Source organism: Pleurodeles waltl, chromosome 6 (assembly GCF_031143425.1).
Source record: "Pleurodeles waltl isolate 20211129_DDA chromosome 6, aPleWal1.hap1.20221129, whole genome shotgun sequence".
Lineage (NCBI taxonomy): Eukaryota > Metazoa > Chordata > Amphibia > Caudata > Salamandridae > Pleurodeles > Pleurodeles waltl.
Genome location: NC_090445.1, coordinates 1,510,533,698 through 1,510,605,786, shown reverse-complemented (window position 1 = coordinate 1,510,605,786; position 72,089 = coordinate 1,510,533,698).

Genomic DNA, 72,089 nt, shown 5'->3' with positions numbered 1-72,089 from the left:
CTCAGGGGAGTTGGGAAAGCCCTGGGATGGAAACCGTAGGAGCCATAGAAAGGAGAGACCTTTGAGGCACTGTGTAGGGAATTGTTATAGGAGAATTCTGCAAGCGGTAAGTAGGGAGCCCAATTAGTTTGTGTAGCATTGCAGAAGCTACGTAAGTACTGTTCGAGACCCTGATTGAGTCGTTCCGTTTGTCCATTGGTTTGAGGGTGGAACCCAGATGATAAGGCCACCTTGATCCCCAAGGTCTTACAGAATTGATTCCAGAATCGGGAGATATATTGAGGACCCCTGTCCGATATAATGACTTGGGGTAACCCATGTAGCCTGAAGATTTCTTGAGTAAAGATCTGCCCTAATTCTTTTGCTGTTGGTAACTTTCTTAAGGCCGTGAAATGGGCCATCTTGGTGAAGGAGTCCACAGTTACCATTATGACGTGGTTTCCCATTGAGGAAGGTAATGCGCACATAAAATCGGTGGATATGGTATGCCACGGGCCTGGGGGAACAGGTAATGGGCGAAGTAATCCCACAGGTCTGGTTCGGGGTGTCTTGGCTTGAGCACATGTAGGACAGGATAACACATATGCCTCAGTGTCCGCCTTGAGAGTAGGCCACCAGAAGGAGCGAAGCAAAAGATCTTGAGTGGCTTTCATTCCTCGATGACCTGCGATAGGGGAATCATGGCACATACGTAAGGCTTCGGTTTGCACTGTTTTAGTGGGTAAAAACGGGGCCTTATCATGATAATAATAGTCATGATCTGTGTGCAGCTGCGGACGTAACTTATTTAGTTCTGTTTCGTGTAGATGGGCATATTCGGACTTGACTTGATTTAAAAAAGTCTGTGCTACCCCTATGATCTTATTGTTGTCAAATACGTTTTGAACAGTGGAATCACCGCACTCAGGATAACGTCGGGACAAGGCATCCGCCAGGATGTTCTGAGAACCCGGGATGTAGGTGATATAGAAGTCATATTGGCTGAAGAAGAAGGCCCATCGAGCCTGCCGGCTATTTTGACACTGAAAGTTTCTTAAGCACTGTAGATTTCTGTGATCGGTCCGGGCTTCAAAGGGTTCCTTTGATCCCATCAAAAAGTGTCTCCATTCTGTGCACGCGACTTTCAAGGCGAGTAATTCGCGTTCTAGCACGGAATAGTTTCGCTCAGAATCAGATAGAATGTGTGATAGATAAAATACAGGGTGTTCTAGATCATCATCGTCTTGTTTTTGCAACAAGGCAGCCCCAATGGCTCTTTCTGAGGCGTCTGTGACAACAATGAATTGTTTGCTGGTGTCTGGGTGTCGGAGAATAGGGGCTTGAATAAAGGCTTTCTTTAATTCCTGAAAGGCTGACTCTGCGCCTGGTGTCCAACAAAAACCTTTCTTTAGATGTTCTTTTTTAAGGGTTTGAGTAATGTAGCTGGTTCTCTGGACAAAGTCTGCTATGAACTGTCGGTAGAAGTTGGCTAGTCCCAGAAAACATTGAGTCTCCTTGATGGAAGAAGGAGATGGCCAATTCAATATAGCCTGTACCTTGTCTGAGTCCATGGCAACTCCGGTTTGGTTTATGCAGTATCCCAAGTATTTTACTTCTAACTGATCAAACTCGCATTTTTCAGGTTTGCAGAACAAATGATGTTGTCGGAGTCTCTCTAAGACTTGGCGAACGTGCTTGGAATGTTCTTCTGGATGAACCGAATAGATTAGGATATCGTCAAGATACACCACCACTGTTTGTTGCAAAAGATCAGAAAAGATAGAATCCATGAATCTTTGAAAGATGGACGGGGCATTAGTGAGTCCGAATGGCATTACTCTATATTCGTAGTGACCAAAAGGGGTTCTAAAGGCGGTCTTCCACTCATCACCTTCTCTTATTCTTAGTAGATGATAGGCTCCTCGGAGATCCAGCTTGGTGAATCTCTTGGCTCCTCTGACTGCTTCTAAGATGTCCTTTATGAGGGGTAACGGATACCGGTCTTTAATAGTGATCCTGTTTAATCCCCTGAAATTGATACAAGGACGCAAATCTTTGGTTTTCTTTGGTACAAAGAAAAGAGGAGCCCCGGCGGGTGAAGAGGAGGGAGTAATCAACCCACTTTGTAGGTTCTCATCTAGGTACTCCTTCAAAACCTGTTTCTCTGGTTCTGTGAGAGAGTACATCCGCCCAAAAGGAACCACCGTGTCTGGTTCTAAAGGGATGGCACAGTCGTATTCTCTGTGGGGTGGCAGTTCAGGCTTTTCTGGCTTCTGGAACACATCAGCATAATCCTGGTAATGTCTGGGAACTCCCTGTAGGACATTAATGGATCCTCCCACCTGAGAAGGTGCTGTTGAGAGACTTTTTGGGGACCAATAATCCCCGGCGGAATAGCAGTGGTGTTGACAAAACTGGGAGGACAACGAAATGGTTTTTGTTTCCCAGTTGATGTAAGGATTGTGCCGTGTAAGCCATGGAATTCCCAGGATCATGACATGGTGTGGTGATGAAATTAAGTCAAACGAAAGATTTTCTTGGTGTTTTCCAAACTGTAAACAGAAGGTAGGGGTGGTATATTGTACAGGTCCAGAGGCCAGGAGTGACCCATCTACGGTATGTACCTGTTCTGGTACTTCTTTGGGTATTTGTGTTATCTGTCGTTCTTTGGCCCAGGTTTCATCTAAATAGAGGACACTGGCTCCGCAGTCTAATAAGGCCAAGGTTCTTTCTTCCCGACCATCAGTTAAATGGAGGATAACTGGTAAGAGAAAAAGAGCAGTTCCTTCCTCCCTGGAAGAGCAAATAGAAGGTATATCACGATATCCCGTCCTCACCCTTCTTACTGAGGACGGGAGTTGGCGTTTCCCAAGGGCTTGGTTGGACGAATGGGGCAAGCGTGAATTAGGTGACCAGCTGCACCACAATATAGACAAAGCCCCTTCCTTCGTCTATGTTCCCTTTCACTGGCGGATAAAGGTCCTCGAGCCGTGTCAATCTGCATGGGCTCTTCCTCGGTATTCCCTTTGGGTTCAGGACGGACTTCCTTTGTACGATGAGAGAAGGAGCGAGATGGTACTGAGTGAGATGGCAAACGACTCTTCTTTTTCTCCATTCTTCGTTCATTCAACCGATATTCTATCGTCAGTGCCTGGTCCATTAATCCTTTGAGGTTTTCTATTCTAGCAGAGTGCACTAGTTCATCTTTAATGTCCTCTCTGAGACCTATACGGAAGAGTGTCACCAAGGTACGTTCCACCCAGGTTGTTTCTGCTGCTAATTGTCTGAAACGGGTGATGTATTGTAATACATCTTGACTCCCTTGTTGGACTTCGCAAAGAGCCTCTTCTGCTGACGCCTCGAGTCCAGGGCGTTCAAACATCTGTTTAAAAGTAGTGATAAAGGTGGAATAATTAGATAGACATGGATCGTTTCTGGTTACTAGAGTTGTGGCCCAAGCCAAGGCTGGCCCTGATAAGGCACTAATCAAATACCCCACCTTGGTCTTATCTTGTGCAAATTGCGAGGGGCGAAAGGCAAAATACACCGTCAAGGCATCCAGGAATTCTTTTAATTTGGTAGGATTCCCGGAAAAACGAGGTGCAGTGGCAGCTACTGCAGGGACATCTGTGGTCCTGGAGGCAAAGGCTTGTCGATAAACAGTATTTTCAGTACGTAACTGCTGGAGTTCTTGCGCCTGTTGTTGTATCGTCACCAGCAGGTCCTGGTTAGTAGGTTCCGTGCTTGCCACTGGATTATCCATAGTACCAGGCTGCAACTGGAGTTTTGGGCGTTGCAATCTGTCACGGTTTTCAATGGTCTTACCGTCGAAGCTGAGAGGCGTAGGGGAACGGCCCTTGTTCCGGCGGGTTCTGCTCTGGCCGAGGTAGGGGCGACCCCTTCCGGTAGCCACGGTGCTGTTTGGTATGAGCGAACCACTACAGTCCGTGCCCTCCAGAAGGAGTCCCAGAGGAAAAACCCCAGTAGGGTAAAAAACCTCCACAGGAACTCCCTGAAACGAAAGGAGGACACCAGGGCGTTAGAACCGAAGATCAGGAAGACTGGAAAACAAGGCAGGTCAAGAACACACAGGATTCGCAGGAGGAAATCAATCAGAGCGTGACTACCACCAAGGAGTGTTGCAACGCAATGGACAAGCAGTTGAGATCCCCTTATATACCCCTAAACAGGAAGTAGGAAACAGGAAGTAGAAATACCACCATCTTGGATTGGGGAAAAGAAAACAATAGTGAATCAGGTATGTGAGTCTAACAATGCATGCTGGGCAGAGAGGAAGTGGTCAGCATGCTGGGAAGAAAGAAGGCAAGTATAAAGTACACCAAGTGCAAGGGTTCGGTTTTGTTCTAAGGATATCGGTAAGTGGTGGGCAGGTAATGTACATGCAAGCAAATAAACGTTAAGCGCATAATGCGCTGTATGCGGCCATGCCCGAAACCCCCTCGGGGTCTCAGGCCCTGCCGCGTCTGCCTTTATGGCAGAACTTGAAATAAGGGAAGCGGCGAGGGCCGCGACCCTTAGACTGGCTCCTAGGAGCCTCCATGGCTCTTGCTCGAGCCGCGGCATCCCCCGCTCAGGTCGCGGTAAACGCCGCGGCCGACACTCGGTGCTCTCCGCGACCCGGGCGCCGGCCGCGGCGAAACTAACGTGCCGCACCGCGGCAACCTGAGCCCGCGGCCGCGGCGAGCGCCGCGGCATAACAGTCACAGGCACTAGGCCCACCCACACAAGTGAGGTATCATTTTAACCGGGAGACTGAAGGGAACTGGGTGGGTGGAAATTTGTGCCAGTGCAGTGATCCCACACAGAAATGTGGGAAAAATGTGTTTTGTTTAGCTAAATTTAAGGTTTGCTGAATATTCTGGGTAAGAAAACACTGGAGGATCCACACAAGTCACACCTCCCTGGACTCCCTCGGGTGTCTAGTTTTCAGAAATGTTTGGGTTTGGTAAGTTTCCTTATGTGGCTGCTGAGCCCAGGACCAAAAACGCAGGTGCCCCCCGAAAAAAACAAGTTGTTTTGTTTTTGATGTGTCCACATAGTGTTTTGGGGCATTTCCTTTTGTGGGCACTAGGCCTACCCACACAAGTGAGGTACCATTTTTATTGGAAGACTTGGGGGAATGCTGGGTGGAAGGAAATTTGTGGCTCTTCTCAGATTCCAGAACTTTCTGTCACCGATATGTGTGGAAAAAGTGTTTTTTTTGCCACATTTTGAGGGTTGCAAAGGATTTTGGGTAACAGAACTTGGTGAGAGCCCCACAAGTCACCCCATCTTGGATTGCCCAAGGTGTCTAGTTTTCAAAAATACACAGGTTTGGTAGGTTTCCCTAGGTGCCGGCTGAGCTAGAGACCAAAATCCACAGCTAGTCACTTTGCAAAAAACAGGTCAGTTTTCTTCAGGAAAATGTGATGTATCCACGTTGTTGTTTGGGGCATTTTCTGTCACGGGCACTAGGCCTACCCCCACAAGTGAGGTACCATTTTTATCGGGAGTCTTGGGGGAACCCTGGGTGGAAAGAAATTTGTGGCCCCTCACAGATTCCAGAACTTTCTATCACCAAAATATGTGGAATAAGTGTTTTTTTGACAGTTTTTGAGGTTTGCAAAGGATTCTGGGTAACAGAACCAGGTGAGACCCCAACAAGTCACCCCATCCTGGATTCCCCTAGGTGTCTAGTTTTCATAAATGCTTAGGTTTGGTAGGTTTTCCTTGGTGCCAGCAGAGCTAGAGGCCAAAATCCACAGCTAGGCACTTTCCAAAAAACACGTCAGATTTCAATGTAAAAATGTGTCCATGTTGTGTTTCCTACCACGGGCATTAGACCTACTCACACAAGTGAGGTACCATTTTTATCGGGAGACTTGGGGGAACACAGAATAGCAGGACAAGATTGCCCCTTGTCTTTCTCTACATTTTTTCCTTCCAAATGTAAGACAGTGTGTAAAAAAGAAGTCTATTTGAGAAATGCCCTGTAATTCACATGCTAGTATGGGCACCCCGTAATTCAGAGATGTGCAAATAACCACTGCTTCTCAACACCTTATCTTGTGCCCAGGAAAGGTTTCCTTGATACCTATTTTTCACTCTTTATATTTCACCAGCAAATTGCTGTATACCCGTATACAATGAAAACCCATTGCAGGGTGCAGCTCCTTTATTGGCTCTGGGTACCTAGAGATCTTCATGAACCTAGAAGCCCTATATATCCCCTCAACCAGAAGAGTCCAGCACACGTAACAGTATATTACTTTTGGAAATCTGACATCGTAGGAAAAAGTTACATAGTAGAACTTGGAGAAAAATTGCTTTTTATCACCTCAATTTCGATATTGTTTTATTTCAGCCAATATTATCTGTAGGAAAACCTTGTAGGATCTACACAAATGACCCCTTGCTGAATTCAAAATGTTGTCTATTTTTCAGAAATATTTAGCTTTCGGGATCCAGCTTTGGTTTCACACCCGTTTCTGTCACTAACTGGAAGGAGGCTGAAAGCACAAAAAAATAGTAAAAATGGGGTATGTCCCAAAAAAATGCCATAAATGTGTTGAAAAATGTGGTTTTCTGATTCTGATTCAAGACTGCCAGTCCCTGAAAGATGGGAAGATGGTGATTTTAGCACCACAACCCCTTTGTTGATGCCATTTTCAGTGAAAAAACCACAAGCTGCCTTCTACAGCTCTTTTTTCCCATTTCTTTTTTTTTTAAACAACATTTTCGTTGTATTTTGGCTAATTTCTTGGTCTCCTCCAGGGGAATCCACAAACTCTGGGTACTTCTAGAATCTCTAGGATGTTGGAAAAAAAGGACTCAAATTTGGCGTGGGTAGCTTATGTGGACAAAAAGTCCACATAAATGAGGGCCGAAGCCTGAACTGCCCCAAATAGCCAAAAAACGCCTGGCACCAGAGGTGGGAAAAGGCCTGGCAGCGAAGGGGTTAATCAGTCATCAATATATGAATGCATATGAATGCATTAATTTTTATGAAGTTCAAATCAATCAAAGCCATATAAGTAAAAGGACAAACTAACAGAGTTGCCTCAAAGGTAAAGTTAAGTAAAATAATTTCTCCCATAAAGAAAGTATTCTATCCTGCTATAAACTGCATCAGAAAAATTGACATAATCTCTCTGTTAAGTCTGGAAAAGGGCTGTTCTCTCATCTACATTACCCTAGCTTGAATCACACAACTCTAACATTTGCTAGACCTATGCATGGTTCCCATAAAACAACCCAATCAGGTTAGAGTAAAAAGATACAAACTTGAGTTCATTAGATTTTCAGGATGCTCCACAATACAGCTTCTCGCAGTGTCCTTCAAACTTACATTTATCTGTAACAAATGAGACACACTGAACAAGCCTGAACCCTGCAGGTATACTGTTGGAACCAATTACAAACATTCTATGACTATCTTGGTAAAAAGAAAAAATTCCACATGAGAAAGATGGCAAGGAAATATCACGTTTGTTAATTTTGAACTTCAGCTTAGCCTAGACATAAAAGTTCACATGTCAAGAAGCAAGGTGGCTGCCCACTGTTAGCCATTTTAGACACAGCCCCACATTTACTATGGCCAATCTAAATGTAAAAAGCATTTAATAGCATTTGTGTAATTACATGTTAATATAATGTGAAAACATTTAATATGAAAAAATACTATCAGGAACCAGGCTTCCTATTAGATCCCCAAGAACAAGCAAGCTACTAACAACTCTGTTTTCAATTTGGGAGCCCCACCGAGCATGTTGGAAACAGGGTTTATGCATCCCTACTCAGTGTTACAACACCCTAGTTTTATTGAGAGGTTCATTGAGGTAAGGGTATTCGTGACCTGTTTTTAACTTTCGTCTACCTGCTTCCTTGTTAATCACATGATATGCTGTGGGACAAACATCTGGGTGAGGATGTATCCTTTATGTCAATTTTATCCTAGGAGTAGTGGGAGTGTAAGTATTTTCTGAATATGAAATAGGCCCATTTTGTACTGTGACCAGTACATTATAAACTAGCAGTAACAAATCCAATAGGTTTGCCTTCTGTATATTTCATTTACCAGGAGACGCATGGGATTGTGGGGCATATGCCTACATGCAGACACAGCAATATACCTATATTCACACGTAGGCACATAAACATACATATAGATACCTGTGCATGCATACACCTCTGTGGAGAGGAAGACTCCAGGTGTAGGGCGCAAATTAAAGAAACTTGGAAGGTGAGCCAAGACCATGTGTGAAAAAGGCAGAGGGCTAAGAACACTACAACAAAATTAAATAAAGCGAGGACAATGCACAAGTGATATGGTCTCAGTGGCCCACTTGAATGACCTTTCAGGCTGCTGCTTTTTTAAGGTTCTAGAGAGGCTGCCGAAAATGTAAGAGGCCAGGGTGAATACGCCTCGTGTATTCCCTGTGATTGGTAGTTAAGTCTAGAAATGATTACATTTTATAGAAGAAAGTAATTATTGGAAGATCATATATTTTTAAAAAACAGCCTTTATGACACAACTAACACTTGGGCAAAGTGTGGGACCATACTCATTGTACACTACTAGGTTTCTTGAATTGTTGCTGATGATAAGAACAGCATCCTGAGACTGATGGGGGGTGATAGATCAGCTGGCCAACTTGACAGGAGATTACCAGTGACAAAGTGCACTCAGCAGGGGCAATTGTTCTGGACGATGTTCTGAGATTGAATCTGAAGAGTAAGGAGAATGGAACAGACACGGTTCCAAGTAGTGAAGCTTGTACACCTGGGCTTCTGATCGCAACAGTTTTCTTTGCAGCATTCTTTGCTGTGATACACGCACAGTAGAAAAGATTCAAAGTTACATATCAACAAGTACTAACCTGTGCTTAGTTATTTACTCTCTCTCCTCACCTCCCAATATCTGGTATTTGAATCGTACCTTATATCTGTGCCTCATTCATTTAACATCTCTCTGATATCTTTTCTCTGAATCTGCCTTAAGTTAGTGTTGTACGGTAACCTTACAACTCTTACAGCTGTTTTCTTCCCAGTTGCTCCACCAAAATAAATTGACAGCTTTTAGATATTCTCACTGACCACTGTTAAGTGACTGTTGGACCCTGTGTGGAGGCCACTGGGCAAGCAGGGGCTACTGAACCTCAACCGTGGGGGATTAGTTAATTTGCCTTTGATGTCCTGGGGTCCATCCTTCTTTGGCTGTGCAAACTGGGCCAAGTATAACTCCTTCAGCACTTGGCTGTCATTGGCAGTGATGGAGAGAAGCCCCAGCCTTCTCAGAGAGGAAGTAAGAGTGTCTGCAAGTTCAAGACAGCACTCAACTGTATAATCATTCATTTCCATCCTTGTGCTTGACTTTCAAGAGAAAAAAGTCATTTAAAAAAACACTGGCGCTTAATATGACAAAGATATCCACACATTGCAAGTTAAAGTCCTCACACTTATAAAAGGCTTAGCACCGCCTCCCACTACTGGCTCCAGTTCTCCACACCTCCCTTATTGTGTAGGTGGTTTCAGCCCAGATCAGGTACTTAGCGTGATATGGTCTTGTTTAGGTAAGTACTACATTACCATGATGTTTTTCTGCTGCCAAAAATGGGTGAATGCCTAATGAGTGTTCAACTATTTTTGTGGCTTTTGAGAGAATAACAAGGGTTGTGGGTGTGCCATGTTGGCACTGCAAGAGTAGAAGTTTCTGCATCCATGCTGCTGCACTTTCTAGGCAGGGGACTGCGTGCTCAGTCTTCAGTATTCACATTATCACAGAGGAAGTGGAACAATTGAGCAGATTACTCTCAGTGCCGAAGGGTGGCAGGCAAATGTATGCAAGGAAGGAGCAGCAGTGAATAGAGCATTGGGATTTTCCATGTAGTATAATGTACCTAGGCTGCACATTTTGCAGGAATGTAACATTTGCCATAAAAATGGGTGCTGAAGCTGTGTGGTCATTTGGACATTAACCACATAACTGGAGAAGTCTTGTACGTTTCGCAGATGTTTCTGGAGGACCTTAATGTAATATCAATGTGGTTCCAAAGAAACAAATAATTGTCTGGAGCAAGTATTCACTGGGATAGCAGAAGTGTCTGGTCTGGAAAGCATGAGGACGGCAGGCGATGTACACAAGAATAGTAATCTGAGCAGGGTCGGACGGGGAGCCCAGAGCAGCACTGGCAAATGTTGTCAGACCAGCCCCCATAGGGTGCATAGTGAGTGGGCCTGACCACTACAATGAGGCTTGCTGGTGTTCTCCCCCCTAAGAAAACTTGGGAAAAAATTGAAAAAACGATGCAATCTACAACACATTTTTCATTATATATTCAACTGTATTAGTTTTGAAAGCATAGTAAATGTGATGACCTTACAGTGTACAAGGATACAGCAATCTTTATTGGAGCTCTTCAATGGCTCTGTTCCTATTACCCTCCCATCAGTGCCTCTCATCTCTCCATACGCCCCTCTCAAGTGTATTTCATTTGTTTTACAGTGTCGGGTTTTGAAGCACTATAACTCACACATACATACAGAGACAATGAATCATGCATGTGTAAAACAGCATTTAGAAAAAGTTACATAAGAAAAGGGGACAACAAGTTATAGGATTCACATGTCATCCATACTGGTATGCATGTTTTAATAGTGATTGATCTGGGGAAGCATAAACTCAGGATTCAGAATGTAACCCAGTTGTTAGGGTTGACTTTACTAATAACAATTTATTTCTACCCAAATAAACCCTTTTTAGCAAAACTAGGATAGTCAAAGACAGGGAAAACATAGCTTTGTAGCCTGTACCATACAGTTTGCATGCAACTCTTTGACAGCAGTTTACAGCTCACTGTGCTAGATTATGATTGAAACTTCTGTACTGCACAGTAACAAAAGGATCTCTGTGACAGAAGCAGTATCCCACTGAGCTATACACATGAAATAATGTTCTGTAATCTGCCTAGTACATGTTCTTTGCAGCAGGCATATTAAACCTCTGGGGTACCTTAGGTGTGTCAAAACTGTCACTAGACAAAACTCCATCTCTCTCCAGCAGGTACATTACTCACCAGAGTTATCTTGGCACTTTTATTGATGCCTAAGAACTGTTGGATACACAAGGAAATCTGCAGCGCTTTTAAAACTGCTGCACTGCTACAAAACAGGCCCCCATTAACAAAATCGCCCCCCATCCTTCCAGCCTCCAAGGGAAACGACTGATGCCCGCTATGGCCAGTCCGACCTTGACTCTGAGGTGTGAACGGCAGTAGACCCAGTTCAATTGATTCTGGTCCCAAAAGCTGTAGTATTGGGACAGTGGCAACGAGTTTTAACAAAATAATGAATTTTGTTCTTGAAAATGGCTGTGTTAATAGTGAACTGGCAGCTGATGACATCAGAGTACTATGGGTTGCTGTGTTCATGTTGCGAAGCTCAAGAGGTGCATATAATTAGAAGCACAACATTTAGTAACCATTTGTTGACAGTCGTTATGGCTCAATGCTCTAGTTCTAAATTTAGAGGAGCTACAAGGCTTGAGTTCCTCATGAACTATTCAAGCTGTGAGCTGGAGCGTGATTCAGCTAGTGAATGGTAGCTTGTGGAATCTACACTAAGGCAAAGGGGGACAGTTGCAATGGATTCACTCAAAACATTAAGGGTGGGGATGAAAAAGAATGGCTTGACAATTTCGGAAAAGTTTTGGCCAGTGCTTAATTTGTGCTCGTTGTTTCCGGTGCGGAGCACCAACACTTATTTTTGAGGGCCGGCACTTATTTTTCTGCCTCAAGCATTTACTGTGGGCAAAATAGACATATGGGAAAGACGGGGAACGAGAAAAGCGTCAGAAAGGAGAAAAGTAGAAAGCTGCAAGAGTGAGCTCAAGGGGCAGGGAATGGCATTAAATGGATTGAAGAGGCCCGAGATGGCTTCAGGACTACGCTGCCTCGGTATTCCGTGCTTGCACATTTAATTGCAGCTGCCCCGTGTTTAAGAGGAGGGATTTGAGCATTGGCACGTTTTTATTAACACATTAAGCTCGGGTTCAGAGACATGTTTCATAAATGGGTCACTTGTGGATAAGGTAGTACTTGGACCAAGTGCAAGTATGTGTAACAAACCAACAACACAAAAGTGCAGTGAGGAATTAAAACATGTCAACAACCAATTTAGTAAAAATATTAAATACAATAAGCAAAAACGAATCCTAAATGAAGCAGTGTGGTTAAGGAGTTCAAGGGCCCAAGCTAAAAAACACTATCCAACATTCAGTGGACAAAATGTACTTCGTTAAAAAATTAATAGAACAACAACATCTATTTACAATGGCACCAACAAGAATTAATGTTAAAATGTGTTGCATCGAGGATAGAAGTGAACCTAAAACGTCAAAATATCCCATGTGATAGGTAGAAATGTAACATGAAAATCAATACCAGCCAATAAAAATCAAACTTTTTCCAAAAGAAAATGTCATAAAAGCGATGTTATCTTAAAATGCACAGGCGACCAAACTATTGTCAAAGTAAACACAATCACCAATGAAAATAAATGCTAACATATCACCTTAAAATTTTATGCAAAACACAATTAAAATTATGAAAATGAAGGAGTCACAATATTTAAAAATATGCCTTTGAAAAATATTGATAAAAATATTGCATTCAAATTAAAAGCAAAAAACTGAAAATTATGATACATTTAAAATAGGACCTGCTTTACAATGTTTGAAACATAAGCACGCCTTTTCCTGAAATTCTGATGCACTCGACGTCATTTATTATGATTCAGGAAGGCAGTTGGTAGCAAGAGTGCCTAAGGCCGCAATGCAAGAAAGGGAAATGGGCCGGCCACCCTGTGGGTTACTAAAGAAAAGGCATATCCTGGGTCACAGGAGCCCCTCACACCCTCGGTCCCCGAGAACACTACATTTGCAGCCCTTATAATAGCAAAGCATGTAAGCAGGTCCTGGGTGGCGCACTTTCTGGAACACTTGTAGCAATGTGTACCATTTATAGCACACTTGGCACTGACATTCCGCACTACCCAATAGGCTTTTCAGATGCCTTTAGAAGACACATTGAGATAATCCACTAAAGAAGGGGGAGAAGGAAGAGTGAATGCTAAAGAATAAGCGTAAGAAGACATTTAGGAAAAAAGAACACAAGAACTAAATGAAGAAAAGAAAAATATTATTTAGGGTGGGATCGGGTCTCAGAATATCCTTTTCAAAAATACTGCCTTAAAAAATATAGCCATGATATCGACTACCGTAATCTTGTGAAGGTAAATATAAACATAGGAATAAGTAGAGATTTACTCTGCTTAATTCTACGTGCACATACATTGGCATTATACATATATTGTAAGATGTATATATGTGTTGTTAAGCTGGCACACTAGGCACACTGTTGATATCTTCTGTGTTCTGACGACCAGGAGTTAGAATCTAGCACGACCACCTGACCCTCTCATTCTTCCGAGGTCATTAAATGTAACGCGTTTAAATAGGGTAACTGGGCCTCTTGTTCTTACAGATGGAAAACTGCATATTACAAGTTGTGTGGGTGATTGCCAAGTGCTGATTAATCTGATTACAACATAAGAAGCTCCAGGTGCCAGCATTCAATACCTATTTTTTGTGGCGTTAAAAAGGTGAAAACATGCAAATATGTTATAACTCTACATTAAATCAAACGATTCCTTTGGTTGAAGTGATAAAGAGTAAACGAGTGATATTGAGTGAATGTAGCTGGCTCATGATATGGAACTCTGAGGTGAGGGTCTGACCTCAGGTTCTTGCAGTTCCTCTAACCTACTACACACACAGCAGAGCATAGACAAAACAGCTGCAAAGTGGTGCTGAGGAGTTGGCACAACCTCCACATGCAAATGAAAAATTACAGAACCTAATTGTTGAAAGAAATGTGCTGTTGATGATCAAAGTAGTTCAAGTCCACGGAAAACATTTTAAGGAACAGGAAAAGTATTTTATTAAATTATTGGACTGTTGATTAGCAGAATGGAAGTCAACAGGGGCAAGATTGGGGGTTTCAAGTAACAAATAATTGCGCCTAAGGGGTTTATTAAAACCAAGAGACCAGAAGGTACAGGGCTGTCCAGGCTTCACAATGGTGAACAGCATTTAAGATAGTTTAGGGAGTCAAGCAATTGTTTATTTGATGTGTGTATAACCTGCAGCCATCTGTTTGAATCCCAGTATGGAAGACTCGCGCATCCTTTTGAAGATGGAAAATTGAGTAGTGCTTGATTATGTCTACCATTTCTCCACCATTTATCTCATGTGGAACATTCTGAGGTCCAAGACTAGGGGCCTGATTTAAGATTTTGGCGGAGGGGGTTGCGCCGTCACAAACGGGATGGATATCCCGTCCGCTGTATTACGACCCCATCATAGCCTATGGAGATCGTAATACGGCGGAAGCGATATCCGTCACATTAGTGATGGAGTAACCTGTCTGCCAAACTCCAAATCAGGCCTTAATTCTCCACCGACTATTACAAGGGCGGAGCAGTACTCTTGGTGGCATGCTGATCCACCTAGTTATGACTGCCTGGTACTCTTGCAACCGGTTTTCATGGATATGTGCACACTCGGCCTGATTTTACCACCGGGAAAATCAAGACAGTAAAATCACTTGAGGCTTGAGCTCATAGGGCAGCATGACACCTACCCCTGGCACCCGCTTCTCTCCTACCTCACTAGAGAACACACAATGTTCTGCTCTGCCTGTCTTAGCCTCCACTGCCGTCTGATGCCCTTTCCACCTACCAACCTACACCTGCTGTCCACCACCAGACAGCACATACGGATTTGGACTTAATTGTTCAAGTCTACATGTTATTCCCCATTCCGGTAACAAAAACTCTGAATAGCTTGATTTATGTGCAGAATAACGGTGGAAATTTTATTTCCAGCCACACAGTATCTTTGCACATAAATCCAACTAGTACATAATTTGGGGCTTACTTCCCCTGCCACAGCTGATCATGCTATCACCTTGCCCCTTGGTCCTCCACTGTTTTATTTTTGCCTATCTTTGGGCATTATGGATCTTTTCCCCCTCCTTTGCTTTATAGTCCTAGGTCAATATTTACTAGCACTTTGCGTTGGCGTTGCTTCACTTTTCTGGTGCAGACCTGATGCAAATTCTATTTTGACATTTAACAAGCCATGCAAAGTTGATTTAGTAAATACAAACCTGCGCAGCGCATAGTGCTGTTGTGCGTTAGTTTGTCCTTGGTAGGTGTTACATGGGTAGAGGATGGGAGTTCCTGTGCTCCTCCCACATTATTGGCGCAAACCCAGATTACAGACTTGTGAACCTGGGTTTCCATCAAAATGGTGCTCCAATGTGACAGTGGTGTAACAAGGAGAAATATCTTTTTCTTTCTTTGTTACTTCCTCTTTACAAGTGTTGCTGTATTCTGCAGCACACAAAGAAAGAGGAATATGCCTCCAAGGATTGTTTTTGTGCAGGTGGCATCGCATCCTGCACAAAAACAATCCTTCCTGTAATATCGGCACACTTGCACCATGGCGCAAGTGTACCTGTAGAAAGCTGGCCTGGTGTGTGGTGAGCACCTATGGTGTTATCACCTTATACCAGGTTCAGGTATCCCCTTATTAGAGAGGTGTAGTCAGCGTCTAGGAAGCCAGGCTCTCTAGAGGTAGCTGTGGATGAGCAGCCAAGATTTATCTAGGAGAAATGCAATGCTTATGCAATACCACTGTAGTCACACATCACTTACACACATGGAAGAACCACACAGTGTTACAAAAATAAAGGTTCTTTATTTTAGTGACACAAATACTAAAATATTATATAGGCAATACACCAACTGGAGGTAAGTAAAACACGCTAGTATATGTACAGTAGCAGTCAGGAATTAGCATACAATACAAAAGAAAACAGGTAAAGCAAGAGACAATACTGAAGGCCTGGGGGGACCAAACCATATACCAAGAAAGTGAAATGCGAAAGACGGGCCCCCACCCAAGGAAGCGGAATCGGTAGAGTGGAGCTGGAAGAACCAGGAAACCCACAAGGTGAGTACCAGACTGCCTCCCAGCGACCAGGAGAAAAGAGGTAAGTATCTGGTTTTCCCCAAACCATCAGAGAAGGATATTGCAAGACCCAGACAAGACTGCAAGAAACTAAATGTGGATCCTGGAAGAGGAAGACCTGGAAAAGAAGGGGACCAAGGCCAGTTCATGTTGGAGTGTCCGGTGGTGGCAGCAGCTACTACCCACCCATCTGTGGATGCAGGACTACTTCAATGGTGGACAAAGACCAGTCTGTAGTGCGGCACTGGAGCAGCTGAAGAGTTCCTGGAGTGATGCAGTCGACGTCCCATGCCGAAAGAATTGCAGTCGGTCAGTGGTGTGGAAATACCAACAACAAGCCTTGGCAAAGACAAATATTGTGGATGAAGAATAGTGGAGCTGGCGGGGAACAGCAAGGTCCAGGGGGAACTCACCCCATGGAGGGGAGTCCCGGGTGACCCTCAGCAGTGAGGAGAGTAACAGGAAGAAGAGGCAGCTCCCACAGATGACCCACAGGCAGCAAGCACAGGAGTCGAGATGAGGCCCCACACAGCACCCCTAGAAAAGAGTCCCACATCGCCGGAGAAGCACGCTGAGGGCTGTGCGTCACAAGGAAGTGTACTGGAGGCTGGGCTACAGGGAGCCTGAAGATCCCTTCGAAGAGATGCCAACAAGCCTTGGCAGCCGGAAGAGACGCTGTGCATGGGGGTACTGTCCTGGGTGGAGAGGCACGGACTTACTGTCTCCAAAGTTGGACCACCACCCGTCATGCAAAATTCACGCAGCTCTGGAGGAGAGATCCACGCAGCCAGTCATCGTTGCAATTGGTGCCTGCAGATGCAGGGGAGTGACTCCTTCACTCCAAGGAAGATTCCTTCTTGCTTCTTGGTGTAGACTGAAGACTTGCCACCCTCAGAGGATGCACAGTCAAGGAAATGTTGCAGTTGCTGGAAGGAGCGGGAGAAACAATGTTGGAGAGCAGATCCGTAGTTGCAGCTGCAGATTGTAGGTTCCTGTGAAGTCCAGTTGTGGTTCCAGTGGCCAGAAGTTGAAGTAAATGTTGCAGAGGAGTCCCTAAAGAGCCCTGGAAGGAGATTTGATCACCTAGGAAGGTGACCACCTATCAGGAGGGGGCTGTGACGTCACCTGCCTGACCTGGCCACTCAGATGCTCCCAGAGGTCTCTCCCCACCTTGGATTCAAGATGGCAGAACCAAGTGGCCACCGGAAGGAGCTCTGGGCACCACCCTTGGAGTGGTGATGGACAGGGGAGTGATTACTCCCCATTCCATTGTCTAGTTTCACACCAGAATAGGGACTGGAGGTCCCTGAACTGGTGCAGGCTGGTTTATGCAAGGAGGGCACCAAACCTGGCTTTCACAGTACACCAGTGGCATGGGGAGGCTACACCTCCCAAGCAATGTAACACCTATTTCCAAAGGGAGAGGGTGTTACCTCCCTCTCCCAAAGGAAATCATTTGTTCTGCCTTCCTGGGCTTGAGCTTGTGAAGCAGCAGGAGGGCCGAAACCCTTCTGAGGGGTGGCAACAGCGTGGGCTGCCCGGAAAACCCCAGAAAGCCAGTAGGAGCAATGCTGTGGGTCCTCTAAGGAGCCTCCAGAGTACATGGACTCATACAACCAATACTGGCAACAGTATTGGAGTATGATTCCGACATGTTTGATACCAAACATGCCCAGGTTCGGAGTTACCATTATTTAGCCGGACATAGGTAGTGACCTATATCCAGTACACAAGTAAAATGGCTTCCTCGCACTCACGAAGTCCAGGAAAATGGAGCTGGAGTTCATGGGGCACCTCTTCCCATGCAGGGGTGCCCTCACACACAGGTACCTGCCCCCATCTCCCTGGGCTAGGAAGGCCTACCATAGGGGTGACTTACAGTGATCTGGTGCAGTGACCTGAAGTGAAAGGGTGCATGCACCTTTTCACGCAGGCTGCAATTGCAGGCCTGCAGACACATTTTACATGGGCTCCGATGGGTGGCATAATACATGCTGCAGTCCATGGCAAACCCCTGGTGCCCCATTGCCCTGGGTACTTGGGTTCCATATACTAGGGACTTATATGGGGGCACCAGAATGCCCAATGCGGGGAGTGTGAAGTCCCAGCAACCAAATTTAGAGGGAGAGAGCACAGTTACTGGGGTCCTGGTTAGCAGGATCTCAGTGAACACAGGCAAAATATACTAACATCAGGCAAAAAGTGGGGGTAACCACGCCAAAAAGAGGGTACTTTCCTACAGTACCTGCATTAGCATTATGTAGTCATAAGTGCACCTGAACATAGAGGAATTCAGGTAACTATGGCACTGTTCAGCTTTGTCCCATCACCGCAACATACCGCAGTAACTTGCCTTGCTACACTGCATTGTGTAAACTATTATTAAATATGCCCCTCAGTCAGTTAGTATAGATTAGATTTTAGAGTAACTGGGAGTTAGTTAGACTTCATACTTCAAGCACTTTAATAAAGTAATGAAGTATGGAGGTGCATACAGTTTTTTTTATGAACATTACCAACATTTGGGTGTGTTTATAAACTGTTCAAAAATGTGATGAATTTATATATTCTCATAGATGGGTGTTGTTAAAAACTGAATAAACTATGTTAAACTGAATGGAGTTAGCATATTTCTTTGTTTCTGTCCACTAGCCTTTCTGAGTCTCTATTTGAGCCATTTGGTTATAAATTCATCACACCATTCCCCTCTTCGTCAATGTACTTTCTTGTCTAAGTTCAATCTCTTGCGTCATTCTGCCATGTACCCAAATACTTCAGAACTGCATTGGTAATCTATCTACTCAAAAAACTAAGGCCTTTATTTATACTCGGTTTGCGCTGAATTAGCATCATTTTTCTTGATGCTAATTCAGCGCAAACCTAGCTCCATATTTATACTTTAGCGCTAGACACGTCTAGCGCCAAAGTTATGGAGTTAACGTCATTTTGTGGACGTGAAAACCTACCCTGCATCAATGAGATGCAAGGTAGGCGTTCCCTTCCAGAAAAGGATGATATGGCCTTTGCGCCATATTTATCCCCCGTGCTAAAATCCAGCACGGGGATGGGGGCCTTAAATAATGGCACTAAGCTTGCTTTGCACTATTATTTAACGGCTGGGTATGGGCAGGCGTAAGGGGACCTGTAGGCATATTTCCATGGTCAGAGACCATGGAAAGTGCCCACAGGTGCTCTTCCCTGTCCCCAGGGACACCCCACCCACTCCCACGACACCAAAGGGACACCACAGGATGGCGGACCCATCCCAGGTAAGTCCCGGTAAGTATTTTTTTTTCCCTGCTCAGAGGCCCTGACTTGGGGACCCCTGCACAGCGCTGGCCCCCATGGCCATGCGTAGGGGACATCTTTACTAAGACAGGATCCATGTCCATGGGGGTTGTGTGCCAGAAAATGGCATTACACTGCTTAGAGGCATTTTTCTGCCCCTAAACAGTGTAGAGCCGTAATTCGGCACACAAGCCCTGGTTTCCCCTACGCCTCCCCCGCACTGTTATCATCTTTCCAAGGGTGCTAACAGGGCATTAGTTCCGGCTAGCGCCATTCCATAAATACGGTGCCTGGCCGGAGTCTTGGAATGGCGCTAGCCGGCGCTATACTTTTTCACACAAAACTGCACTAACACAGTTTTACGTGAAAAAGTATACATCTGTCCCTAAGTACCAGCGCCTCATTGTCTTCTAACCATCACCTTGCCTGAGAAAAATGAGAGGGTGGTGGGTGGGGTACAAGGAACACAAAGGGGAAGGAGGGAGGTGCAGAAGGCAAATACAAGAACATGGTAGATGGCTAACAAAGAAGAGGTGAAAGAGGAAGGAGCACGGGGGGATGAGAGAGGTGCATCCTGGTGGCTAAGGGAGGAGCGAGAAGGATTGCAGGTGTGGAAACAAGGAGTTCGACAAGCAAGACACACTGGAATGCTTTGATTCCTTACCGGTAATTGCATTACTCCAAGTCCTTCTCTTGTTTAGAATTCTCAATTCATGAGGCCTCACTGCCTCTACTGACCCTTTCTCCAAGGGTAAAAGTCCATCCCCTCCTTACTTCCTGTTTCCTCAACAAGCCCCTGAAAACAGAGATGGCCTGGGCTAACGGGGCCAGAGGGAACGCAAAATCTAAGCAAGGGAAGAACTTGGAGTAATGCAGTTACTGGTAAGTAATCGAAGCATTACTTCTTCATCCCTCCTGCTTGGATTATTCACCCATGAGATGTATGGCAGCCAGAGAAAAGACTGGACAACTGAGTAAAATGCAAACACAACACATTTTATTAACAAACAATTAACTACAGTTACAACACTACAGACAGAACCTTGGAACCAAACATATCCTCAACAACAAAATTGAACAATCGGGTAATGTTTGATAAAGATAGAGGGGAGTGCCCATGTGGCGGCCCTGCAAATTTCAGACAAAGATGCCCCTGCCACTCTGTATGTGAAGCTGATAATCCCTGCATTGACCGAGCCTGAATCTCTGTGTTGACCGAACCTGAACCCATAAAAGGTAAGGAATACCAAACTGGGAGTAGGCCAAGGAAATCAGAGAGCAAATCCATCTGTTCAAGGTTTGAGTGATAGGTTTCCCATTCTTCTGAACAGGCCCAAAACTGACAAACAAAGATGAGTCCTGCCTGAATGCTTCCACCTTCTCCAGATAAACCAGAACAGCACTCTGGACGTCCAGGGAATGCATAGCAACTTCCTAAGGAGAGTGAAGATCTGGATAGAAATTGAGCAAAAAAACTCAGTTTGGGAATGAAGGAAAGAGTTCACCCTGGGAACAAAACTAGGCCCTGGGCCCAAGACCACCCGAACCTCAAAGACCCTCAGGAACCTACAAGAAAGTGAACCCAGTTCCTCCATACTCTTAGCCGAGGTATTGGCCACCAGAAAGAACACTTTCAATGTGAGAATCTGGATATAAAGGAAATGGAGGCTCAAATGGGAGAAAACACAAGGCCTGCAAAAACCCTACGCAGATCTCAGGGTGGATGAACCAGAGACACTCTAGGGTGAAGTTTAGAAAACCCTTTCAACACCTCAGACACCACAACCTACGGGTCTCCCACAGAGCCCCATGGAGCCTGAAACACCCAAATACCTGCCCATTGCAACTTCAAGGTTGAAGGCCCAAAGAAAACCCAATTTGCAGGGGTAGAAGCTAAAAGAGGCAACGTCCACTGTCTTTCACAAAGGACACCTAATAAGAGGCATAGGAATCCCTAGTGGACGATCTCCTAGAACCCTGAATACAGGAAGAGACAGTGACCGAGCAACCCTGAAACATCAAACCTGCCTGCTCAGTCTCCAAACCATCAATTTAGGACAAACCAGGAACTACTCCTGGAGAACAGGGGATATCAGAGGAGAAGGAACCGTGGTTAACAACCACTTTGGTCCCTTTTCATTGTCACTACAAGACAAAACCAGGAGGAGGGGGCCATGCCAAACCCACCAGCATCACTTGAGTTCCCACCCTCCTCACCATGATCATAAACCTCTGGATTAAAGGAAAAAGGAGGGAAAGCAAGCAGAAGACCCTGTAGCGAAGGACACGCCAGAGCATCTATCCCCCAAACTGCAGCCTCCCTTATCCTTGAGCAAAAGTGAGGTAGACGAGTGTTGAGGGAAGATGCTAATAGGCCCACTACTGGACACCCCCACCTTTGACATATCTGACTGAACAACAAGGGAGAGAGACAAAAGTTGTGGGAGGAGGGAATCACCATGCTCAACATATCCACACTAAAATTCAGGAGCCCTTGAATATAAATTGCTTTCAGAGAAAGAAGATGGGTCTAGCACCAAGAAAAGATCTGATCTGAAAGGCCAACAGGGACAAAGCCTTCGTCCCTCCCTGAAGGAGGAGAAGATAACATTTTGCTGTGGTATTGTCAGTCCGGATTAAGACCACATGGTGCTGAATCAAAAGGGAAAAATACAGGACAGCCAAACTGATCACCTCAAGCTCCCTCCAGTTGGTAGACCAAATTCTGTGAATGGACATCCGAAGACCCTGGACCTGATGGGAAGACATCCAAGCACCCCACCCTTTCTTGCTTGCATCCATAGTGATTACTAACAGAGGGGGAGGACACGAAGAGCCTCCTTTCAAGAGATGTAAGGGGTCCAACCACCAAGCTAGTTCTTGCCTCATGGAGTCTGACACCAGGAGAGGGAAAACATATCCTGCAACACAAAATTCCAGCGCTGAAGGAGGAAACTAATCAGCTCGTTTAAGTGTAACCAAGTCCACGGAATCAAAAACACAGTGGCTACCAAATCTGCTTGAACCTTCATCCAATCTGATATTCTGGCAGTGGAGGTCGTTAGGAGATGTAGAACATGAGACGGAATCTTCTGCACCTTTTTGTCCAGAATGGAAACGACCCCAGGTCAGTGCAGAATGTGGCCCCTATAGAGACCCGATTCTGCGCCGGAACAAATTGAGACTTTGCAGAGTTTATGAGAAACCAATGAGATGTCAATATATGGACCACCAGAAGAACATCTGCTGCTGCTTGAGGGGCAGAGTTGGCCAACACCAGGCAACAGTCGAGATAGGGTTGAACACATATACCCAGGAGATGAACAAGTGCCATCAATGGAGTCAACAGCTTCATGAAAGCCTAGTGCTTAATTTGTGCTTGTTGTTTCCGGTGCTGAGCACCGGCACTTGTTTTTGAGGGCCGGCGCTTAGTCTTCTGCCTCAAGCATTTGCTGGGAGCAAAAGACACATATGGGAAAGACGGAGGACGACAAAAACGAAAAAGCGTCACAAAGGGAGAAAGTAGAAAGCTGCTAGAGTGAGCTGAAGGGGCAGGGAGTGGCTTTAAATGGATACAAGAGGCTCGAGATGGCTTCAGGATTACGCTGCCTCAGTATTCCATAATCACACATTTAATTGCAGCAGCCGCCTGTTTAAGAGCTGGGCTTTGGGCACCGGCACATTTTTATTTACAAATTAAGCACTGTGAAAGCCCATTGTGCAGATTTCAACTTTTAAAAGGAGAACCTGGAACTGGAGAAGGGAACCTCCCTCCACACTGATGGCCTTGAAAGTTAGGCATGTGCAACTATGCGTCCTGCAAATCGATGGTTGCCAGAACGCATCTGTCCAAAAGGAAAAGGGAGATGACAAAGAGAAACGGGAAGCAAGGAGGTTCTTTTATACGTAGGGAAAGGGTCAGAAGAGGCTCAGAGACCTCATGAGTGAGGAATCTAAGCGAAAGGAACAAGGAGGTAATGAGTCAGCAGGAGCAGACCGAGAGGTCTGTAGTTGTGAAGAAATCCCTCTTGAAATGCAATGCAGTCACTGCATTGGAGATGAAAAGATACCTCCAAAAAGACAACAGCATCCAGTAATATAGATATACCCCTCCAGGCTGAGCCCAGATGTGATTGACAATGTCTCAAGCCAATGGCTGGAGCAGTTGGTTAAAAAGCCAATGGTTGAAGCGGCAGAACCAAATACCAGGGAACCTATTTTGTAAGCAAAAGCCTGTATGATAGATGAGCTGTCAACCCAGGCCGAAAAATTATGAGGCCTGGCATGCATGTGTGTAGGGGGAGAATGAGAGAAAGAACTAGTTTGTATAGAGCTTTAATGAGGTGGGTGTATTCTTGTGAAGCAATGTAAAGAGGAATTGGGTTGAACTGACGTCTAAGTTAGGGGTCTTCAAACTGGCCTCAAGTGATCCAGGGGGGTAGGTACCAGGCTCTGGCTAAAAGAAGCATTATGCTGATAACAGGGCTTTGTTATAAGCGGAATAAAATGAGCAGCAGGAAACCGCTCTGTAATGCACCATCACTAACTTATTTTGTAATTTATATTAACGCTGGGAGTGTGTGTCAAAAGGGAAGGGACTCCAAATACCCTTCAAAACCCTCACCACCACCCCAATAATCACACTGTGGATACCTTTACATGTTAGTAAGGCCTGTCGGACCAGATTAGTATGTTTGGCATCATTTATTGCATGTTTAAAACATTAACAAAACATAACTGCAAAGGTTTAATAAGTGTAGACTTATTTAACTATTGACAATTTAATAGAATAATTATGAAAAGTTTGGAAGGGGGCCTGTTAGACCCGGTATCTTTTGGCATGTTTCCCCTGTCTTTTTGCCTTCTGACCTCCAGTTTTTATGGTATGCTGGACTTGGTTTTTGCTGGTTTATTGTCTCTGCGCACTCTACCACTGTAGATCAGTGCTAAAGTAAACGTGTTCCCTGTATGAATTGTATTGGTGATTGGTTTATCCCTGCTTGGCATATTGTATTTAATAGACTGTCCCTAGTAAAGTGCATTAGAGGTGCCAGGGCCTGTACATCAAATGCTACCAGTGGTCCTGCAGCACTGAGAGTGCCACCCATATGAGTAGCCCTTTAAACATGTCTCAGACCTGCCACTGCAGTGCATGTGTATGCAGTTTTGCACTGCCAATTCAACCCGGCAAGTGTACCCACTTGCCAGGCCCAAACCTTCACTTTTACTACATTTAAATCAACCCCTAAAGTAGGCCCGAGGTTGCCCCAAGGGCAGGGTTCAGTGTATTTAAAAGGTAGGACATGTACTGGTGTGTTTTACATGTCCTGATAGTGAAATACTGCCAAATTTGGTTTTCACTATTGCAAGGCCTACCCCCCCAATAGGTTAACCTGCAGATTGCCTTTAAATATATGTTAAGTATAGTTTCCCATTGGGAGCAGATAGAGATTTGGAGCTTGGTGTCTCTGAACTCAAAATTTTAAAATACATCTTTTGGTAGAGTTGGTTTTTAAATTGTCTTTTTGAAAATGCCACTTTTAGAAAGTGGACATTTTCTTGCGTAACCATTCTGTGGCTCTGCCTGCCTGTGGAATCCACATCTGGGTCAGGCTGACAGTTGGGCTTTATGTGAATTCCCTCTAGACAGTGACACAAAGGGTGCTGAGGTGTGTCCTGCATATCCTGATGAGTCTTCCTGGGCTAGAGTGGGGAGGAAGGAGCTGACACCTGCACCTGAAAGGGTTGTGCCTTACCTCACACAATGCAGTCTCCAACCCCCTGGAGTGTGTCTGGGGTCAGGCCTGGGCAAGGCAGAATCTTGTGAACAACAGAAACGTTCCTTTGAAGTTTGCCTACTCCAAAGGCAGAAATGAGTATAAGTAGTGGACCCAAAACCCCAGACTTTTAGAACACTTCTGGATCAAACGGAACCTCTGCCAAGGAGAAGAGCTGAAGAGCTGGAGCAAGGTTACTGCCCCTTTGCTGTGTGTGCTTTACTGGGATGGCCTGCAGTTGCTGCTTCTGCCTTAAAGAGGACAAAAACTGGGCTTTGCTGTGTATCCTGCTTGTGAAGTTTCTCCAAGGGCTTGAAGTAGAGTTTGCCCCCTGTTGGAAGTCTCAAGGATATCAAAGACTTCAGGTCCATCTGCCTACAGTACTGGGAATGGTGTGTTTTGTGCTGCAACAGAAAAAAAAGCACAACACCGTCAATGACGCTACTGCCTGCAAAGTGACCTGATGACACCACACAGAGTCATGCCCCACTTCGCACCGCAACCTTGGTCTCACCGGCACCACCACCTGATGCAGTCACCGAGCCGCTGCTTGCACCATGACTCGTGGGCCCCGCACTCTGTATTGCCTCGTTCACACTGCAGCCTTGGTATCCCAGAAGATGCCGCTATACACTAATACCAATGCCGCTGCCTGCACCATGGCCTGAGGACACCGCTCATGAGGTACACAAAGCACCGTCCCGTCCCGCACTGCAGCACCGGCCCACCGACGCCAGCGCAATTGACTCCAGCATCGTCAACAGACACCCCTGTCTGCACCATGACCAGTGGGCACCACACGGAGCCCGCCCTGCGTTGTGCACCACCGTGGGCCTACCGATGACAGCGCTTCAGCAACAACGACACTGCTGCCTGCACTGCGACCTGGAGATAGCGCACGTCGCACTGCCCCACTTCACACTGCAGCCCTGGTCTCACCAACACCACAGGATGCTGTCACTGAGCCGCTGCCTGCACCGTGACCTGTGGGCACCGCATGTCACATTGTCCTCTTCGCACCACAGCCCCAACACCATCTACGCCAGCGCTCCTGAGTTTGTCGTCAGCCCAGAGTTTGATCTGAAACACATGTGACTTCAAGGGCTCGACGACCCCTGCACCGACCTCCAGAACCGATGCCTGCCGATGCCTGCAAAGCCGCACTCCAGATCTCATTGCGAGGATCACGACTTCCTACATTTCCAAGGTACTGTTTGTGGGTCTTCCCGACACCGTAGCTGGCCTGCGATCCTGCAGTATGCCTGAACTGTTGGATTTGTTGTTCACAACGCCGTGATAGCCCCAGACGGAGCTATCGAATTCAGTAATGCTTGCAAAATACATATCCTTTCTAACAGGCCCCAATTATGGTTTGTTTTCACTGAGAGGAAGACGGGGCGGTATCAAAAAGTTTGAAGACCACTGGCCTAAGGTCATGGAATTGAAAAGCACGAGACCAACATCAGTCATTGTATTGATCAGGCATTAAGAGAAGAACAACGTAGTGCAAGGCACAGGTCACAAATTAATAAAAGATGTGAAGAGAGAATTGTAGGTGCTTAAGAAGAGGTGGCAAGGAGTTTTTCTGGTCCCTACGTCTTTAATGCACTATGAGAAGTTAACGTCTGTTGTCTCAGAAATGTTTCTTGAGAGGGATTTCCCTTGACTAGGCTGCAGGTAGAGAAGTTGAATTGGTGTCAGGTGCCTTTTTTTGAAAACCAGCTCTAGTCAAGGGGCACAGGGAATAAAAAAACATCTGTGAAGGATTTTTTGGGTACCAAAATATCAACAGATCGAATGCGTTGTTAGTTTAAAGTTTATTGGTTACAAGGGAATGATGACATGATGGACGGCAGTCCTGCACTTGAGTGGGTTTGCTGTCAGGGCCGGGCGTTAACAAAAATGCAAGGTTGAAGGCCTTATTGCATGCACTGTGCCCAGGGGGCATATGTCAGCTCCACCAAGGTCCGACATGCCACTGTGCTCACACCTGGATGCATACTGGCCATTGTTCAGAGACATTATAGTAATGCTTCAGGCCCTTGTTTCTGGCAACCTGCCATGCAGCAAGTGCCTTAAGCTTTTTCTCTGAAGATTCCGCAAAGTTCGTGCAGTAAGCAACATAATACATGAAATAGAGTGTAATCCTGTAAAAAACAGGTTAGTCCTGCTGTGGTAAGAGGGTGTATCTTTCTATGAAGTTAGAAAAAGCATCTTTTCAAAACAGGGTGTAAAGGTTTGGTACCCACCACACAGACACATCCTAGTACAATTCAAATTGGATGAGTGACTTTTGAACCACACCTTGATGTAAAAACAAAAGCAATAAAATATTGCTTACATATACATAATACATCACAAATTAAATTAATTATTCACACTTAAATGATGTGTGTTATTCTTCAACGTAAGAATGCTCACTCTGATAAACGTAGAATTAAAAATGTGTTAGCCTGGTTAGAATTCAAACCTATTTTCTGTATGTTATCCAGAGATATCTGCAGGAGGTAGTCAAGCCACTGAGCTACCTTAATATCCAGAAAGTCAAGTCACAGCAGAATTTTGGAACATAAACCATGTTGAGTGGGGGGCTGTAGGAGATTTCTCCTCTGCATGCATTAAAGAAATATCATAATTTATAATACAGAGGAAGCATAAAAATCATGTAATTACATGGTATCATTTTGTGGGTAGAAAGTTGTGAAAATGGTATGGGAAGATTTCTGACTGAGAAGAACATCAATTCAAGTTGAATTCTGGGACAATGCCTTTACAAAATATATCAAACAGAAAGATGTTATATCTTTTTGAGTCTACGTTTTGCTGTCTCATGAGACAGACCGACCTTAAGTGGGAGGACTGAAAGTGAGGGGTGGCTCCTCCACTAGGGCAGAGATGTGTCACCTCCGCCAGCAGCAGGAGCTGCACAACTTGTATATTAAAACATAATAAACTCAGTTTATTATGTTTTTACTATAAAAGTGGGCGGGGCTCACAGACGTGACGGGGACAGAGCACTGAGCATGTATGTTTGGCCGGCCATCTCGGGCCGGCCAAACACACATTCGCAGTAGGCTCTCTCCAGCCCAGCAACACAGTTGCCAGGCTGGAGAGAGAATGCACAGGCTCCCAGTCTTCCTGGGAGCGCCCTGGCTGGGTGCTCCCAGCCAGTCCTGATGCTGCTCTGAGCAGCATCAGGATTGGCCGCAGGGCAGGCTGGGAGCCTGTGCCTGCAGCAATGGAGCAGAGCAGAGTGGATGGAGCGGCACGGGAAAAAGGTACGTTTTATTTTTATTCTTGGGGGAGAGGGGGTTGAGTCCCCCATCACCCTCCCTGCCATGCGCCGCCCCACCGCACCTGGTAAAAGTAGAGCAGGGTTGAGACCCTAGAACAGGGGTCTTCAAACTGGGGACACGGGCCCCCTGGGGGGGGGGAGGCTCAAGTGATCCCAAGGGGGAGGGTTGCAGGCTCTGGGCAAAAGAATCATTGTGCTGATAACAGTGCTTTGTTTTATGCTGTGAAATAAAGAGTGGCGGTAAACCATTCTGGAATGGGCCATCACTAACATCTTTTGTCATTTATATCCTAGCTGGGCGTGTCAAAGGGGAAGGGATTCCAATATTCTTCACAACCCCCACCCTCATTTCTAATAATCACACTGTGGATACATTTACACATTAGTAAGTCCTGCATTTAATTGCATTTTGTAAAACAGAAGTTAACTGCAATGTTTAAATACGCCTAGAAGTGGTGTTAACATGTGTCAGAAGTTGTTGAACGGCACAGAGGCTTGAAAACTGGAAGCGCGATGTATTGCACAAAATGATTAATTAATTCTTAAAGTCTAAAGTCAGTTGAGAATTGGTAGTGGGAATGTTGTGATGGTTGGACAGATAAAGTTGATGCTGCAACTATGGACAAAGGAATTGGTGGGGACGAAGCATGTGGGGGATTTAACAGATGTTATTGCATCATAAACCCCTGTAGGACTATGCACAAATGTCTGCAAGCTGTGGAGGAAAGCACCCAGTTCTACAGTGCTTCGGAGAAGCATCGGGGTTTGGCCAAGTTTTACTGGGAAGAGGAACAGGCGTGCAGCAGCATCCAGGCAATACGGGCTTTGACTGCAGTTAATGTTGACAAATTGTATTTCTGGCTGTCCTTTCACCCTAGTAGAGAGTTAGGTTAAAATGGCGGTTTAAAGATGTTTTTTGTCTTGGTTCTAAAGGACTTAGGCAAAGGAAGTTTGTAAACAACTGGAGGTCAGCAAAAGAAACGCCACAGATGGTGAGGGAAAAACTGCACAAAGAGGCAGTGGAAGGAAGAATTGCAGACACCATGGATTATTGAACGTTGCACGACCTCATAGTGTATCCATTAGGAGTTGTTCAAAAGCTTCATGTTTGTGGGCACAGTGTTGCCTACGAGTTACACAATTTCATGTAGACTGTTGAAGGAACTTATTACTTTTCTGCAATTTTGTTTCATGGCTATGTCAGGTCATGTGTTGGTGACTCACTGTCAGAATGTTTTTTGGTTCATTGGTGCAGAGGGCACTGGTGCCTGTCACATGGTGGTGAAGCTGTTTAAAGTCGTAGCAGAGGAGTTGGGAGTACTTTTGGCTTCTGATAAAACTGAAGGCTCAAACACTACATTGGTTTTCCGAGCCACTGACACAATGTCAATGCAAACGAGATTGCCCCAGGGCAAGGTAATAGAGCTGGTCAGATTATTGTAGGACGTGATTTCAACTATAAAGTTACAGTTCAGACAGGCTCAAAGGCTTCATTGACATTTAAACTTTGCTTGCAGTGTAGCGAGGGCAGGCGGATTCTTTTACAGACTACGTTTTGCATTGTCCAGCGTAAAATTGCCACACCACAGAGTGATAATATCGGCTGTAGTTGGGGCTGACCTTGGACTTTGGTTAATGTCCATACAGAAATTTAATAGATTGAAAATGTGGTCTTTGGATATGCATTTCAGATGGTACAACCAAATATTTTCTGTTGCAGTTGGTGCTGATGTTTTCAGTTTGCAGTTTTTCCCTTTTTTGGTGACACTTTCTTTGTGGGCTAACAAAACAGTTACTTTCACTGTGGACAGTGAGACAGTTGTGGCACTGGTGAACAGTCAGAAAGCGAAGGATAGACTACTGAAATTATAGCAGTGTTTCATGCCTCGCTACTTGATGTCCAGCAATGCACTTTGAGCTTGGCATATGCCAGGTGTAGACCATACCACCGCAGACCAGTGCTTAATTTGTGCTTGTTGTTTCCGGTGCTGAGCACCGGCACTTATTTGTGAGGGCCGGGGCTTATTCTTATGCCTCGAGCATTTGCTGCGAGCAAAAGACACATATGTGAAAGACGGAAGAAGGAAAAACTAAAAAGCGTCATAAAGGGAGAAAGTAGAAAGTTGCAGGGTGAGCTGAAGGGGCAGGGGTGGCTGTAAATGGATTGAAGAGGCCCGTGATGGCTTCAGGATTACGCTGCCTCAGCATTCAGTGCTGGCAGATTTAATTACAGCAGCCTCGTGTTTAAGAGAAGGGCTTTGAGCACAGGCACCTCTTAATTTACAAATTAAGCGCTGCCGCAGACTCATTCACAGTGGCAGAGATTCTGTGGCTTGGCATCAAGTGCAGACACGCAGAAGACCAAGGTACCAGAGGTGGCAATGGGAGTAGCGAGACTGAGAATACAGAGCTGGTTGAGCTCTAATTTGCTGAGAGTACTAGGACGGCTTTTCTTTCCTTTTGTTTCCAGGTTGCGTAGACGGTCCTAGAGTGGCAATATTTTTAATTTGGATTATTGAACACTCATGCCTTAAGTGGCCAGTGAAGCAATCACAAACATGACCTTTTGGAAAAATCTGGGGATTTAGGGCGACTGATTTCAGAATTAAGTGATGTGTTAGGGGATGTATAAAATGGGGACAGTTATTTTCTTGGCTGTCTGAAATGGTGAATGTAAGGCCTTGGCAGGATGGGTTACTAACCCATTTAAGTGAGAATGATTTAGTTCAGCTTTCGGGTTTAAGTGTGATAAAAACAATGAAAAATGTCTTGACAATTATCATATCTTTTGATCGGGGACATACATTTTTGGACAGTACAGATTCATAGAAGAAAGTGACGAGGTGCAGTAAAGTACAAGGCAGTAGAGAAAGTTAGGATAAAGTAAATAAGGAGATGCAATGGTTTTGCCAAAACAAAGGTATTGGACTGATTGAACATAGTGGCATTTCAAAGGAAGATTCTACATTATTTCGGCAGGATGAGGTCTACTTTTCTTTTCTGGATATTGAGTTTTACATGCTAGAAATGTGGAAGCAGTTAGCAGAGGAGTTGGCTGTGAGGGGTTGGTGTTAGCAGCAGCCTCATGGCTAGCTGTTGGGGCAACTCCCCGGGGTTTAAAGAACAATCAAGGCTGCTGTGGCGACAGTCAACAAATATAACATGAATTGTACAAAGAGGGTGGGAATGAAAACCTCTCGATCAGGGTTTACTTGGGTGGCAGAGAAGCATAGGGCCAAGGCCCTAGGCTAGAAGGGTTGGGGCCTGGCTGGAGAATGTTGGCAGGTGGAGTAAGGAGGGGCAATGCTTGGGTCAGGTGTGGAAGGGCAACAAATAAAATGAAAGGGGGTGGCACTGAATGTTTGGGCTGTTTGTTGGGGGTTGTTCATGTGGGAGGTTTAAGGGTGGGAGAGGATGGGCTGATTAAACATATTAGCGAGTTGGGGTTTGCTGTACGATGTGTTTAACCATGAAGTTCAGCAGAATACGTGGCCTAATAAAGCAGTCTTTTGCTCTTACATGTGGCCTGATCATTCCATGCCATTCCGCCTAATCTGGAATCTGGCTTTGTGTCTATGGTGTTTTATCTGCTGGAACAGCTAGGCTATTTTAGTGACCATTGTATTGTACATATTGGGCTGTTAATTTTCCTGGCCTGGTGCTTTGCATCCGTGCAATGTGCATACTGACTGGCTGTGGTGTTTTACTTACTGTGGCTTTGTGAAAACTGGCCTGACTATGATGCTTTATTAGCTGGGAAATTGTGGAAATAGTCTGGTCCTGAAACATTATCTGCTGGGACATTTAGGGAAATTATCAGGTTTATGATGTTTGACAGACTGTAGCCCTGCGCAAACAGGCACGCTAATGCTGTTTTAAATGCTAGGGCGTTGTGGAAACTGGGCTGGCTATGTTGTATTACATACTGGGGCATTGTGAAACCCACTCCGTTATTGCTTCTGTGCTTATTGGGGTATGTTAAAGACTGGCCTATGTGCTTTTCTACCTGGGCAGTTTGATTACTGGGCTGCCACATACAAGTTTTGTGGTCTGGAAATTGGCACAACATCAGAGACAGGCATTATCACATGGCAATGTGTTTAAAACTGATAGCATTTGTCTTGGCATAGGATTTGTAATGGACAATTTCTTTTGTGTTGTGCATCGCGCACTTAGTGTTTTATGTATGCACAAATAATATCCTGCAATATTTCAAATAGTGTTTCTGGATACTGTTGCAGACTATTAATTAGTGGAATATGTCCGTACTTCCCTTTGAGAACTGCATGTAAAATCAATTTGTTTCAGCCAATATGTTTAGAAATATGACAGTAAATGCACAGTTTAGCCCCATTGTCCTCAAACTTTTCTGGAGGGAAAATATCCAAACTTCACTGTAGAGGGTCAGGACTGATCATGGGCTAAAATATGGGGGTGGTATTGCAATACAATACAAGGCTTCTTTGGATTCCCAATTCAGCAGTGAATTGGGTACCTTAAACCTATATTCATAGTGTGGCCAAGGCAACCAGTTTTCCGGATTAAAGTTACCTGGTGATGCTTGAAGGTGCACCTTATTCAATTATTTCTCAAAGGCATGTATGTCACAGCTACCAGGTCAGCCGAGAGCCATGAAACAGGTTACCTGTTCATTAGCCACACATGGTTCTTCTCTCCATATGTTACCTCCCTAATACACTGCACAACTGAACAAAGGCCATATTCAACCTATGTATTTTATATTCATCACTCACCCTACTTAAGCGAGCCTGGAACCAACCTGCAAAAAACACAAAAGTGGACAACCCAATTTTTGTTTAGGCACCGTCTACCAGTGCTGCCAATTCTAGGAGTCGCCAAGTACCAAGGGTGCAAAGTTTAGATTCCACCACACGGTTCTTTCTTTTATCACCCTACACTTCCTGTCTCTTTATTTCATTGTCACCTCCTCCTTTTGTCACTGAGTTCCTATCTTTCTCTCCTCCTTCATTTACCATATTCTGTCTTTCTCTGTCTTGCTCTTGGTAAAACTCTGATGATGAAAAAACAGTCCTGGTACCCAAAAAGGGGCGCTGATCCCTATCGGCTGCAACAAATCGGCACATGTGGTACTTCTTAGGTGGTATCTGACCTAAACACACCGAGAAACAGGACAAAAACCTGCAATGAAAACATTGCAAACAGAAACCATAAGACTATTTGAAGGCGAGGCATGTTGTTCACCCTGTCACAGGAAGTGACACACAAAAGATCTACAAGTCAATAGAAAAGACAATTTACTTCAGTGCCAGAAGCGTGGGAGTTGAATTAAAGACATATTTGAGCGATGACTCGAGGTAGTGCAGAGCCTCATGTGGACACAGCAATATGCATCATTCTATTCATTTCAAGCAGAGCAAAGGTGAGTGAAAAGGCTCGAATACTGTCTACGTTTAGGAATGATCCATGGTGTGAAATGTGTTCGTTTTATTTGGAATATCTTTAGTGAACTTTTGCATAAAAACAATACAAGTGCAGCAACATCTTATGGGATTAGAAAATGACGCATTGTATTGCTCAGGTAAAGTCTGTTGGTCCATCACATTGTTTTGCAGCATACAGCATAAGAGCCTTTGCCAGTTTCCTGATCTTCAAGAAGTTGTCAGAAAAGTTGGTACGTTTTTTTTTTGCAAGTGACAATACATGGTAAATGTAGATTTTAGAACGGGATTTTACCACAAAAACCTTTAGCTGAAAAAGTCACACATCCCTGCCACCAGAAGAAGTTATGCAGAGAATCCAACTTCTCACAGTGCATAACTTCTGTGATTCGCACACCTTCACCCAACATTTCACACTCCCCTGCCGTTGACCCCCGCCCCACCACCCATATCAGTTCCTAACATGAAAACTCATTGCGAAGGGTATTTTTGTCCTAAGTATAATTTACAAGATATTGTCCCGTTGGGTGTAGATTTTCTGTTATTTAAGACATTGACATTCAGCATCACACTGCCGGGTCCATGCTCGTACAACGTAAAACACACTTTAAGGGGTCTGCAGAGAACTTCACTTTAACACCTGCGGTGCTGTAGAGAGCACCATGAACCAGGCCACTGGAACAAGGAGCGTGGGAGGCGCTACAGCGACCCCACAGTAATGTTGTACTCCAGATGTAGAATAATCAACAAAGATGCTTTTCATTTTGCCTTTTGTTTGGTAATACTTGCTGAGCAATTAAGGGCAGGGGGCAAACGCTAGGCAATGTCTCCTGACAAATTGCTGCTTATGTGATTTTCTTTTTAATGCGCAGACTGGTGTTTCCTTTTCCGTCCTGTTACTGCAAATTGGGTGCATTTTTCTACCAAGTGACAATCCTCTAAAGGTACAGAGCTTGAACGGAAAATACAGCAGTATATGTCAAATGTTTTTAACACAAAAACCCCATCGAACTACCTAAATACCCTTTTCCGATATTTTAAAATGTATCAGCAACAACTAAAGAGCAAATGACTACCGAAGAGACGTCAAGTCAAACATTGGAAAAATATATGATTGGCGATGAGGCATATTATTTTTTTCTATGTCTGATAAGTGATGGAAACGTGATTTTAAAAGGACCAAAAAAAAAACAAGACACTTTACTTGTGTGATACATAAGCACAGAAACCAAATTTCAGTCAGTTATTGTTTGTGTGCATGGTTTTAGCAGTAACGCTGCATCTCTGACGAAAATGTAACCTCCAGTCCAAGAGCACATCCCAATGAAATGATGCCCTCTGTACATGGCAGTATCCTACCACTCCAGGCTTTACTCCTATATTTGGAAAAATTTGCTTTAAACTGCGTCACTGACTGGGTGCATGCTATAACCCTGCCATTCACCTACACGCGTCCTTTAGGTATAGCTTAGATTTTTCACAATCTCTGGACTTTATGAGGTAACATTGATGGCAGCGCCTACCTCTGAGTCTTCCAGCACCACAGATGCATAATTATATAAATTTTAAAACAAAGCTCTTACACTCCGTGGACGTGACTGCGGACAGCTTAAGGTGTAGAATGTAAGATTAGAACTAGCAGGACCATATGATGTTTATTGCACTACTTGCCACAAAAACACTTCAGGGTGCTTACGTGATAGCTGAGTAAAAGAATTAGTCATGCATTTTTACTGCCCAAAATGCCAGGAGTACCGGGAATGACATCAGACACTGACCGCACTGTTGGAAACCACAGATTTCACAATCAGTCCCACTCTCGGACCATTAACCTTCTCCTATTTCCTCCTTGGTGCCCAGGGAACAGGAAGTGAGTGACAAATGCATACACTGGACATGCCACTTAATGGCTTGTTCAGAGTATGTTCATGCTGGTCATAGTCTGAAGCTGAACAAGCACTGACAAAGCCAATACGCCCCACCTATACGAGAGCTATTGACTTTGCCAATGTCTTTTAGACATGGTATACTGCGGCGTGGCCGTGTAGCATGGCTAAAAGTAAAGTTTAAAGAGTCTAAATTTAATGTACTTTTTTTTAGCAAGGTGTACATTCTGAATGCCTGCTTTTACTTTCAGCATAGCTTAAAGAGGTGATCTTTTGAAGCAATGCATAGGGGAGAGGATGTGGAGTAACTGCCGACTTTGGAGCTGGAGAAGCAGGTTCGAGTCTCTGCATTGGCTCAACATCCTGTGATTCTGGGAAAATTACTTACTCTTCTTGTGCCTACAAAAACAAATGTGTCCTAGCACAATGTAACTGGTGCGCATGTAAAGCACTCCAATACCTTCGGGTCAGTTTGGGCTATACAAAGCTGCAAAGCAACGTGCTATATAAAACTGCAAAGCAAAAAAAAAACAATTGAGAAAAAAAGTAGCAACGATGAGTCGAGGGAGGCGGTGGGTCAAGCAGCAAAGTGGAAGGGGGTGGAGAGACAGGCAAGCAACGACACAGGAGCACAGGAAGAAGCAAAAATGAGGGACGGGGCAAGCAGCAGTGATGAGGGAGGTGGTGGGGGACAGGTCAGGCAGCGAAGCAGGAGCTGATGGCGAGACAGGCAAGCAACGACAGGGAAGGGCGGGAGGAAGCAACAATGAAGTCAGAATAAAAGTACATAAATCGGAACAGAACCAGCAGAAGGCAACTTAATTAATTCATACTAGGTCCAAGCTCTAGCAAAGAGAGACACACACAAAAAGGAAATAAAATACACATGCACTTACCAATGAGAAGCAACAAAATGGGAGTGACAATCAAGCCCGCCAATGGTAAGTAATGGGCGGGCTGCAAGCCCCTTTTGCGTATACAATATCGCTTGCAAACGAGAGCACATGGGGTAACAGCGCATTCGCTCTCGCAGGTGACACCTAAAAATAAGTGTTAGTACCCTAAAAATGAGTGCCTTTGTCCACCACCTTCAGCCACTGGTGCAAATTAAAAACTGCTTCAAACATAAAGGCACATCCTGGAGGGGAATATGCGAGCATCTAGTAAAGTGTTTGAAATCAGGCTTTTTTAATCTGTGCTTGGGGACCTGAAGCATGCAGAACGACATTTTGTTGTATTTTGGCCACTAATAATTTCTGTCAATTTCACCTATTTGAGTGCCCTCTTTAAAAAAATGTTGTTTCAAAGGTATTTATAAGGGATGTGTGAATTAGTTTGTCTCTAATACTCTCTGCAATTCTGGAAAGTAATACAACTATTACCTTTTGTTTCGCTAAGTGTTCTACATGTAGGCTTTCACATTAAAATGTGGGATTCATCCCCCTTTATGTTTGTCCAATAGAAAAGGGGCTGCCATCGTCCATCCAGTTACAACATCGCAAGGAAAACGGTTTTAAATTTTGAGCGAGAGAAGAGTGCATCTATTTTTAGTGCCAACTGGCACACATGAGGAAATGCTGGCACTCAGTAAGAAATTTGTCAATTTTGAAATTCTGCCAATTACAGACTGGTTCATAATTGAGATGTAGGCGCCACTAAGCTTGCATAACAACAGCGTCTTACATACCTACTGTAATTGAGTCAATTTGTAACTGGTTTTAGACACACAACAAAGAAAAGAAACTGCTGATTAATGTGAACGCTTCCTCACAAAATAAATCTCTTCTTCACCCACCTTGACCCTTACCATACCTGTAAATTCAATGTGAAACCTCCTCCCCCCGCCCCCTTTCCTTGGATGATATGCACCTGTGGTGCTAACACTATCCCATGGCACTCAGGTGAATTGTGCGCCATTCCGTTAATAAATGTCTGTCACTGCTTTTGTAACCCACACACTACAGCTTGGCAATTCGCGATCTTTGTAATGTGTTCCAAAGTCATCAAGGTTTAAGTATGTGTAGTATAAACATGCCTCAAAAAAATAATGAAAATAAATAATACATCATCTCAACCAGAAAAAGTAAGACATGCCATGCATTGTGTTGTGTAACTGAACATCACCTTTGTCAATCAGACACAACTGTCTCCCTGTTTTCTCAATAGTTTCACACCAAGATGTAGTATACTATTACCAGTCTTGTAGTTGTGTATGATTCTTACTGGCCTAAATGTCTCATCAGTACTTTATGCCTTTGTTTATCCTGCTTTCAGGACTCACAGTTTCTGAACACCAGGAAATAAGATACAAAGAGTTGAAGGGTTTTTCCAAAGTCACATCATGTGATCAAGGGAGGAAACCGGGACAAGAACTCGTGCCTTTGCTTTGGAGCCAGGAGGCCTAAGCTAACATCTTAGAGCTAAGTAACAACGGCTCTGTTTTGTTTTCAGTGCTCTGGTGCTGTAGTATTGACGCTGCAGACTTAGGCAGGGCAAATTATCACCAACATTCAATAAACAAGTAAGGATTCCAGAATTCCTCTGTATTTGATCCTGTCTGATTGGGTTTTGGGGCACGTGAAAACATTTACTTATATCTCACCTTAAACCAATCACCGCACCAAGATAGGTGCCTTTGGATGCCGTTGAATGCTTCAATTTCTCCAGGTGCATGGTGGAAAGAAGCTTGGATTGATCATTAGCAACAAACTGTGATGCAAAAACAGTCAAACCAGCAGGTGCCTATTTGTGCAGTGCTTGTCGGATCCATGACACCTCTTGAGATCATCAAATGTCTCCTGGATGTAGGTAGACTCCATCACTCCAGGTCATTATGGACACTGTTTATGGTCCTGAACCTTTCATCTATAAATCATTGATTTCAGATGTGTTACTCGAATTAATTAATTGAAAGTACAAAAAGACTTCAACACCCAGAAACCATTAGACTATCATACAAAAAGTCCAGGACTGGAAACAGTGTCTGTAGTGACCTGAGCGGGGTGGCCACCCTACAGGCATGGGGAGAAAGGTTTAGGGCCATATTTATACTTTTTGATGCAAAACTGCGCTAACACAGTTTTGCGTCAAAAAAATATGCGCCGGCTAACGCCATTCTGAAGCGCCATGCGGGCGCCGTATTTATTCAATGATGTTAGCTGGCGTTAGCCGGCGGAGCTGCCTGGTGTGCGTGAAAAAATATGACGTACACCAGGCAGCACCGGCGTAGGGGAAAATGGAGCTTGGGCGCCAAAAAATGGGGCAAGTCAGGCTGAGGCAAAATTTTCGCCTCAACCCCATTTGCGCCATTTTTTTTGACTCCCAACCCCCATTGAAATGACTCCTGTCTTAGCAAAGACAGGAGTCATGCCCCCTTGCCCAATGGCCATGCCCAGGGGACTTATGTCCCCTGGGCATGGTCATTGGGCATAGTGGCATGTAGGGGGGCACAAATCAGGCCCCCCTATGCCACAAAAAAAAAAAATATATATTACTTACCTGAACTTACCTTATGTTCCCTGGGATGGGTCCCTCCATCCTTAGGCGTCCTCCTGGGGTGGGCAAGGGTGACATGGGGTGTCCCTGGGGGCATGGGAGGGCACCTCTGGGCTCCTTTCGAGCCCACAGGTCCCTTAACGCCTGCCGTGACGAGGCGCTAAAAAACGACGCAAAAGCGGCTGGACGTCATTTTATTTGACCCGCCCACTCCCGGGCGTGATTTTTGCCCGGGAGTGTAAATACGGCGCACATGCCTCGGAGTCAATTTTTTAGACGGGAACGCCTACCTTGCATATCATTAACGCAAAGTAGGTGTTCACGCTAAAAAGTGACGCAAACTCCATGGACTTTGGCGCTAGACGCGTCTAACGCCAGAGTATAAATATGGAGTTAGTTTTGCGTCGAATTTGCGTAAAAAAAACGACGCAAATCCAGCGCAAACGGAGTATAAATATGCCCCTTAGTCTTCAGATGAGCACATGACGATTGGTTGAGGAGTTGAGGGAAGGGGACCACTTCTCCCATACCTTGAGCTGAGTAACTGTATGGGATATGTTGTGGTCTATTCGTAAAAACTATCAGCAGATAAATATGGGAGGTAACTGTCCATTATTATAGGGTCTTTTAAGGTTTAATTGAAAACAAATTTGGACAAAGCGAATGGTCTACCTTTGTCTGTACCTGTTTTTAATGAACATTATTTGTAGAATGTACTTAGCAATAGACGTCTTCCATGTAGCCAGTGTTTAGTGTAACCAGAGTCAGAAATGGCCTGTTACTATTGTTGTTCATTCCATTTACACAGTGCATCTAGATTGTCAACATTTCCATATTTAGATTGAATAGGCAGTGGAGGAAGACACGCTCAGGAAGGCACACAAGCCACATAGGTGGATTTCCTGTTTTAGGAAGTGCTGGACTGCAGAACTTCCTGTCACGTGACAGTGCATGTCCGGTGAGCCCCCACTTCTTATCCCATCCGGAGGGCGGCGAAATGTACCAGCGCTCCTAGCCACAGCTAAAATACATACATTTCTTCCCACCATGTGACTAGGTTTCAAACTCGCATTCATAGAATGATTTTATGGAATTTCGGTCTGTTTTAGACGGCGCCGGAGAGGAGTTTGGGGGCAAAGGTAATCTGGATGTAAATTGTTTTAAACAGAGACATTTTAAAAGCTGCCTTTCTAGCCATCAAGGTCTATTGCCCTAGCAGCCTAGTTTTCCCTTCACATATGTGTGACATTTTCTTATTTTCCGTGTATTTATATGTGACATTTCAGTGCCTTTTATGTGACATCATGAGTGACACTTTAAAGACAACAAAGCAGTTTAATTCATGTAATAAAGTAAAACCCTCTTTGGAATGTATTTATAAATTCTATTTCTGCAGAAAGTGCTAAAACCCCAGCAGAATCCACCAGTAGTATGTCCATTGTAGTCCTAAACCTATGCCAAGGAAATTAGAACAAATTATACAAATCTACATATTCTGCATAAAAAACATCCTGATGTCAGGCCGCATAGACTGCTGGCTCGAATGTGATTTGAGATAGTACTGCAGTCACAATATCCACAATTTCCTTACTGTTTCAGACAAGGAAACTCTTGACACACTCTTCCGTCCCCTCTCATCCTTCTCTTTGCCACTTAGGGTCTGATTTAGAGCTTGGCGGAAGGGGTTACTCCATCACAAAAATGACGGATATCCCGTCCGCGTGTATCACAGTTTCATTTTAGCCTATGGAACTTGTAATACGTCAGACGGGATATCCGTCATGTTTGTGATGGAGTAACCCCTCTGACAAACTCTTAATCAGGCCCTTAGGGGCATATTTATACCTATTTTGCATCCAATTTGCGTCATTTTTTAAAAACAAATTCTGTGCAAAAATAACTCCATATTTATACTTTGGCGCTAGACCTGTCTAGCACCAAATTTAGGGAGTTAAAGTCATTTTTTGGATGTGGAAACCTACTTTGCGTCAATGAGATGCAAAGTAGGTGTTCCGATGCTAAAAATGACTCTAAGGCTCTAGCGCCTTATTTATCCTCCTGTGCAAAAATCACGCAGGGGGAGAAGGAGTGGACAAAAAATGGGAAGTATAGGTAAGTACAGGTAAGTATTTTTTTTTAAGTGCCACTGGGGGCCCTGAAATGGGCCACCCTACATGTCACTTGACACAATGGCCATGCCCAGGGGACCCTGGCCATGGCCATGCCCATGCCCAGGGGACCTGACCATTGGGGTGGTGGGCATGACTTCTGTCTTTTCTAAGACTGGAGTCATGTGGTATGGATGGTTTTGTGTCAGAAAATGACTCTAGGCAGGTTAAAGTCATTTTTTTTCCCTCTAACCTGCCTAACGTCATTTTTTGGTGCAAAACCCCCTTCTTCCATACCGCCAGCCCCACCCGACTAACATAATTTTTTTAACGCTAGCCTACCCTTTGCACCGGCTTGCACCATTCCATAAATATGGTGCCCGGCTGGGGCATAGAAATGGTGCAAACCGGTGCTAAACTTTTTGGTGCAAAACTGCGTTAGTGCAGTTTTTAACCAAAAAGTATAAATCAGGGCCTTAGTCTTCTCTGTCTTTTTTTTGTTGCCTCACTCCACTACATTTTGCTACCCCACCCTTCTTAGTTTTCTCTCTCGCCATTTCTTAGTCTTCACATCTCCTCCTACCTTTCCTCCCTTATGAACTACCTCTCACCTTTATGTCCTCTCTCCCTCCATCTCTCTGCTTCTTTAGGTATCCTTTCCTCCATTTGCTCGGTCTTTCCACTTCTTTTGCCCCTACTTCCGCTCTCTTGTCATCCTTTTTGCCTTTATCAACCCATCTCTCCATCCTCTTTTGACCCTCTCACTGCTCTTCACTCCCTCTCCTCTCTTTGTCCCCAACTCATGCTCAATAAAGGATAGCCCATAACCCTTAATAAACCTAGGGTACCAGTAGTTCCCTAATTAAACCTGCTACTGTAACCTCAAACATGCAATCAAGCTTACAGTGTGTCACGAAAACGTTGACGCTTCCAAGTAACATTCACGTTTACTGTTTGCATGCTGCCTTTTTATGAAGAATATCATTTTATGATACAGTAAAAATTACATTCTTTACTTTTCCGGGGAACCCCATAAAATATTTAAGCATGATGGATGCTTTTTATCCTTCGTGATGTAATCTAGCACGATGTTCGACAGCGACTGTGTAAATGTCATTATTCGGATGCTGAACAATGTCCTTGCTTGCTGCAGAACCCAGAATCTTTTAAATGGCACTTTTTTTGTGCATTTTTCCATAGTGGGACCTCGACCCAAATGTATTGCAGCGCTTTACATGAGCATCAGTTACATTACACAAGTTTAGGCATGGGGATATTAACCGATCTGCCCAGGTTCACAGGCAAAAAATAGCCCTTACCTTGCTTGCTGCACGACGTCCGACGTCCTTCAAAGCTCCGGTCCGTGTTCTGTTCCTCCAGGCTCTGACTGCTCCAGCCAATTCCCCTAACCAATCCTGGTGCTGCTCTCATGCTGGTAACTGGCATGAGAAAGGTGCCAGGATTGGAGGAAGCTGCCTGTCTCAATACTCTCAAGAGCACTGGAGGCCTGTGCTTTCTCTAACCCAGCTGTCTAAGACAGCTGGGTTAGAGAGTTTTAAAATGTGCATGTCTGGCTGGCCGTCACAAGACATTCGGCCAAAGAGACTCGCGCACTATAAACCTAAGTGCACAGCCAGCCCACCACCACTGCCTTCTACACCAATAGCCCTCCCCGACCTGACACTTGGTTTGGGATGGGTTGGTGAAAAATAAAATGGTAACAAATTAACTTTATTACCATTTTATTTATCATCTCTGGAGCTTTTCTGAGGTGCAGTTTTGTTAGTGGGGTGGCGCTCCTCTGCCCTAACGGAGGGGCCGCTTCTGCTGGTTCATCAGTTCATAAGTCGATCGCTGTGGCTGTGGCACCTTATCCTTTTTTAATGTAATTCCCTTGCTTTTCCTTGAGTGCAAAGGACACACATAGGCCATGCATGGGGCAAGCTCTGATTGTCCCGTGATGCAACCAGAGCCTTAGACTCTCTTTCTCCACGCATTTGACAGTTCAGTCTGTGGTAGTTTGAAGACCCTTAAGGTGGATTGAATGCATTTAAATAAAGCCTGCTCACCTCACATAGGGTGCCAGGATTACAACCAGGACTCCTGGCAAAGTGGCAGAAAGCAGGCACCCACTGCCTGGACCAACACTAGTTCACTGCCCAGCCTAGGAAAAGGAAATCAAAGAGCTGCCGCCTCCAGGAGCCAATCAACTGCGAGGTTAACTGGAAAGCAGCAGAAGGCATCAGATCCACATGAGCTGGGACAGGCTTGCTGTTATTTATGTTTTAAGTGACGCCCCCTCCTGATTTCCAAACCATTTCCAAGCCTGGCCGGCAGTGAGTAAATTGCCTCAATCGGTTACCAATGCAGAAGAGCCGAAATTGTGCTAGCTGCTATTTATATTTTCACATTTACACAATACACGAGGTAGGAAGAGGTGTACTGCATAACTAATTCATTTCAGTGCGGTGATGCGGACACCACTACCACAATGCGTTAGTCTAACTCCTGATGTGTGATACTTGGCAGGGCTTCAGATTGCCCGATAGGCATGAGAGACAGAGCAGGAGGGGTGTCAACTGTCAAAATGTACATCTCACCTCCTCTTTTGTTCATCCATCCATGTGCTCTGTCCCGTGAGTGCTCGTACTGTGCTTCACAACTTTATGCAGCCACTACGGGCTTTGATGATGGTGAGTAAAACAGTGCAATACTTCGGGCGACCTTTTCACAAAACCTTACTAAATCAGAGCCTCAGAGTCACATTTTGCGAGCTTTGCACTTTAATCTGCTGCCCACTGCTTAGCCAGCTATTAGAGCTTGGGTGCCAACAAATTAACAGGGGAAGCCAAGCCAAGGCAGATCTAAGAGCCTGTGCACGAGCACGATCAATGTTTGCTATGTATAATCAGCAACATCACATAAAATATGATAAAGTGTCTTCAAAATAAAAAATATATATTAATTTTACACATAGAAACTTTGACATTAGTATGTCACATTATAGCACTGTGCCGAAAAGTACTTTTTTAAAATGACATATTTTAAACATAGAGTAAAAAGAAGAGAAGGGACCGGGAGATTACGTGGTCCAGTGTACAGTCTCCCAACTATAATATAATAAATCAAAGTACACTGTTCCAAGACTTCACTGGCTTAATAGGGGACCTGAACTATCAGGAGCAAGAGCCCTCAAGCATCACAATGGATGGCAAGTGTCATCATCGGGAAGTGCTCCTCACCAAGCCGGCTCTGCAATGCTTAGTGGGCTCCCCGAAGGTGCATACCGAGGGTAGGTCCAGAATGCAGGACCATTAATCGATCAAGATTAATTTAAGTCCACAGTACATGTGTCCTAAGGAGCCTACTCTCTAAATAAGGGATGGGCATCCTGACTAGGTGACTATAATGTAAGTGACTGCTACACCTTTTTAGTCAGGAGACTTAGATATTTTGATTATTATATCGTAGTTTGTTTTTTGGAGAAGATGATGTGTATTTGGTCCTGATGAAGCGTCAATGGATCCGGTGGGACCGTTAGGACGCGAAACATGTTGGCCTTGATATGTAGAGGCACTAGGTAATTTATAGTTCCTCTCTCTATATATACTTGTTATTTTGAAGAGTCATTCGAGCATTGTACTCTTATTTGACCCTCACCTATTCTTTTTAACCTTGGTCTTCATCTACCCAGTACTGATTAAAGTTTTTGATGTTTTGGTATGATGAATAACCAATTTTAACTGTTTTTCTTGCTCTCTCCACTTTTTCACTTCTAGCGTAAGCTACTACGCTTACTCTAGCTGAGCAATACGGCATAAGAGCCCCCTTCGGGGAGCCCACTAAGCATTGCAGAGCCGGCTTGGTGAGGAGCACTTCCCGATGATGACACTTGCCATCCATTGTGATGCTGGGGGGCTCTTGCTCCTGATAGTTCAGGTCCCCTATTAAGCCAGTGAAGTCTTGGAACAGTGTACTTTGATTTATTATATTTTAAACATAAACCATTAGTGAACCAAGAGGCAATTCAGTTGTCATGTAAACCCTGTTTGTGGCCCAGATTATTATAGAGAAACATTATAGCCTGTTAAAGCAAACAAAATAGCTTTTTGTGTCAACCGGTATTCTGAACTCACATGTTTGAAAGTGCTTTCAGAGGACTAATGAAAGAAAAGAGGCTTTGGTGAAATAAAATATTTGTCTTAGATCACACAATCTAAGCGGGGAATCAGCAATTTATCTAACTTTTGTGGTGTCACTTTGTACAAATTAGCCACTAAATGGGTACCTATTTGTCCTTCCATTTTTTATGATTCTCCTTTGTGCACCTGAGCACAAGTTATATCACATAAGGTCACATTTGCTTTTATAAGCAGGAGGAGATTGAGTTATGTGTCCAGAATCACAGGATGTTGACCTGACTCAGAGACTTGAACCTACTTTCCCAGTTACAAATGTGGCAGCTCTGGCCATAACCCCACATCCTTGGTAGAGGGACGATGGCAGGCAGAAGACACTTGGAAGCTTGGCTCGTTATGTGCTCGGGGTTCCAACAGGACCATGCGCTGACCCAGACTTCAGGCTCAAGCCTGGCTTGAGCTTTCAGTGGCTCACCGATATTGGTGTTGCTATTGATCTTGGTTTTTTTTGGTACCGTCATAGCCAATATTTTATTGTTTGGATCAGTACAAAAGAAGGAAAAATCACTGAAAGGCTGTTTTTTCATCTTATCAGTACATATTTAAGATAGCAATTAAAGCAGAAAACACTTTAAAATGTGTTCTACAGTTCCTTTAATCCATGTCTGGTACTTGCAGTAAACAAAGACAGAAAAGCCATGTTAAAAACGAATATGGACAATTTTATAAAAAGTCCTATTTCACTATCATGTCTGGGATTTGCCAATTCTAAAACGTGAGCACAGGGCTGTTATTTTTCAATGGAAAAGGTGACAACCATACATAGGGCCGGTTTTGGCATGGGTGAGCTGGGCCCAGGGCACCAATCTTCAGAGGGGTGTATGGAGTTGTCTGCATTAAAGTCCTGAAGACAGAAGCCCCCCTTATACTTGGTTTAAATGATTCCAATTAAACTGCTCTTATATTACTTGCAGAAGGTGTCTTTTTATTCCCTCTTAGTCCTGTTCCATCTGTCCTCACTCCCTGCCACCATGCATCAACACCACCTCTGCACCACCACCAACTTGGCACTAGGGTGATCAAGCTAAGAAGCCAATCAATGCTTTGATGCATGACTGACCAAGGAACACAAAATAAGCACCCTGCGGTCTCCTCTTACTCACTATTTGCAGGGAAGGCACCACATTTTTTTAACGCTTTGGGTGCTATCCTAGCAAGGGCTGGCTCTGACCCCATCCGTACCAACAGTGCTTAGCAATGGTGCCACGACAAGCAAGGAAAGTAGGCTCCATGCCTCATTGGTTAGTAAAAAACAACCATAATTGGAGTGAGGGACCTCTCTGACCCCCGTTTCCCAATGCAACTGCACAAGCAGAACTAACAAAGCTCCGCCCCTGCTTACCCCAGACTCAGCCACACAGACCCCCTTACACAGGCTGAACCAGATGTTAGAGACTGCTGTATCGAGGCATGTCAGAAGTATTTGCAGGGTCTTAATAGTTTATGTTAGATGGTAAGAGCGCCTGATAATAAGTGTGAATCAGTGTAATAAACTGTTCCTCAGGGAAAATAAGGCAAAATGCAAAATTGTAACCTTCCATTATAAATCGATCAATAGAGTTTCTGGCCAAGCTCGAGACCCTACAAAGGACGGGCCCTGGGCATTATGTCCCCTCTATCCCTCACTTGTGACCAGTTTAGAAGTAACATAATGTGTCTGTGCTAGCGATAGGAGACAGAGAAAGCTTAAGTTGAAAGGAGTAAGGAGCATAGGGTGGTGGAAGCACAGAGTGCGTAAGGGGAAATTCCATGTGTTTGAAGAAATGCTCAAAGTAGCTGAGAAGTTCATAGAATGAGTGAGGGTACCTGGCAGGCAAAATGTTTGACACTTCTCAGGCCTCCAGACCTTCTCAGCACTGTCCAGCCAGTAACCGCCTGGAAGAACACTTTGGTCTACTATGGTTACATAGTAGCATCCTCTAGTAATAACAGACAAAGTATTAACCTTTAATGCAAGAAAAAGACATCCATCTAGTGGTTACATTTCTCAGTGGGATCAATCCCAGTTCCATTCTTGACCAAAGTGTGCGATTTTCAGCAAATGATTTACTTCAAGGTGCCTCCTTTTTGTTCATTATCACAAATGAAAGCACCTTAAAATATGTGAGTACAGGATAGAACAACCTTGTGAGTTCATTAGATAGTCTACAATGTTGCTCCATCTATAATCAAAATCTATGCCAAAGATGGGGTGCATATGACTACTTATTTGCCTCTTAGTTCACTTGTCATCAGCGTGGGGGCAGAAATGTTTCTGAGATCATGTTCAAAAACTGACTTTTAATAAATACAATCAATGCAATGAAATAATCTGCTGTGGTAAGATGAAACACTTCCACAATTTTTAAGGCACCTTAAATCAGTTGTCTACAATTTTATTGCTGCACTCCTTCCAAAGGTGCATGATGAGCATTACCATCTGAATGAAGGACAACCGCCTGAAGCTCAACACGGGCGCAACAGAAATGCAGTTCTTGGGCAACAGCACCATGCCTTTGAACAACTCCTTGTGGCCCGTGGAACTAGGACCATCACTCAAACTGATGAGCACACCAGAAACCTCAGCATAATCCAGGACAGCAAACCGACCATGAAGTCTTAAATCAACAAAATAACCTTTGCCTGCTTTTGCACACTTCAAATGTTACGAAAAGTCTTCAAATGGCTCCCCCTAAACACCAGACGTACCATCACTCAGGCTGCAATCATCAGTCAATTGCACTATGGCAAAGCACTCTATGCTGGGATCACCACAAACCTTCTGCAGAGACTCCAGACCATACGGAACTCTGCTGTCTGACTCATCCTTGACCTCCCCAGGGATACTGAAATATCCCCTACCTCAGAAAACACCATTGACTCCCTATACAGAAGGTATGCCAATTCAAGCTGATGATTCACGCCCACAAAGCAGTGCACTACCAGGTGTCAGCCTACATCAACCATCGGCTGAACTTCCACCACCCTACCAAACAACTATACTTCACCTCCCTCTCACTCACCCGCACTTCCCGCATCCACTGAGGCAACAGTAGATGACTCTCCTCCTATCTCACGGTGGGTTCCTGGAACGGCTTCCCTCTGCAGCTACGGACCTCCACCTCTCTACTGAAATTCTAGCGAGCACTCATGACCTGGCTGTTTCAGTGAGTCACCTGAACCATCATGACCCTCAAGTGCCTGGATACCCACTCGGGTGATTATTCATGCAACATAAATCCACTTTATTGATTGAAGCATGTAAAAGTAGTTTTGAGTCAGCAGGGGCTACTGGGCTCTGGCCACGCTGACTTCTGGCCCTAGTCCTAAATTGCAAATGCAAGCAAGTCATTGCTAGAAGGAATTCGGCACCTTTCTTGCACTACTATATTGACTATGGTGGTGCTGCCACTAACGTTTACCACAAGCCTAGCAAACAAGTGCTCCATGTTGTTTCCACTGGCCAAGGGTCGTGCTATGAGCACCAGATAGAATCTCTTCTGAAATGAGATTCTTCTTCTCAGCCATAGCTCTGTAAGTGCCAATATCTTGTATGTCAGGATCCTCCCTTGCATTGATATCCATTTCCTAAACCCCATGGGGTTTAGATGAATATACTTCAGAGCATCTACGTCCCTCTCCAGATGTCCATTACTACCAGATTGAGCACTAGGTGGCCTTTATTCCATTCCCACACATAGCATGCTGCCTGTCAGGGTAGCTGCTCAGGATCGCTGCCAGCACCCTTCCTGGTGGCATTTGAACAATGATACCAACTTGGAGATGATAAGATCTCATGCCTTCTCTTTTCTCTCTGTTTCTGATTAGGAACCAAGGGCCAGATTTAACCAATTTTTCTTGTGCCCTTTAGTGCCTCCCTAATGCTGCCATGTGTGCTCTGTATTTAAGATATGGTGCACCATGGCGGTAGTTAGGGAACTAGCGTCATAATTTTTTACTTTAGCATCAAAAATGTTGGCGCTAATCGTGCAAAGCTAAGTGGGCCCATTGTAAGCTATAGTGCGCCTCCTTTTAACACCTGCTCTGAGCAAGCATTAAAAGTGCTAAAAAACATTATGCAAAGAAATCTCTAGATTTCTTAGTGCCATTTTTTCGCCCCCTAATGGGGGAACGTCTCCTTTGCATACATTATGCCTTGCGCAGGTATAATGTATCGCAAAGGGTTACAAAGTGGCGCAATGCATACATTGCACCACTTTGTATATATTGCGTGGGGAAAAGGCCACCTTAGTGTCACCTTAACATCACAAAATGACGCTAAGGCAGAGCTAAAGTGGCGCTAGGCCCTCTTATATCAAGGCCCAAGTTTGCTTTTGGTTTCTGCCCTAGTTGGACCCTTGGGAGCCACTGCAGTTCTTCCTTTCTGGTTTTGAACCAGTATGCTTGGAGTTCTTTATCCCTTGGAAATGTACTGCTCAAGACACTTGTTTACCTTGTTAGAAAACTACTTATGTGTCAATACTGCAAGTTTGTGAAGATTCCTTTCTATCAAACCAGACATGTATTGTTGGAGTGGAGGACGGCACTCCTCCTTGAGTACTTTGCTACAATTAACTGGTAAGAGTGTCAGAATCCTTTATCTCCATCCCTCTCACTGACGCATAACACTCATAAAACATCTCATGAAACCAGGTTTCCAATTGAGCGCTGACAGTACTCTGTACTCAAGGGATCTCAAAAGGCAACACACTGGCTTTAGTCCAAAATATCTGATCAATGCTTTCTTCATTCGCTCACATTTCTTGTTGTTACCTGCAGCCATTCTCCCAATTAAATCAATTCATTCAGCTGGCTAGTAGCTCAGTACTGCTGACCTCCTGGACTACCCATGCATTCCCTGGGAATTACAATGATCTGAGAACTCACAAACCAACCCAATACATCTTAAACCGGAATGCACATATGCACCAGCTCGTTCGGAACTTTGGCTGGGAGTTCCTTAGAGATGGAGGGGAAGTAGCTTTCAGACTGCTAAGCATTTCTACCACAGTCCTGATGTTCTCCTTTTCTAAGGCTATCTGCTCTCTCCAATTTCTTTTTTGTTTCTCTTTCTCCTGCCTTTCCCTCATCCTGCCTTTCTACTTCCTCATGCCCTTCTTACCCCTTACATCTCTTCTCTGGCATGTTCCTCCTATTTCTCCCTTCTCTTGTTCCTGGCGAGCTAATCTCAACTATGGGGTCAAGGCTTGAACTATTACAGGGGACCGTCAGAGGTAAAGGTAGAAAAGACCAAGGTCAATTCGTGAGAAAGTTTACTTTCTCAAGTGGCCGCCAAGAAGATCAGGGCACTGGGCAATTGCCCACTTTGCCCATGCCTTAAATATTTCTGTGGTATGGTGTACATAGTGAACATATGTGTGTAGCTCGAGGGAGAGTGGTGTGAGGTAAAGTGTTTTGCGGGAGACCATGCAGCCAAGAATCTGGGCTGTTTGAAAGAATAGCGAGTGACCCTACAGTCGGTGCAGGCCCGGCTTTAGCGCTGGTGGCGTCCTGTGCGACAGTCTTTTTTTGGCACCCTCCACTCCATGACCATCTCCTCTGATTCTATGTCAGGAACGGAGGCTTCGGATTATGCTTCTCTTCCTTTACTGATCAAATACAGCAGCCAAAGAATTAACAGAAGTAAAACTACAACTCCCATAAACATCTGTAGTCCAGGCTGCCCAATCCCAGGCTAGCCCCTACTATAAGAGTCCCCATAGCAACTGATCCGCCTCTTTCTTTGCTGCTGCGCAGCCGAAGTTGAGTCCCTTTTCATTTCTATATTGCATTCATTGTAAATTCCGATAATTGTTTTGGTGTTTTTTCTTAATTCGAGACCCGTGGAGTGGGAGCGGGGCTGAGCGGCACTTGATTAATTGGGGGACGCGACATTCGGTCCTCCCGATTTATTTCACCCTTACGCCCGTCGGGAATAATATCCTTTTTCCCGATCGCGCGCTGTTTTAATGCGGTGTTCTTTCCACCCGCGGCGTAGTTCTTTTATGTCTACGTCCGCGGCACGGCTTAGGGGGGTGATTTACTCAGTCTCCCGAAGAGACCGAGCGAGCGCTGCTTCAGAGAGCAGTCCGCTCTCTATTTCTAGCCTTTTTTCATTCCGCGCATACGCAGACTCGGAGACTCTGTTTTTCCTCGGAGTCTCTGACTAAGTGCAGCGCGTAGGACAAATAAACACTTCTTCTGCCCCTCAGAACGCCCGACAGGGCGAATAAACGATCAGGCCTCGCCTAGGAGGCTGCTGCAGGTGCTCCCTCCACGTGATTTGGGTCATCAGTGTAATTTTGTACATCTGTACATTTTACAATTTATACACTTTACTCAAAGAGCTTATTTACCTGCTGGGGCTTCCTCCCCCCTTGAACTCCATCTGTATCCTGCCATGGCTTATTTTGCTGGGGAGGATGAGTACTACCAGGAGGAAGTGGAAGGTCCCTTCCCTGAACAGATGGAGGAGAGATTGGTGCAAGCCCTTGGCCACCATGTTCAAGACTCTGTCAATCAAGCTTTGATAAAAGCGCTAAAACCTTTTACTAGACCCTTGGTCAGATATGGACAGAGAGAATTGATGGGACCCCCTCCCACCGGATCACGAAGTAATGAATCTCAAACCAGAGACCCTGGTTTTACCAACATGGGACCGGTGGGTCCTCTAACCTCAGGAGAGATCCTTTCCCAAATGGCTTCGGCAGTGCTCAATGATCACGAATATAGCTCAGATCTCCAGCCCCCTTCTGAAAAATTTCCTCCTCTTTCTGGGCCGCATAAAGATCTTTCTCAGTCATCCGACTCACATTCTGATTCAGATATTTCAGAACCCAAGCATTCGGGCAAGCGCAAGCGAAAATCTAAACATTATGCCTTTGAGGATGTAACCCTTCAAGGGAATCTACTTTTTGATCCTGAGAACATTATACACCCCAGGTCAACTGAATGGGTTCCTTGCACTGAGGTAGTCCATTATGTGCAGGATAGACTACGTAAGGGCTTTGATAAAGATGTCCGTAGTACCCTACGTTCTGAATGCCCCCACCCCTCTCTTGTAGGCAAGGTGACTGACACCCCGGAGCTTGACCCCAGTGTGGCGACTTTTCTAAAGAAGTTTACCAAAGATCCCAAAAAAGGACTGGATCGTGCCTGGAAGGGATGCCAGGACAAATTGCTGGATCTGTCCGGTCCCATTACAAAGATCCTTGATTTAGCTGTTCAGGCTAAAGAGACCAATACGCTTTTAGGCCCTCAAGCTGTACTAGAATGGGCCCAAAGAGCCATTTGTCTACTCGGAAATGCAAACTGCGCCATGTCCTCCGAGCGCAGAAAGTCTTTTCTTATGTGGATAGACCCTAAATTGGTGGAGCTTGCTCCCTCCGAACCGTGTCCCCTGGCTAATGGTCTCCTCTTCGGAGATAAATTTGTGAAGGATTTAGGCAAGTACGTCTCAACCTTTACGGCCCTGGACATGGCCCAATCCTCCATGAAGCGGATGTTCACTGGTGGCCTTTTTACCAGGGCCGGACGCTATAGGGGTCGAGCGTCGGGCCGTGGTTTCCAGCAGACCTCACCCAACTACTCCCCTAGTGGTCAAGGACACTATCAACCATCAGGCTTCTATCCCTCCAGAGGCCGTCGAGGCCGTGGACGTGGCTTCAGAGGTCGGGGCTCAGTCCGTGACCAAGACTCCTCCAATTCAGGTGAGAATTATTCGTTTTTCGGAGGTGATTCTTGGGGGGAGATTGGAGAGACATGTTCAGGCATGGGATCACATTTCTCAAGACCCTTGGATCCTACAAACTATTTGGGGCTACAAGCTAGAATTCTACGCCACTCCGCCACAGAGCTTTCCTCCGTTTCCTCTCCTTTTTTCCCGAACAGAAAGCAATTTTATAGATGCAGAAATCAAATGTCTTCTGCGCAAACAGGCGATTGTTCCTACAAATCCCCATCCAAACGGTTTCGTCAGTACTATTTTCCTCGTTCAAAAGCAAGTAGGGGGCTTTCGCCTGGTTTTAAATCTGAAAGATTTCAACCATTGGATAGTCTACCGTCATTTTAAGATGCAGGGTATCCATATGTTGAGAGATCTTCTTCAAGAGAAAGATTGGCTAGTGCGTCTAGATCTCAAAGATGCCTATCTTTCAGTTCCCATTTTTTCCCCTCACTGTCGTTTTCTTCAGTTTCAATGGAGACACCTATGGTACGAATTCAAGGTTCTTCCCTTTGGTCTTTCCTCCGCCCCGTGGTGCTTCACGAAACTTCTCCGTCCTGTGGCCCAATTCCTTCGAGAAAGAGGCGTTCGTCTCATCATTTATCTCGACGATCTTTTGATCATGGCTCAATCCAGGGAGTTAGTCTTTCTTCACCTCTCCTGGGCAATTCAAATCCTTCAAGACCTGGGATTTTTGATAAACAGCAAGAAATCAATAACAATTCCCTCGCAAAATATAGAATTTTTAGGTTTCCAGGTGGACTCGGTTCACGCTCACCTCAAGTTACCCTTAGCGAAGCGGTCATCAATCAAGAGAGAGTTACGGAAAGCCCTTGTCTCCCCGACTATATCGTTACGGATTTTGGCCCGACTGTTGGGGCTTCTGGCTTCCTCTATTCTGGTGATTTTTCCTGGCCCCTTGCATTACAGGGCTCTCCAACATCTAAAGATATTGCACCTGCGCAAGGGCCTATCTTATACGGATCGGATTCCGTTATCATAGGAAGCCAAGACAGAGATTGTCTGGTGGTTGAATCACATGGAGGCTTGGAATGGCAGAACCATATTTGCATCCTCTCCAGAGATTGTCATAGAGGCGGATGCCAGCCGCTGGGGCTGGGTAGCTCGTTGTGGCTCAGTGGAGACAGGGGGACGGTGGTCCTCGGAGGAACTCAACCTCCACATCAATTGTTTAGAGCTGCTAGCGGGAGCCTTTGCGATTCGCTCGCTTTCTCCAGACAAAGCCAGTTGTTGCATCCTTTTGAGAATGGACAATGTATCAGCGGTGAGATATATCAACCGGCTGGGGGGGACCAGATCTCACATGTTAGCGGAAATTGTCAGGGAGTTTTGACATCATTGCCTTCAGAACCAGATACATGTGATAGCGGAGTACATTCCGGGTCGTTCCAATGTGGTGGCGGACTGGAACTCACGCTTTTTGAAGGACAGCAGCGATTGGATGCTGCATCAGTCAATGTTTCAGAGTCTCTCGGAGAGATGGGGTCCCTGTGTAACAGATGTTTGCGTCCTGGCTCAATGCCCAGCTTCTGAGGTTTTTCAGTTGGAGGCCGGATCCAGTAGCATTGGGAACGGACGCCTTTCTCCAAAATTGGTTGCACGATATTCATTATGCCTTCCCTCCATTCTCAATGATTCAGAGAGTCCTTGCTCAAGTAAAGAGAGAAATGGCAGACATAATTTTAGTGACACCGCTTTGGAAAGTCCAGACATGGTTTCCGGTGGCGATGGCACTATCATGTGCCCCCCCAGTTTGTCTTCCATTGTTCCCGTCCCTTCTTCTGGATCCCTCGGGGTACCCCCATCCTCTGGTAATCCAGAAGCAGTTACACCTCATGGCATGGAGACTTTCAGGAGACGATGGCAAGTGCCGGGAGTTTCAGGGGACACTCTGTTCTTTATGTCTCAATCCTAGGCCCCCTCCACCCATAAACGGTATGAGGCATCCTGAAAGAGATGGGTGGGTTGGTGCGGTGAACAGGATATTGATCCCTTGGGGGCCCAGATTTCCATGATAGCTAATTTTCTTTCAGAATTAGCTACGCAGGGTCTCGCCTCCAGAACGATTAATAATTTCAGGTCTGCAATTTCTGCAGGTCATCCCCATGTGGATGGTAAGCCTGTTGGTGAGCATCCGTTGATTTCCAAAATTCTTCGAGGCATTAGAATGGTTAAACCTCCTCAAGCACGTTATTCAGTCTTGTGGGACGTTGATGTTGTCCTTCCTTTTAATAGAGCTTGGCCTTTCAATGACGATTTGTCACGCAAACAATTGTCGGCCAAATTGACTGTTCTTTTCTGCCTTATTTCATACAGACGCGTCTCAAATGTAAAAGCTTTGGATTTGACAGGTAGAGTATTTACCGCTACGGGAGTTTCATTCACAATTTCTAAAAGAACAAAAACTGCATCTGGATGTATTTCTTACCCAGCTTTTCCTCATAATCAGAAATTATGCATGGTACAATGCTTGAAAGCTTATGAGAGTTGTACCCGAGAATCTCGTAGAGATGTAAGGGGTCAGTTGTTAATATGCCTTCAGAAGCCATATGGACCTGTCTCTGCGACCACTTTGGCTAGATGGGTCAAATGGCTTTTGGGAGAGGCTGGTATTGATACTTCAGTGTTTGGGGCTCACTCCATTCGAGGAGCTATGGCTTCCAAATCCTTTGGAGCGGGTTCCAGATTGGAAGATATCATGGCAGCGGCTGATTGGTCTTCAGATAGTACATTCAAAGTATTTTATCATAAGCCTATTGTTGATATAGCATCTAATGTGGTGGATCAGCTTTAAACTAGCATAATCCGAAGCCTCCGGTCCTGACATAGAATAAAAAAAATTCTAGCTATTGCGTCAAGAATTTTCAGTTCTATTAAGGACACGGAGGCGAGGATTATCCCACCCATCTACTGTTGACATTCTGTTATGTCTGATGACTGATTTGTTTTACATACATATTTGTGATGATGAAATGTATTTTAGACTCATTTTTCCCCCCCTTGGGATTGATTCATTTTTCCAAAGATATTATGGGTACATTTCTTTCCATTTAGGTACCGTTTCCAAAGGCGATTGAGGTTTCGATCTTGGATTTCGTTCTTTCCTGTTGTATCTATGAGTTCGCCAGCATGTTCCGCTGCAAGTTATGAAGGACTAGAGTGTGATTCGTCTGTAGCAAAGAAAGAGGAGGATCAGTTGCTATGGGGTCTCTTATAGTAGGGGCTAGCCTGGGTTTGGGCAGCCTGGACTACAAATGTTTATGGGAGTTGTTGTTTTACTTCTGTTAACTCTTCGGCTGCTGTATTTGATCAGTAAAGGAAGAGAAGCATAATCCTCGCCTCCGTGTCCTTAATAGAATTGAAAATTCTTGACGCGATAGCTAGAAAAAAATGTATTCACTCACTACCACCTGTAAATGTGCTATCTCTCTATAGCCCCCCTCTCACATACATTCATTTCTTTCAAAGAGCTTGTAATGGTTGGCTATACTATTCCACTCAGCTATTCATATAAAATATAGTTCTGTTCTTTGGAGTAGGCACATTAACCCTCTGTGCTACTTTATGGCGAGTCAAAACTGCCACTATACAAAACTCCCATCTCTCTCCCTAGGAGGAACATTAATCACAAGAGGTATCTTTACATTTTAATTGTTTCCTGAAGGCTGGACACACAATGAACTTTTCAGCAGGTGCTTTTAAATAGCAAGTTTCGTAAGTTATTGCTAAACACAGCACCACCCTGAAGTCAGCGCCCCCCCCCCCCATATTCCAGGTCAGCATCCGGTGCGGCCGCACCGCTCGCACTGCCCTAACGCTGGCTTCCGTACTGTGAGCCTAGCCAGACACCTCCCGCTGACGGGCACAGGGCCCTGCTAGACCAATGCCCTGAGCGTCTCCGGCACCCTGGACCTTGAGATTAGTGGAGACATGCCTCTGACAGGCACAGGGCCCTGCTGGACCCGTACCCTGAGCCCAGCCAGCGGCCTCCCGTCGACATATAGAGAGCCCCGCCGGACTACGATGACCCGAAATTTTAAGTTAAAAAATCGGGACATTTCATAAAAAAAAAAAGGGACTACCATTTTACTTCAACCGAGCGCGCAGAATCACAGCGCTCATCAACATAGAATTACAGCAGAGGCGCGAAGGCCATAAATGCAGTTTTTACTGCCATTATCATGCTTGTTAAATACATTTATTTTTTATAACAGCTGCTGACTATCCCGACTGAAAAAGTTAAAATGCACCTCGTACCGTTTTCAGCCGACCCTCTCTAAAACCCGAGCTAAATTTCCCAAAATCTGACGGGATAGCTGGTAAAAAAAATGGGGCTCTCCTGGCAATTCGGGGACGCCTGATCTCCCTAAGACTCATGGCCGTAGGAAGTGTGGGGGACACGGGGGATGTATCCCCCCCAGATTTTGGAGGGTGGGGGATACGGGGGACGAAGGTGGGGGGGCAAGGGGACACAATAATTTCCCCTCTCACATCTATAATTCAGAGGGCAATTAGCGCACAAAAGCGATACTTATGATAGCCCTGTACCGACCATCCTCCAATCTGATGGTAACAGAATGAAGGTGAGTCCGGAGGCCCCCTGCGCCCTCTGCCCTTTTGTTTGTCCTGTTCACAGCTGTGGGCATTAAGGGTGCTCATAAGAACAAAGGGCACGAGGAGAAGAGTTTTGGATGATTACTGTCTGCATCACCTGCCGCCTTGAAGAGGGGCACTGCAGGACGCCTTCAAGAGGAGCTGCAAGACAATGAGGAAGATCTAAAGAGAGAACAGAGTCGCACTCAGCCTGACACCTGCGGGCTAGAAAGGAGACTCTGTAAAACACAATATTTGTATTTGCCTAAGATCACATCAGTTGGTGAAACAGTGAAGTCGAGATTGAGCCCAGATTTTCCCTTTTCACACAACAATTTAGCTATTAGAAGGTATATTTTTTTAACATTTATGTTTAATGTTTTGTTTTCTAGGTAATGAAGCACTTGATTACAGTGTGGCTAACAGGGAGAAGCCATATTTCATTTTGGGCCTTTATGCCTAGCGTTATTATTTATGTTGTTGTTATTGTTACATACTTCAGCATATTGAAGTATATTATCTTTTCTCTATCTTTTCTTCACTCTACTCTGAAACAATCTACACTATGCCACTGCACCCTACACCACTTTTCTCCACTTTACTTGCTCCACTTGCTACTCTACGCCACTGCAATCTATGCTGTACCACTCCACTCTACACTACGCCACTGCAATATATGCTATTCTACTCTAACCACAGTACACTACACCCCTGCACTCTGCCAGTGCACTCTTCACCACTTTACTCAAAACCAATGCACTCTATCCCACTGCACTCTATGCCAATCTACTCTGAACCACAGCACTCTATTCCACTGCTTTCAATGCCACTGTACTCTGCGCCACAGCACTCTATGCCATTGCACTCTATGCCACTCGACAATACACCACTGTACTCTGCGACCCTCTAATCAGCAACATTGCACTTTCTGCCACTGAACTCCACGCCACTCTACTCTGCACCACTGCACTCAATGCCACTGTGCTCTGTCCCACTGCACTCTTTTCTGCACCACTGCACTCTAATCTACTATACACCACTCCACTGTAGGGCACTTCACTCTACTTTGAAATCATCTCCTCTATGCCACTGCAATCTACGTAACTCTACTCTATGCTATGCCAGTCTAATCTATCCTGCACCACTCCATTCTACCCTGCACCACTCCAATCTGCTCTGCACCACTCTATGCTACTGCACTCTACATCACTATGCTCCACTCTGCAACAATCTACCCTTCACCACTATACTCTACTGTGCAGCAATCTACTCTATGCCACTGCACTCTATACCACTCTATTCTACTCTGCAGCACTGTACTCTACGCCACTCTTCTCTACTCTGCATCACTCTACATCACTGCACTCTACCCCAATGCATTCTATGCCACTCTACTCAACAGCACTGTCCTTTATGACACTCTACTCTGCAACACTGCACTCTGCCACTGAACTATACTCCTCTCTACTCTGCACCACAACACTCTACTCTGCACTGCTCAACTATATGCACTCTACCGCACTCTACACCAGTGTACTATAAGCCACTACACTCTATGCCACTCTACTCTGCATCACTGCACTCCACCACTGCACTCTACACCAGTCTACTCTACCTTGTACCATTCCACTCTACCATGCAACGCATCACTCTATGACACAGCACTCTGAACCACTGCAATCTATGCTGTGCCACTCCACTCTTCTCCCCTCTACTCTTCACCACTCTATGCTACTGCACTGTACGCTAAACCATTGCAGTACTCGCCAATGCACTCTACACCACTTTACTCAAAACCAATGCACTCTTCACCACTACACTCTACACCAATCTACTTTGCACCACTGTACTCTATGCCACTTCACTCTAGACCACCCAACTCCACTGTATGACACTTCACTCTGACATTACACTCCATGATACTAGACTCTGACACTCTCTTCCATTAAACTCTAACACTTTCTCCACTCTGTAACTCCATACACAACTCCCTATACGCCACTCCTTTCCACTTTACTCCACTCTATGCCACTCCACACCACTCTATGCCACTTCAACCTACGATACTCTACTCAATGCCACTGCACAACCCTCTATGCCTCTCTACTATACAACACTGTACTATGCTCAACAACACTATACCCAACTTTCTCTATGCCACTTACCTTCACTCTACTCCAGTTCACTCTTCCTTATGCCTTTCCACTCTACTACACTCTACTACACTGTGACACTACTCCACTCTACTACTACTTTATGGCATTGGCGCTTGATTAGAGATTCAGATCGCCTTCTCACTCATATGAGACGTGAGTCCGATTTATCTTTGCGGTTTTGGTTACAAGCACTCTGTAACCCTTTTAACTCAAGCTTAACAAAGGCTTAGGATGATCCTGATACTTGTCTAGGGGATTGAAATATCGTCGGCCAAAGTACCTTGACTTGAATTTGTGATATTGTACATAAGTTGGCATAAGCATAGGTATTATGAGCTAATGACTTCTTGATTCACTATTTGAGTCATTCATGTAAAAGTCGGTGTATAAAAGCTTGTAAATCATTATTGTTGATGCTAACCTTGTAGGAAAGTAGCCTCTTTCTAGCTTGGTTACCCCCACATTTGGCCTGTTTGCCAGTGTGTTTGAGTGTGTCTACTAGGATCCTGCTAATCAGGACCCCAGTAGTTATGCTCTCTCCCTTAAATTATGGTTGTTGCATACTGGTAACCCAGTATTTCACCCAAAATTGGCATACTGGTGCCCCCTTCTAAGTCCCTAGTATATGGTACTTAGGTACCCAGGGCATTGGGGTTCCAGGAGATCCCTATGGGCTGCAGCATTTCTTTTGCCACCCATAGGGAGCCCACACAAAGGCTTCTGCAGGACTGCCATTGCAGCCTGCGTGAAAAGGTGCATGCACCATTTAACTGCCAGTTACACTGCACCAGGTCACTTATAAGTCACCCCTATAGCAGGCCCTCCAGCCCTGAGGGCAGGGTGCAGAGTAACTGTGTGTGAGGGCACCCCTGCACTAGCATAGGTGCCCCCACAACCTCCAGGACCATTTTCCCAGACTTCCTGAATGCGGGGATGCCATTTTAAACGTGTACTTGAAATAGGTCACTACCTATTCCCAGCTACATTATGGTAACTCCGAACATAGCTATGTTTAGTATCAAGCATGTTGGAATCATAACCAGAGGCTTTTGTAAGCATTGGTTGTATGATTTCATGCACTCTGGGGGCTCCTTAGAGGACCCCCAGTACTGCCATTCCAGCCTTCTGGGGTTTTCCAGGCAGGCCCAGCTGCCGTCACCTCTCAGACAGGTTTCTACCCTCCTGTTGCTTGAGAAGCTCAAGCCCATGGAGGCAGAACAAAGAATTTCCTTTGGGAGAGGGGTGTTACGACCTCTCCCTTTGGAAATAGGAGTTACAGGCTTGGGAGGGGTAGCTTCCTTCCCCAGGCCACTGGAAATGCTTTGAAGGGCACATTTGGTGCCCTCCTTGCATAATCCAGTCTACACCGGTTCAGGTACCCCCAGTCCCTGCTCTGGCACGAAACTGGACAAAGGAAAGGGGAATGACCAGTCCCCTATCCATCACCACCCCAGGTGTGGTGCTAAGAGCTCATCCAGAGGGTCCCTGTGTTTTGCCATCTTGGATTCCAAGTTGGCAGCGAACTCTGGGAGCATCTGAATGGCCAGTGCCAGCAGGTGGTGTCAGAGCTGTCCCCTGATAGGTGCTTACCTGTTTAGCTAACCAATCCCCCTTTCATGGCTATTTAGGGTCTCTCTCTTGGGAGGTTCTTCAGATTCGGATTGCAAGACACCAGCAGGAATCCTCTGCATCCTTTACTTCACCTTCCCACTGAAGATACTGCATCTGGACCCTCCAGGAACTCCACAAACTGTAACAACGAAGCAAAGACAACTTCTGCAGCATTGTATCTTCAGCTCTTGCCAGCAAATGCAAATGTTTCCCGGTCGTGCATCCTCAGAGGACAGCGTGTCTTTAGCCTGCACCAGAAGAATGAACGAATCTCCCTTGGGGTGAAGGAGTCACTCCCCTGCTTCAGCAGGCACCTCTCTGAAACGACGACCATCTGCTTGGGTCCCCTCTCCTGTTGAGTTGCATGGATCCTACATCACGGGTGGTGGACTGGTGGTCTTGATGGTCCTGACGTCCTACTGTCCAACTTTAGTGGAGCTTGCCTTCCCACGCAAGACAGTAACCCTGTTCACCACGTGTTTTTCAGTTGCCAAGACTTGTTGGCATCCTTCTATGAAATTCTTTGTGCACAATGTAACTCTGGCCCCCAGCACTCCTTCCTGCAATGCACAGCTTCCTGAGTGGTTCTCTGGTGGTATGGGAACCTTTGTTTTTGTGCTGCGTGGGCCTCCTTTTGCAACTCCTTTGTCCCCGTGCTGGAGGACTCCTGTGTGCACTAGCTGGTCTACTGTGGTCTCTCTGAGTTGCTGAGAGCCCCCTCTGACTCCTCCTCCTGGGTAGAGTTCACCAGGTCCCTCCTGGTCCCAGGCAGTGCCATTTTCCGCTAACCGTGAGCTTTGCGTGTGCCAAGGTTTGTTGCGGGATCCAGTAACGCAAACTAGACTGCAATCACCCATCCGGTGTGGGATATAATGTGCACCAACCAGGAACCCGCATACTGACTGTTGTCCTTCACCAGTGGTTCTTCTTTTGCACCTTGATTCGGGTTAGCAGGGGCCCCTGTCCTCCCTGGACTCTTCTGTGCTTCTTGGACCTAGTCCCATTCTTCCACAGGTCTTTAGGTCCAGGAATCCACCCTTTGTGTCTTGAAGTATCTTCTGGTTCTTGCATTATCTTCTTTCTCGTGTTCTTGTGTGTTCTAGGAAAGTTACTGTGATTTACTCCTGCTTTCCTGGGCTCTGAGGTGGGTTCTATTACTTACCTTTGGTGTTTTCTAATACTCCCGGCGCCCCTCTACACACCACACTTGCCTAGGTGGGAAACCGACATTCGCATTCTACTTTCTTAGTATATGGTTTGTGTTTCCCCTAGGCCCATTTCTAACCATTGTGATTTTCACTAATTTCCCTTTTCTAACTGTTTTTATTGCTATTGCTGCATAGTGTATATAATTGGTGTATTACTTACCTCCTAAGGGAGTATAGTCTCTATGGTATTTTTGGCATTTGTGTCACTAAAATAAAGTACCTTTATTTTTGTAACACTGAGTATTTTCTTTCATGTGTGTGAGTGCTGTGTGACAACAGTGGTATTGCATGAGCTTTGCATGTCTCCTAGATAAGCCTTGGCTACAGCTACCCCTAGAGAGCCTGGCTTCTAGACACTGCCTACATTTCACTAATAAGGGATAACTGGACCTGGTATTAGGTGTAAGTACCATAGGTACCCAATACAAACCAGGCCAGCCTCCTCTAAACCACTGTACTATATAGGTTACTTTTTACATTTTTCTTGTAATTGGTGACATTGGGTCATCCAGATAACTTGTGTAATGCCCGAATACCAATCTTTCTCGATTTCCCCTGTTGATGTTTTCCCACTACATTTGATCTTTTATATTTTGATTGTATAAATGTATGAAACATTCCATTTGCATACTACTTTAATATCATTGTTTATGGGAGTGGTGTTGCATTTTATTCAAAGGACCCCTGTTCCTTTAAAGTTAGTTTACTGTTCCATTTTAGGACACTCTACTTACTCCATGACACTACGCCACACCAGTCGATGACACATCATTCTGCTTTTTGCCATTAACTTTGCGCCATGCTGAATAGTAGTCTCACTAGTGTACAGCATGGCTAAAACACATTGGCAAAGGCAATAGAACTTGCATAGGCGAGACCTATTGGCTTTGCCAATGCTTGATTATAAGGTATGAACTTCAAGGTGACTTGCAATATCCTTATGTATGCCAGGGGCATTTTACCCCATATAATACATGATCACACCACCAACTTTCCCACAAACCACTTAAAACCTTAGTGGCTCCTGTCATTCCAAGCTATTAAAGTAGAGCAGAAGAAAGAAAAGCAACATTCCACTTTTTGCTTTAAACAGCTGCATTAATTATGCTCTGTGACCTGATCTGCCTTTTACCTTGGCTGCTAGCTCTGGCAGAAGGCACTGTAGTGTCTGAACTCGACTGTAATAACCCTATCATTGTCATTTTCCGATGTCTTTTCTTTATAATCAGTGAATGTCTTTTCTTTATATGCAGTGACTTGGTGCATCACAAACAGCCATTTCTAAAGACATTAGTGACTGCAGTTTATACAGAGATTAGAGAATCCATGTTTATATAGCCTGTAACTGCAAGAGCTTCTTCAGTTGAAATGCTTCTAGTTATGACTGATGTGGAGCTGAGCTGCCCAAGATCACACACAGGAGTAGAAGTGTTATTAGAACTCTGGTTTCCGAGCACAGTTTACAGCTGTTGTACCTGATTGCTTTTGATCTCTCCAGTGCGGTTCCAATTGGCATGAGGCGAAGGGCATGATGGGTGTGGGGCGCAAAGGGTATGTTCTTCCTTTTTACCCTCCTACCTTTATTTGCTTGGTGCATGAAGATGCAAGGTTAACCAACATGTTATTTTCACATTTGAGATAATTAATTTGTGAATGTAAATAACAATTAAAGATACTTTCAGACTGTGAAAACATGCCTTCCTTTTTCCCTATTTCACTTCCAGTATATATGATTGTGTATATTTATCGGAGCCTGCAGTTCGTAAACAACGAGCGATTTGTATAGGGTTGATTGAAAGTCCCCAAGGCTGTCCCTGTCCCCCCCAGAAATGTATTGTCTCCTACGCCCCTGCTAAGACTGGAACCGTACAATGAGCCGAGCTGGCGATCTCCCTCCTAGAGGCCCAGGGCACTGCTGGGCCCGTCCCATGAGCCCAGCCAGCGACCTCCCGTTGACAGGCACAGCTCCTACCACGAACTCATCGGTGATCTGACTCTGATAGGTTCAGGGCAACTCTGGACCCAAAACCTAAGCCTAGCCAACGACCTCCCGCCGTCAGGACCTGGGCACCACCGACTGTCACCATACCCTGAGCCACAGAACCGATATCTGAGCTGGTGACACTGAGCATGTCATGTGAACTCAAGGTTCGTCGGAGGTTGGCCGTCAAGGAGAAATCTTGTGTGTGTCACAAATTAATGATTAACAATGTATTTACATTTAGTTAAAGACTTGCTATTTGCAGGAAATTAAGAAGGCACAGCCAGACAGGCACAGCCGATTGTGACGATAATAACTATTTCAAAATGAGAAAAATAACTATTTTTAACTTCTTCTTGTCACAGGCGTCAAATACAGAATATTCACCGGGGGGTAATCTTAAACAACAACAGTTATTCACACCCATTCTTTATAGAGTTTTCCAAATGTAAAACCTCCTTTGTCAAAATATAATCAGAATTCAAACGAATAAGATGAAGGGAAGGGTGTCCAATGTGATTGCCTGACCCACGGCATCTTTATAGGATTTCTATATTTCGATGCAATGAATCCAAGTGAAACTAATTGACATATGCATAAGGGTGCAGGACCACTCAGTGCATTGAGTGCACACGGCTACAAAATGAGGCAAATGAAGATCTGGAGTTCATTCAGCCTCCTATCCTTCTGAGATCAGTAAACTATGGACCTTTGTATTGGGTAATGGTAAAACCTTTTACTTACAGTGCTTGGAAGCAGCAGAAATGTGGTATGAAGTACTATTTGAAAAACAAATTAATATTCCTCACTGATTAACCTGAATATCTGGCATGGATTCAGTCTGCTGGGACCTACGATGGACACCTGTGAAGAGCTTCTTTGAAGGCTACCAAATGCACGTTATAGACTCCATGCAGCTTCCACTCTTCCTGTGCTAGACCAGAGAACATGAATCCTCTGTTTGCACCTGCACCCCAAATGATCAGGTCCTTCATAATGTTTGATGGGGCCATGTCAACAGTGGCATAACGCAAAATGATGTTCTCCCACCTGCAGAATCTGTTGTCTCACAGATATTGATAGGCCTTGGACTAAATGGGGGCCCCTTAAAGATTTGGGGTCCCCTGAAGGGCTGGGGGCCCGTTTTTCACAGGGGTTGCAGGGGTCTTTGTTACACTTCTGCATGTCAAATATCGTCCCCCAGGTAAAAGGCAAATTAAAGATGTGAGTCCTGACATGGCCAACTCAACCTGTCATCCTTCTGAGATCAGATAAATTAATACTGCCGAGTTGGGTAATGCCACCTATTGCTAAATGCCAAGGTATAATTTAGTTTAGCTCTGCCTTCTGAACAAAGTTTCACTTTGATTTTATTACATGTGGCGTAAGCTTCCTGGTGCAGTGTGCTAAATGCTGTGCAGCAAGGTTCCAGCTACGTAGATTAATTTCATTTGCACTGAAGAAGGCCTTAAAATCACTAGGACATGCAAAGTACTGAGTCCAAATACGATGTGCAGCTCCTCACATTTACAAAGTCAACTTCTAGAGCAAATCCACAACTTCATTACTCAAAAACACTTAGGCCATATAAGTGTTCACTTTACTAGAAAGTACCACCAATTCGAAGTGGTCCATGCGAAACTGATTTTCACATTTGCATATGGTTCATTTTGCGGAGAACCTTTTCTCCATTGGCAATCTTCTGAGCAATGTGAGAGAAATGGCCTTGTTCTAGTTCTTTGCCTTACGGAGCACATTTTTGCATCACTGATGGTCTCAAAATCACAGAAGATGCCCCATTGCAAATTCTAGTGGCTTAACTGAGAATGCAGACCTTGAGCCAATGTACCAGAGGACTGCCAATATGCTAAAAGCAGGCATTGGCCTCATTCAGATTGTTAGGGAAGCTCTGAAGATGCACAAGAGAACACATGGTTCATAAGGTGAAAGTGTGAACTGTTGCCCAAACGGACAAGATAGGTGGAGTTAAGAATATTAAATCTATGCTACAATTAGACCCTGCCTGACCACCTTACCTGCGGCTGAAGTACCCTTTCATACACCGCTCTGCTGCATTTGATTCAAGGCCTCTCGTACTTCGTTTCCCTCTGGACCTCTCTCGGCTCCTCTGCTTTCACTCTCCCCAGTCTCCTGCTGTTTTCTGCCTGTCTAACTTCCCATTCCACTTTTACCTCTTATCACATTTTGCCCCCTTTTTACAGGTCGAGCATAGCAGCATGCATGTGCTGTTTTTCGACCTATTGTAATCTATTCTGTGGGATTTAAACACGCCTATCACTTTAATTTGTTCCTGGGCTTGCCTTTCAACAATCCCTTGATGTCATTGGTAAATGCTTTATGTTTGTCCCGCCTTGAGGCTCCTTTGTTATGCCTTGGAGATTGACTCTATTACATGGATTATTGCATGATGGCCAATATACTTTCAGAAGAGCAAACTACTTTTGTCTCTTCCCTTCGCGCTCCATTGCACTTTGAGCGCGAACCGTGCAAACACGATCAGAGGTATTGGGGCGCTCTTCACATTGTTCACACTGTTACCTAATCAGATTCATTTAAATTGTGCTTTTGTCTCTCCCCTTCGTGCTACCATGGCTCTCAAAAAACCCTTGTAATTGGTAAATGCTTTACCTAAAAAAAAAAAAATCAGAAATCATCAAAGCGTCTATCCCAGCAGGAAAGCCAATACTACAATATTCACTGCACACTGGGAAACTCTCCCCATAATACTTTGCAAGTCATTCTTTTTCAAAACATTTTTGCTCATATCTCAGCCTGTGATGGTCCAAGGACAGTGGGTCCATCACTAAACTGTTCAGCACGATATGCTCTTTCTGTCTAGGTCAGCTCTGGATCCCCCCACTAGGTTGGAGGGGACCTGAAAATAATAACCTCTCCCACCATTCAGTATCTGTTTAAGCTCTCTTATGGCTGGATTTTTTGTTTTACAGCTGGGAGTAGTTTATGAAAATATTTTAGTAAACCTACTAGTTCTTTAGTTATATGCAGGGCTACTGAATTATGTGGCAGAAAGGACCAAACTATATGTCAGGGTTAACCAATGTATGTGGCTAAAAAAATGTAGTTATACCTTTACAACGCCAAAAGCTTCAACCCAAGGTAAATGCGAGACCTATTGCATTGCTAATGCTTTTCACTCTTTCTCTCATTTTTCACTTGTGCCTTGTTTTGCCCCATACACTTTTTCCACTCTCTTAGACTTCATTTATTACTCACTCTGCCCCTTTCTAGTCTTCTTTTTGCCTATTTTTTGCCTCCTTACACTTCTTTTTTGCACCGTCCACGTGCCTGCCTTTCTCGCTCTGTGTTCCATAAAAGCCTAGCCTCACCCATCGTCCCTGGATCTTCCCTCCCTCTTCTGCACCTTCTTAATGGCGGCTGCAGTGCGGACCAGCCATTTGAAGGTGCAGCCTGACCATACTGGACCTTCCTTCCTGCGGCTGAAGTGCCGATCTTACAACTAGGCCTGACCCTTTTGGACTCTGTTCCGTTGCGTCAGACCAAGACCGCAGCCTCCCTCCCTCCATTTGCCTCTTGACCTTTCTTTGCTCCTCTGTCTTCATTCTCCCTCACTGTTCTGCCCCTTTCTGCCTTCTCACTCCTTCTCACTTTAGCCATGTTAAGCTGTTTTCACTTTTGCCTCGTTTTTCCAGATTCCCACTCTGCAGTCATTCTCCACTTTCCCTCTTTTTGCCTTCTTTTTGCTGTTATGTGGCTTTTTTTCCTTGTTTTTGCCTCTTGTTATGCTTTCTTCCACTTTTTTCTTATACCTTTACATTTCCTTGTGCTCTTGCGTCCTGTTGCCACAGCTTACTCTCGCTCTGTCCTTTCCGGCCAAGTGAGCTGTGAGTGCCTTCACCCACCCATTACCCCTGTATGTCCCACCCTTCTGGACCTTCATAATGGGGGACCCAAGACGGACATGCAAAGGCAAGCCCATGTGCACCTGTTTGCGCCCAGGGCCAGGAGCTGCGTCCACCACCATTCACCCATCCATGCAGTCTGAGATGCTACTGTGCACCCAGATCTCCTCTACCCATACTAATTGTGCATTCTCCTACTCCCGCTGCATCTTCTCCTGCGTCTCTCCCACCCTGCAACCTCTGACTGCACACTACACCCCACCAGCCAAACAAGCATCCTCTGGCCTCCACTCTCAACGTGTACCAACCACCCAACTACAACTTACAAGACACACTACTACGCGCAGTACTCCACCCTCACCTTACAGCCCAACCTTTGCTTGCTCACCAAACATGGTATTGAAATTTGGGACTTTTTGCATGACCTTTCTCTGAATCTACATCTGTTGGCCATCCCCTTTTACAATATCATCAGAGAGGTCAGAACCAGCAAACCCTTAGGAGGTCTCCCCATCATGTACAAATAAAAAAACAACTGCTTCATTAAAGTCTCACCACCTCAAGCACCACCATTTCAGAGGGACCCAACTGCAATGGCCCTCACTCCAAGGTCAAACTTCTGCAAAACTCTTGCAAACCTCATTGCCCTGCTGGAGCTCACATCCAACTCTTTCATTCTACTTTGTGGCCTCAACTTTCAGCTACAAAACGACACCAATGCCACCAACCTCTTGTAGAACTGAGTATTCTAGGACTCGCCCAAGGAGTGAAAGACTGCACCCAAATAGTTGGAAATTTCCTTGACACCATATTCACCATTGTCTCCAAAATCACAGTGGACAAACCCAACTCACTATCTCACCGGGACTGACCTCTCTGTCATTTGTTATGGCCAGCACCTGTCAATCCAGAACAGAAATGAACATAGTAAGACCTCCAGGCACAACTTGAACAAGATCCTAAAAAAAAACCGGATCTCCGAGCTTCAGTGACACTGCCTGCATCACCACAATGACCTAACATGCCCCATCATGAACTTCAGCACTTGAATCACCTCCTGCGCCGACTCTCTAACTTCTCTAAAACACACCTCCACATCTTGCTCCAAGCCATAAACAAGCTGGCACACAAAAGTTCTCCAACTCATCGAACACCAAATCAAATATTTTAGTGCTGACACCACTCCCACAATAGCAAAGGCTCCTACAGAACAGCCCCACTGAATTATTACCAGGCATTCAAAACTGTCAAGTCTGCAGCACTCACCAACAGGATCTAGTACAGCTCCAACACCTCAAAAGAAATCCCTGCCATTATGAAGGAATTCACATCCCCCGTCACCAGCTCCATGACCATCATGCACTCACAGGAACTCCCACTACTACAGCAATAAAAACAACACCATTAACAACTTCATACTACAACTGGACCGCTCCACCCTGCCATCTTCCACCCCAAAGAAAATAACACCCAGGATACCACCCTGACCAGATGGCCAGCCATCACTACACAGAAAACTTCCAACACCATGAGCTCCATACTCTCAGGAGCACCTGCGGATTTTTGTCTTCACTTCATAGTCACCAAAAGACTCAATCACATCTGAGCAGCCCTCACAACAATTTTCAATGACTTTCACCATTCCCACCTTCCAGGACTCTTGGAAACATGCATCATCTTGCCTCTACTGAAGAAAACCTCTGCAGACCCGAAGACACGGAAAACTACAAACCCATCTTTCTCCTCCCCTAGCCAGCCACAGTAATAGAAAAGCTCTTTAGCATCTAGATGGCCAACCATCTTAACACCAACCACCTCCTGGACTTCTCCCAAACTGGATTCAAACCCAACCACATCACTGAGACCTCACTCATCGCTTCCACCAATGGCATACACCTCATCATGGACAAGAGTGACACAAAGGCACACATCCTACTCAAACTTGTGTCTTCTTTCGACACTATCTCCAACCCCATTGTCAACCAGCCTCTCCACAAGACCAGAATCCATGGACCAGCACTCCTATGGGTCAGCTCCTTCCTCCCAGGATGCACCCAAACAGTCTGCTTAGCCCCATACTCATCCACTGCCTCCAACTTGTCCTGTGACATCCCTCACGGCTCCTTGCTTAGCCCTATGCTTTCCAACATCTAAATGGAGCATAGGGCTCCTCGCTTAGCCCTATGCTTTCCAACATCTAAATGGATTTAGCATTATTTCTTATGCTGACCACACCCAATTCATCCTCTGCCTCCTAAGGCACGGAACACCCAGGCAAACTTCTTCAGCATGACTGATGTCGTGAACTGGATAAAAAACAATTGCTTAAAACTTAACACTAACAAAACAAAAGTGCTCCTACTAGAAAAAGACACCTCTCGCTGGAACTCAGCCAGGAACCTAGTGATTCGTGATTGATAATTAAATCTCTGTGTCCACCCGAGTCAGCACTTTCACATCTAACTTCTTCCACACCCTCAGGCTCCTAAAGAGAGTCTTCAGATGGCTCCCCCTGTACCCTTGAAGATCTATCACTGAAGCCCTGATCACAAGCAGACTGGATTATGGCAATGCACTCTATGTCAGCATCACCGCTCAGTTCACCAGGAGCTCTAAATCATAGAAAATGCAGCAACTAGACTCATTCTCAAACTACCACTCAGCATTCACATACCTAAACACCTCAAAGACCTTCACTTGCTCCATCTCTACAAATGTGCCCTCTTCAAGCTCCTCTAGCACACCTAAAAAGCACTACACAGTAAAGGCCCAGAATACCTCAAAAGCCACACACCTAAACTCGACCAGCCTCCTCCTTGCTTCCATACCTTGTATCTCCCAAGTCAGAGCCTAGGGCAGTGCCTTTTTTCTACCGAGCCCTCAAAGCCTGGAATTACCTCCTCCTCCACATCAAAGCCACCATCTTCATCTTAGAATTCTACAGGAAGTTTAAACCCTGGCTCTACCAATAGGCTTCTGTCAGGGCTGCACCACCTTTCTTATGCACCAGGTTACCATTCCTCGTGCTATGAATGTAGTACAAATAATCACTACATAACATAAGTTTGTTTTACTTAAAAGTATTTTGGTAGTGATAACTGACGAGGCAATATATGTGAAGGTACATATTATCAACATTGATACTATTAGAAACAATGCTCAGGAACTGGACAAGACCCCAGTGCGGATCTTAGTGAGGTCACATCTTGACTCTTGCTACAAAGGTCAGGAAATCGCAAATGCTTCATAAAATCCTCAATGAAGGCCAGAACATGTTCCTCACCAATGTTTTCGAAATCTTACAAGAAAATCTTAATTAAGAAATTCTTGAAGGAATAAAACTGGATCGATGGCTTCGGCATCAACAGTAATCAA